Here is a 72,089-nt window from a genome sequence, read left to right as displayed (position 1 = left end):
TGAAGTGGCGACTGTAAGCCAACTATGTATCTCTTTCCCCTTATGTATTACATGGGTTCTGCGAAGATTACCTCACTTGCGACATTGCTTTCAATGCGGTTATGCCTCTAAGTCGTGCTTGGACACGTGGGAGATATAACCGCATCGAGGGCGTTACATGGGCCCAGAGACACCTCTCCGACAATCGGAGTGACAAATCCTAATCTCGAAATACGCCAACCCAACAAGTACCTTCGGAGACACCTGTAGAGCACCTTTATAATCACCCAGTTACGTTGTGACGTTTGGTAGCACACAAAGTGTTCCTCCGGTAAACGGGAGTTGCATAATCTCATAGTCATAGGAACATGTATAAGTCATGAAGAAAGCAATAGCAACATACTAAACGATCGAGTGCTAAGCTAACGGAATGGGTCAAGTCAATCACATCATTCTTCTAATGATGTGATCCCGTTAATCAAATGACAACACATGTCTATGGCTAGGAAACATAACCATCTTTGATCAACGAGCTAGTCAAGTAGAGGCATACTAGTGACACTCTGTTTGTCTATGTATTCACACAAGTATTATGTTTCCGGTTAATACAATTCTAGCATGAATAATAAACATTTATCATGATATAAGGAAATAAATAATAACTTTATTGTTGCCTCTAGGGCATATTTCCTTCAGGAGATCCGAACTACAAGGTAAAAACTTAAGTTATCCTCAGAAGCACAAATAGGGATGTCCCTTATTTACAAAACTCCCTTTTTTCCACTTACGGCTCGTTGGAGGGCTGACTCTTTAGGGGAGACTGTGCGGCCGGAGCCTCTTCGGACGCAGGACCCTCTGGTGAAGATCTCTTCCCCCGCTTGGGGGCTTTGGCCTCCGGGTTTTCGGAGGCGGTCCTCTTCTCCCCTTGGAAGGAGGGATTCTCGATCCCCCCCTCCTCAAAAGCCTCCTTGGTTGAGGCGGTAGTTCCTCTGTTCTCCCCTTCACCTTCCTTTAAAGGCGCGACCTCCAGCATCCTGACCAGCACGGAATCCGGCATGGTCTCTGGGAGGGGAGCCGGACACCATATCAGTTTTGCTTGCGCTATCCACTCCTGTTTAGAGGGTAATTGATCGGAAAGCGAATCAAAGAAAGGCAAAAGAAAAAACGGTATGTCCGGACACGGAGCTACTTACTTGTGTATCTGGGCGATTGCAGCTTAGGCCGGCGTCCTCGGTCAATTCCGGGCACGCCTCTCGTGATCCGAAGAACAGTTTATACATCTCCACGGGTGTCGCACCCATGAAGTGTTGGAGAATTCGTGGTCCCTCCGGATTAAACTCCCACAGCCAGAGAGGACGACGTTTGCAGGGCAGGAGATGCCTAATCAGCATGACCTGCATCACCACGACTAGATCAATCTCCTTCGCCTGGAGGTCTTGAATCCGGCCCTGCAATAGGGGCACGTCCTTTGACGGCCCCCAGTTGAGCCCTTGGCTAACCCATGACACCAGCCGCCGCGGAGGGCCCGAGCGGAAGATGGGCGGCGGCTTCTGCCTGCTGCCCCTGGGAGCGGTTATGTAGAACCACTCCTGCTGCCACAAGCCGAGCTCCTCCTGAAAAGAGCCCTCGGGCCATGGAGCGTCGGCCCTTCTGCTTACAACCGCCCCGCCGCACTCTGCTTGCCGCCCCTCGATCATCTTCGGCTCCACGTCGAAGGTCTTAAGCCACAAGCCGAAGTGAGGGGTAACGCGGAGGAAGGCTTCGCAAAAAACAATGAATGAAGAGATGTGGAGGATGGACTACGGAGCCAAGTCGTGGAATTCCAACCCGTAGTAAAACATGAGCCCTCTCACAAATGGATCCATCGGGAAGCCTAAACCCCGACGGAGGTGGGATACAAACACAACATACTCATTGGGCTCGGGGGTGGGGATGACTTGCCCTTTGACAGGCAACCTATGCGAAATCTCGTAAGACAGGTACTTGGCCTCTCGCAGCTTTAGCACGTCTTCTTTCGTGATGGAGGAAGGCATCCACCGGCCCTGTAGGTCGGAGCCGGACATTGTTGAAGGTCCGAAGCGCTCAAATCTGGGGCTCTGAGTGTTGGAACTCGGGGCAAGGAGTAGATTCGATTGAGGATTGAAGAAAAGAAACGAGCCTTGGTCCCGTTATAAAGAAGGGGAATACCAAGAGCCATCATCGTGACCGTTCGGGATTCGCCTCCAATAGAGGGGGCGTGGCAATGGGCACGGTTGGGTTACCCACGTCCGTATTGATGGGAATCCCGGAATAAGGGGAACACGATCTCTGCTTCGACAAGACGTGACAAGGAAACTGCTTCGCTAAACGCGCTGAGGTGGTATAATAAAAAATGATTCAAGTAAAGGCTTGGTAGTGGTGCGACGTCGTACCACAAAATACGTCAGCAGATTAAACTTGTGTACATGTTATTCTCTCTATGGTGGAATGTTGAATTTATTTTGCAGAGCCGGACACTATCCTGGTGTTCACAATCTTCTATGGATTATTCGGAGGAGGAACCCGCCTTGCAATGCCGAACAATATGCGCGCCGGACTCATCGTCATTGAAGCCTGGTTCAAGGGCTACTGAGGGAGTCCTAGACTAGGGGGTGTCCGGACAGCCGGACTATCATCGTCCGCCGGACTCCAAGACTATGAAGATACAAGATTGAAGACTTCGTCCCGTGTCCGGAAGGGACTTTCCTTGGCGTGGAAGGCATGCTTGGCGATATGGATATGTAGATCTCCTACCATTGTAACCGACTCTGTGTAACCCTAGCCCTCTCCGGTGTCTATATAAACCGGGGGGCTTTAGTCCGTAGGACGAACAACCATTACAACAATCATACCATAGGCTAGCTTCTAGGGTTTAGCCTCCTTGATCTCGTGGTAGATCCACTCTTGTAACACACATCATCAATATTAATCAAGCAGGGCGTAGGGTTTTACCTCCATCAAGAGGGCCCGAACCTGGGTAAAACATCGTGTCCCTCGTCTCCTGTTACCATCCGCCTAGACGCACAGTTCGGGACCCCCTACCCGAGATCCGCCGGTTTTGACACCGACAGTGGGTAATCGGCTCTCGTCCGAACCCCGGGACGCAATAACGGTGGCATTCATCTCCGCCCAGTATGTCTTAACACGGGCAAGAGCCATCCGTGCACCCTCTATGCAGGTCGACTGCTTCATCGCCTTGATATGCGGCACCGCCCCAAGGAATTGCTGCAATAAACCAAAATAACTCTTCGGCTTGGGCCTTTCCGGCCACACATGAGCCACCACATCCGTCATGGCTAGTTCGGACAATCTATTCAGCTCAGCCCACTCAGCTAACTGATCAGTCAACGGCAGTGGATGCTCCGGACTGTGGAATTGAGACCAAAACAGCTCTTCCATTTCATGATCCTTCTGACTTCGGAAGTTCTGAACTGCGTCCGCCGCACTCGCCGCCAAATCCAGATAAGGATCCTCCGCACTCCACAACTGGCCCAACTGAGCATACTTCGGATCCGTGAATATCCTACGCAATAGAAAGGGCTTTCCAGCCACAATGTCTCCGGCCTGACGCAGTTCCTCCTTTATAGCCTGCATTGCAGAACGAGCATCCTTGGCTTCAACGGTGGCCTTCTTCAGGCCCTCTTGCTTCGCTTGGCGTTCTCTTTCAAGAACCTCATAGCGGTCGGTAGCATCTTTTAATTTCGCGGCCATTACGGCCATTTCCTCCCTGCTTCGGCAGTGAGCAGCCTTCTCGGCTTTTAGCTCCTCCGCTGCCTTCAAGGCAGCCGCATCACTTTTTCTGGCTTGGTCCTTGGCTCGAGCAAGCTCTGCCCGAAGGTCTTCCACAGCGGAGGCACCATCTGCATCAAGAATACATGTTGTAAGGAGTGGGCGTCAGCTCCCTTACCAGGTGACCGTGGAAACACCACTTACCTTGCGACTCGTCAAGTCGTTTATTGACCAGCATGATGTCCGTATCCGCAACGTCGAGCTGCCGCTTCAGTTCGGCAACTCTATCAGTCCGGCTGGCCACCGAACGCTCTGCCACCTACATAGGAAAGGCGACATTTCGTAACTGAGATTATGATCCTCGGCACGTTGTCGCTTTTGACAACATACTGAGTCTCAGGGGCTACTATCTATACAGGGCGCACCCTATGTGCAAAACTGTCAAAAGGTATGTCATTTTTTTGCGTACCTCAAACCCCGTCAGTAAACTTCCGACGGCCTCATGTAACCCGCTTTCGGCGGATGAGATCCTTTCAATCACCGCACTCATTAATGCGCGGTGATCTTCTGAGAGAGACGCCCTCTCGAGCAAACCATGCAGCTCCAGCGGCCGCACTCCAGTGGGTGCCGAACTCCCAGGCCCCGCCGGACTCGGGGAGACCCTCCATGACGACACCTCAGGGTCGTCCGCCTAGCCTGATGGGACAACAAATGGAGGTGTTTCGCTCTCCATCATCTCCGGACGAAGGTCCCCCAAGGATGAGCTCTGCTGGGAAGGGCTGAGATCCGAACTACAAGGTAAAAACTTCGGTTATCCTTAGAAATAAAATAGGGAAGTCCTTTATTATAAAACTTCCCCTTTTTCTACTTACGGCTCGCTGGAGGGCTGATTCCTTTGGGGAGACTGTAGGGCCGGGACTCCTCCCGGCACAGGACCTTCCGGTGCAGATTTCTTTCCCCGCTTCGAGGCTTTGGCCTCCGGGTTTCCAGAAGCGGTCCTCTTCTCCCCCTGGAGGGAGGGATTCTTAATTCCCCCCTTACTGAGAGCCTCCTTAATAGAGGTGGTAGTTTCCCTATTCCCCCCTTCGCCTTCCTCCGAAGGCGCAACCTCCAACATTTTAATTAAAACGGGATCCGGCGTGGTCTCAGGGAGGGGGCCGGACACCGTATCAGTTTTGCTTGCGCTATCCACTCTTGTTCAAGGGATGGCTGGTTAAAAGGCAAATCCATGATAAATAAACGGATGATATGTCCGGTCACAGGGCTACTTACTTTAGTATCCGGGCGATTGCAGCTTAGGCCGGCGTCCTCGGTCAAGTCCGGACACACTTCTTGTGATCCGAAGAACAGTTTGTACATCTCCACGAGTTTTGTACCCATAAAGTGTTGGAGAGCTCGTGGTCCCTCCGGATTGAATTCCCACAGGCGGAGGAGCGACGTTTGCAGGGTAGAAGACGCCGAATCAGCATAACCTGCGTCACTACGACCAGATTGATCTCCCTCTCTTGGAGATCTCGAATCCGGCCCTGCAATAGGGGTACGTCCTTGGACGGCCCCCAGTCGAACATTTTGTTGACCCATGATGTCAGCCGTGGTGGAGGGCCCGGGCGAAAGGCGGGCGGCGGCCTCTGCCTGCTGCCCCTGGGAACGGTGATATAGAACCACTCATGTTGCCACAAACCGAGCTCCTCCAAAAAAGAGCCCTCGGGCCATGGAGCATCGGCCCTCTTGCTTATAACCGCCCCGCCGCACTCTTCCTGACGCCCCTCAATCATCTTCGGCTCCACATTGAAGGTTTTGAGCCATAAACCAAAGTGAGGGGTAGTGCGGAGGAAGGCCTCGCAGACGACAATAAATGATGAGATATGGAGGATAGACTCCAGAGCCAGGTCGTGGAATTCCAGCCCATAGTAAAACATGAGCCCCCTTACGAAGGGATCCATCGGGAAGCCTAAACCCTGACGGAGGTGAGACACGAACACGACGCTCTCGCCAGGCTCGGGGGTAGGAATGACTTGCCCTTGGGCAGGTAACCTATGCGAAATCTCGTAGGTTAAGTACCTGGCGTCCCTAAGCTTTAGCACGTCCTCTTCCTTGACGGAGGAGGACATCCACCGGCCCTGTAGGTCGGAGCCGGACATTGTTGAAGTTCCGAGGTGCCCGAATCCGGAGCCCTGGGTGTTGGAACTCGGGGCGAGGGGCGGATTCGATTGAGGATTGAAGAAAAGGAACGGGCCTTGGTCTCATTATAAAGGGGGAGAATACCAAGAGCCGTCTCCGTGACCGTTTAGAACTCGCCTTCGATGGAGGGGGCGTGGCAACGGGCGCGGTTGGGTTACCCATGCCCGTATTGATGAGAACCCCGGAATAAGGGGAACACGATCTCTGCTTCGACAAGACGTGCCAAAGAAACTGCTTCGCTAAACGTGCTGAGGTGGTATAATAAAAACGATTCAAGTAAAGGCTTGGTTGTGGTGTGAAGTCACGCCACGGAATACGTCAGCAGATTGAACTTGTGTAAATATTATTCTCTCTACGGTGGAATGTGGAATTTATTTTGCAGAGCCGGACACCATCCTGGTGTTCACAATCTTCTATAAATTATTCGGAGGAGGAACCCGCCTTGCAATGCTGAAGACAATATGCGCGCCGGACTCGACGTCATTGAAGCCTGGTTCAGGGGCTACTGAGGGAGTCCTGGACTAGGGGGTGTTCGGATAGCCGAACTATCATCATCGGCCGGACTCCAAGACTATGAAGATACAAGATTGAAGACTTCGTCCCGTGTCCGGATGGGACTTTCCTTGGCGTGGAAGGCAAGCTTGGCAATACGGATATGTAGATCTCCTACCATTGTAACCGACTCTGTGTAACCCTAGCCCTCTCCGGTGTCTATATAAACCGGATGGTTTTATTTCGTAGGACAACAACAATAACAACAATCATACCATAGGCTAGCTTCTAGGGTTTAGCTTCCTTGATCTCGTGGTAGATCTCCTCTTGTAATACCCACATCATCAATATCAATCAAGCAGGACGTAGGGTTTTACCTCCATCAAGAGGGCCCGAACCTGGGTAAAACATCGTGTCCCTTGTCTCCTGTTACCATCCACCTAGATGCACAGTTCGGGACCCCCTACCCGAGATCCACCGGTTTTGACATCGACACCTAGATAATCTCAAAATTATTCGCTTTTCTATCAATTGCTCGATAGTAATTTTTTCACCCACTGTAATACTTATGCTATCTTGAGAGAAGCCACTAGTGAAACCTATGGCCCCCGGGTCTATCGTTTATCATATAAGCTCTCAATCTACTTTTATTTGCATCTTTACTTTTCCAATATATATTATAAAATACCAAAAATATATTTATCTTATCATACTATCTCTATCAGATCTCACTTTCGCAAGTGGCCGTGAAGGGATTGACAACCCCTTTATTGCGTTGGTTGCGAGTTCTTTGTTTGTTTTTGTAGGTGCGTGGGACTTTTGAGGAGCCTCCTACTGGATTGATACCTTGGTTCTCAAAAACTGAGGGAAATACTTACGCTACTATTGCTGGATCACCCTTTCCTCTTCAAGGAAAACCAACGCAAGCTCAAGACGTAGCAATGATCAACATAGTGATGTTCACTATTGAAAACTACTCCATCTCACGTGAGGATCGGACATGGTTTAGTTGATTTGGATCACGTGATCATTTATATGACTAGAGGGATGTCTATCTAAGTGGGAGTTCTTAAGTAATATGATTAATTGAACTTTAATTCATCATGAACTTAGTCCTGATAGTTTTTTTTGCAAATTATGTTGTAGATCAATAGCTCGCGTTATAGTTTCCCTATGTTTTTTGTATGTTCCTAGAGAAAACTAAGTTGAAAGATAATAGTAGCAATGATGAGGACTAGGTCCGTGATCTGAGGTTTATCCTCATTGCTGCACAGAAGAATTATGTCCTTGATGCATCGCTAGGTGATAGACCTATTGCAGGAGCAGATGCAGATGTTATGAACATTTGGCTACCTCAATATGATGACTACTTGATAGTTAGTGCACCATGCTTTACGGCTTAGAATCGGGACTTCAAAGACATTTTGAACGTCATGGACCATATGAGATGTTCCAGGAGTTGAAGTTAATGTTTCAAGAAAATACCCGAGTTGAGAGATATGAAGTCTCCAACAAGTTCTATAGCTAAAATATGGAGGAGAATAGCTCAAGTAGTGAGCATGTGCTCAGATTGTCTGGGTACTACAATCTCTTGAATAAAGTGGGAGTTAATCTTCCAGATAAGATAGTGATTGACAGAGTTCTCTAGTCACCATCACCAAGTTACTGGGACTTCGTGATGAACTATAGTATGCAAGGGATGACGAAAACGATTCCTGAGCTCTTCGTGATGCTAAAATCGACGAAGGTAGAAATCAAGAAAGAGCATCAAGTGTTTATGATTGACAAGACCACTAGTTTCAAGAAAAGGGCAAATGGAAAGAAAGGGAACTTCAAGCAGAATGGCAAGCAAGTTGTCACTCCCGTGAAGAAGCCCAAAGCTGAACCAAAGCCTGAAACTGAGTGCTTCTACTGCAAAGGAAATGGTCACTGGAAGCGGAAATGCCCTGAATATTTGGTGGATAAGAAGGATGACAAAGTAAACAAAGGGTATATTTGATATACAGGTTATTGATGTGTACCTTACTAGTGTTTATAATAGCCCCTGGGTATTTGATACTTGTTCAGTTGCTTAAGATTAGTAACTCGAAACAGGAGTTATGGAATAACCAGAGACTATTTGAGGGTGAAGTGACGATGTGTGTTGGAAGTGGTTCCAAGATTGATATGATCATCATCGCACACTCCCTATACTTTAGATATTAGTGTTGAACCTAAATAAATGTTATTTGGTGTTTGCGTCGAGCATAAATATGATTTGATCATGTTTATTGTGATACGATTATTCATCTAAGACAGAGAATAAATTGTTATCCTGTTTACATGAATAAAACCTTCTTTCGTCATACACCCAATGTTGACTGTTTATTGAATCTTGATCATAGTGATACACATATTCATAATATTGATGCCAAAAGATGCGAAGTTGATAATGATAGTGCAACATATTTGTGGCACTGCCGTTTGGGTCATATCGGTATAAAGCGCATGTAGAAACTCCATAAAGATGGACTTTTGGATCACTTGATTATGAATCATTTGATACTTGCGAACCGTGCCTTATAGGCAAGATGACTAAAAACTCCATTCTCCGGAACAATGGAACGAGTTACTGACTTATTGGAAATAATACATACTAATGTATGTAGTCCAAAGAGTGTAGATGCTCATGGCGGGTATCATTATTTTCTGACCTTCACAGATGATTTCAGCAGATATGGGTATATCTACTTAAATGAAACACAAGTCTGAAACATTTGAAAAGTTCAAAGAATTTCAGAGTGAAGTGGAGAATCATCATAACAAGAAAATAAAGATTCTACGATCTGATTGCAGAGGCGAATATTTGAGTTACGAGTTTGACCTTCATTAAAACAATGTGGAATAGTTTCACAGATCACACCACCTAGAACACCACAGCGTAATGGTGTGTCTGAACGTCATAACCACACTTTATTAGATATGGTGCGATCAATGATGTCTCTTACCGATTTACCACTACCATTTTCGGGTTATGCATTAGAGACAACTACATTCACTTTAAACAGGGCACCATCAAAAAAATCCGTTGAGACGACGCCTTATGAACTGTGGTTTGGCAAGAAACCAAAGTTGTCATTTCTTAAAGTTTGGGGTTGCGATGCTTATGTGAAAAAGCTTCAACCTGATAAGCTCAAACCCAAATCGGAGAAGTGCATCTTCATAGGATACCCAAAGGAAACTCTTGGGTACACCTTCTATCACAGATCCGAATGCAATATATTCGTTGCTAAGAATGGATCCTTTCTAGAGAAGGAGTTTCTAACAAAAGAAGTGAGTGGGAGGAAAGTAGAGCTTGATGAGGTAATTGTACCTTCTCCCGAATTGGAAAGTAGTTCATCACAGAAATCGGTTCTAGTGATTCCTACACCAATTAGCGAGGAAGCTAATGATGATGATCATGAAACTTCAGATCAAGTTACTACCGAACCTCGTAGGTCAACCAGAGTACGATCTGCACCAGAGTAGTACAATAATCCTATTCTGGAAGTCATGTTACTAGACCATGATGAACCTACGAACTATGAGGAAGCGATGATGAGCCCAGATTCCGCGAAATGGCTTGAGGCCATGAAATCTGAGATAGGATCCATGTATGAGGACAAAGTGTGGACTTTGATGGACTTGTCCGATGATCAGCAAGCCATTAAGAATAAATGGATCTTCAAGAGGAAGACGGACACTGATAGTAGTGTTACTATCTACAAAGCTCGACTTGTCGCAAAAAGGTTTTCGACAAATTCAAGGTGTTGACTACAATGAGATTTTCTCAACTGTAGCGATGCTTAAATCCGTCCGAATCATGTTAGTAGTTGCCATATTTTATGAAATCTGGCAAATGGATGTCAAAACTACATTCCTTAAATAGATATTTCTTAAAGAAGAGTTGTATATGATGCAACCAGAAGGTTTTGTCAATCTTAAAGGTACTAACAAGGTGTGCAAGCTCCAGCGATCCATCTATGGACTGGTGCAAGCATCTCGGAGTTGGAATATACACTTTGATGAGTTGATCAAAGCATATAGTTTTACATAGACTTGCGGTGAAGCCTATATTTACAAGAAAGTGAGTGGGAGCTCTGTAGAATTTCTAATATTATATGTGGATGGCATATTGTTGATTGGAAATGATATAGAATTTCTGGATAACATAAAGGGATACTTGAATAAGATTTTTTCAATGAAAGACCTTGGTGAAGCTGCTTACATATTGGGCATCAAGATCTATAGATAGATCAAAACGCTTGATAAGATTTTTCAATGAGTAAATACCTTGACAAGTTTTTGAAAGATTTCAAAATGGATCAGTCAAAGAAGAAGTTCTTGTCTATATTACAAGGTGTAAAGTTGAGTAAGACTCAAAGCCCGACCACGGCAGAAGATAGAAAGAGAATGAAAGTCATTCGCTATGCCACAGCCATAGGTTCTATAAAGTATGATGTGCTGTGTACCAGACCTATTATGTACCTTGCCATGAGTTTGGCAAGGGGGTACAATAGTGATCTAAGAAGTAGATCACTAGAAAACGGTCAAAATTATCCTTAGTGAGGACTAAGGAAATGTTTCTCAGTGATGGGGGAGATAAAGAGTTCGTCGTAAAGAGTTATGTCGATGCAAGCTTTTACACCGATCTAGATGACTCTAAGTCTCAATCTGGATATATATTGAAAGTGGGAGCAATTAGCTAGAGTAGCTCTATGCAGAGCATTGTAGACATAGAATATTTGCAAAATACATACGACTCTGAATGTGACAGACCCGTTGACTAAACTTCTCTCATAAGCAAAACATGATCACACCTTAATCTCTTTGGGTGTTAATCACATAGCAATGTGAACTAGATTATTGACTCTAGTAAACCCTTTGGTTGTTGGTCACATGGCGATGTGAACTATGGGTGTTAATCACATACAGATGTGAACTATTGATGTTAAATCACATGGTGATGTGAACTAGATATTGACTCTAGTGCAAGTGGGAGACTAAAGGAAATATGCCCTAGAGGCAATAATAAAGTTATTATTTATTTCCTTATTTCATGATAAATGTTTATTATTCATGCTAGAATTGTATTAACCAGAAACTTAGTACATGTGTGAATACATAGACAAAACATATTGTCCCTAGTATGCCTCTACTTGACTAGCTCGTTAATCAAAGATGGTTATGTTTCCTAATCATAGACATGTGTTGTCATTTGATGAACGGGATCACATCATTAGGAGAATGATGTGATGGACATGACCCATCCGTTAGCTTAGCATTATGATCATTACAGTTTCATTGCTACTGCTCCCTTCATAACTTATACATGTTCCTTAGACTATGAGATTGTGCAACTCCCGAATACCGGAGGAACACTTTGTGTGCTACCAAACGTCACAACGTAAATGGGTGATTATAAAGGTGCTCTACAGGTGTCTCCGAATGTGTTTGTTGGGGATGCATAGATCGAGATTAGAATTTGTCACTCCGTGTTTTGGAGAGGTATCTCTGGGCCCTCTCGGTAATACTCATCACTATAAGCCTTGCAAGAATTGTGACTAATGAGTTAGTTACAGGATGAAGTATTGTGGAACGAGTGAAGAGACTTGTCGGTAATGAGATTGAACTAGGTATGATGATATCGATGATCGAATCTCGGGCAAGTAACATACCGATGACAAAGGCAACAACGCATGTTCTTATGCGGTTTGACCGATAAAGATCTTCGTAGAATATGTAGGAACCAATATGAGCATCTAGGTTCCGCTATTGGTTATTGACCGAAGATGTGTCTCGGTCATGTCTACATAGTTCTCAAACCCGTAGGTCCGCACGCTTAACGTTTGATGACGATCTGTATTATGAGTTATGTGATTTGATGACCGAAGTTTGTTCAGAGTCCAGGATGAGATCACGGAGATGATGAGGAGTCTCTAAATGGTCGAGAGGTAAATATTCATATATTGGAAGGTTGCATTCGGACATCGGAATGATTCCAAGTGATTCGGGCATTTTTCAGGAGTACCGGGAGGTTACGGAACCCCCCGGGGAAAGATATGGGCCTTATGGACCATAGGAGGGAGGCTAATCAGCCCACAAGGGGCTGGTGCACCCCCCACAAGGGAGGAGGCCGAATTGGACTTGGGAAGGAGGCGCCACCCCCCCTTTCCTTCTCCTACTCCCTCTCCTTCCCCTTTCCCCCCTCCGGTAGAAGGAAAAAAAGGTGAGGCCGAATCCTGCTAGGACTGGAGTCCTAGTAGGACTCCCCTCTCCCTGGCGCGCCCCTTGTTGGCGGGCCTCCTCCTTACCTCCTTTATATATGGGGGCAGGGGGCACCCCAAAGACATAACAGACAACACAAGTTGATCTTTAGCCATGTGCGGTGCCCCCCTCCACAGTTTTCCACCTCGGTCATATCGTCGTAGTGCTTAGGCGAAGCCCTGCGCCGGTAACTTCATCATCACCATCACCATGCTGTCGTGCTGACGGAACTCTCCCTCGGCCTCAGATGGATCTAGAGTTTGAGGGACGTCACCGAGCTGAACGTGTGCAGATCGCGGAGGTGTCGTGCATTCGGTACTTGGATCGGTTGGATCGCGAAGACGTTCGACTACGTCAACCACGTTAACTAAACGCTTCCGCTTTCGGTCTATGAGGGTACGTGGACACACTCTCCCCTCTCATTGCTATGCATCACCTAGATAGATCTTGCCTGATTGTAGGAAATTTTTGAAATTACTGCATTCCCCAAGAGTTGTTATATTTATATGAGTAATATCTTTTATGGTCATGCACCCTTGAAGAGTAGTCTATTTCTGTTGAATCTCGATTGTGGTGATACACATATTCATAATATTGATGCCAAAAGATGCAAAGTTGATAATGATAGTGCAACATATTTGTGGCACTGCCATTTAGGTCATATTGGTTTAAAACGCATGAAGAAACTCCATGCAGATGGACTTTTGGAATCACTTAACTATGAATCATTTGATACTTGCGAACCATGCCTCATGCGCAAGATGACTAAAACTCCATTCTCCGGAACAATGGAGCGAGCCAATGACTTACTGGAAATAATACATACCGATGTATGCGGTCCGATGAGTGTTGAGGCACGTGGCGGGTATCGTTATTTTCTAACCTTCACAGATGATTTGAGCAGATATGGGTATATATAATTAATGAAACACAAATCTAAAATAGTTGAAAAGTTCAAAGAATTTCAGAAAGAAGTGGAGAATCGTCGTAACAAGAAAATTAAGTTTCTACGATCTTATCGCAGAGGCGAATATTTGAGTTACGAGTTTGGCGTTCATTTAAAACAATGTGGAATAGTTTCACAACTCATGCCACCTGGAACACCACAACATAATGGTGTGTCTGAACATCGTAACCGTACTTTATTAGATAAGGTGCAATCTATGATGTCTCTTACCAATTTACCACTATTGTTTTGGGGTTATGCATTAGAGACAACTGCATTCACGTTAAATAGGGCACCGTCTAAATCCGTTGAGAGACATCGTATGAACTGTGGTTTGGCAATAAACCTAAGCTATCGTTTCTTAAAGTTTGGGGTTGCGACACTTATGTCAAAATGCTTCAGCATGATAAGCTCGAACCCAAATAGGAGAAGTGCGTCTTCATAGGATACCCTATGGATTGGGTACACATTCTACCACATATCCAAAGGCAAGATCTTTGTTGCCAAGAATGGAACCTTTCTAGAGAAGGAGTTTCTCTCGTAAGAAGTGAGTGGGAGGAAAGTAGAACTTAATGAGGTAATTGTACCTTCTCTCAATTTGGGAAGTAGCTCATCAGAGAAATCCATTCCCATGATGCCTACACCAACTAGAGAGGAAGCTAATGATGATAATCATGAAACTTCAGATCAAGTTACTACCGAACCTCGTAAGTCAACCAGAACACGATCAACACCAGAGTGGTGCGGTAATCCTATTTTGGAAGTCATGTTACTAGACCATGACGAACCTACGAACTATGAAGAAGCTATGATGAGCCCAGATTCCGATAAATGGCTTGAGGCCATGAAATCTGAGATAGGATCCATGTATGAGAACAAAGTGTGGACTTTGGTGGATTTGCCCGATGATCGGCGACCCATGGAGAATAAATGGATCTTCAAGAAGAAGACCAACGCTGACGGTAATGTTATTGTCTACAAAGATGGACTTATTGTGAAAGGTTTTCGACAAGTTCAAGGAGTTGACTACGGTGAGACTTTCTCACCCATAGTGATGCTTAAGTCTGTCTGAATCATGTTAGCAATTGCCGCATTTTATGATTATGAAATCTAGCAAATGGACGTCAATACTGGATTCCTTAATGGATTTCTTAAAGAAGAGTTGTATATGATGCAACTAGAAGGTTTTGTCAATCCTAAAGGTGCTAACAAAGTGTGCAAGCTCCATCGATCCATCTATGGACTGGTGCAAGCATCTCGGAGTTGGAATATACGCTTTGATGAGGTGATCAAAGCATATGGTTTTATACAGACTTTCGGAGAAGCCTGTATTTACAAGAAAGTGAGTGGGAGCTCTATAGCATTTCTAATATTATATGTGGATGACATATTGTTGATTGGAAATGATGTAGAATTTCTGGATAGCATAAAAGTATACTTTAACAAAAGTTTTTTAATGAAAGACCTTGGTGAAGCTACTTATATATTGGGCATTAAGATCTATAGAGATAGATCAAGACTCTTAATAGGACTTTCACAAAGCACATACCTTGACAAAGTTTTGAAGAAGTTCAAAATGGATCAGTCAAAGAAAGGGTTCTTGCCTGTGTTGCAATGTGTGAAATTGAGTCAGACTCATTGCCTGACCACTGCAGAAGATAGAGAGAAAATGAAAGTCATTCCCTATGCCTCAGCCGTACATTATATCATGTATGCTATGATGTGTACCAGACCTTATGTGTGCCTTGCCATAAATCTGGCAGGGAGGTACCAAAGTAATCCAGGAGTGGATCACTAGACAACGGTCAAGAACATCCTAAAGTACCTGAAAAGGACCAAGGATATGTTTCTCGTTTATGGAGGTGACAAAGAGCTCATCCTAAATGGTTACGTTGATGCTAGTTTTGACTCTGATCCGGATGACTCTAAGTCACAAACCGGATATGCATTTATATTGAATGGTGGAGCTGTCAGTTGGTGCAGTTCCAAGCAAAGCGTAGTGGCGGTGTCTACGTGTGAAGCAGAGTACATAGCTGCTTCAGAAGCAGCAAATGAAGGAGTCTGGATGAAGGAGTTCATATCTGATCTAGGTGTAATACCTAGTGCATCGGGTCCAATGAAAATCTTTTGTGACAATACTGGAGCAATTGCCTTAGCGAAGGAATCTAGATTTCACAAAAAGACCAAACACATCAAGAGACGCTTCAACTCCATCCGTGATCTGGTCAAGGAATAGAGATTTGCAAAATACATACGGATCTGAATATAGCAGACCCGTTGACTAAGCCTCTTCCACAAGCAAAACATGATCAACACCAAGACTCAATGGGTGTTAGAATCATTACAATGTAATCTAAGATTATTGACTCTAGTGCAAGTGGGAGACTGAAGGAAATATGCCCTAGAGGCAATAATAAAGTTGTTATTTTATATTTTCTTATTTCATGATAAATGTTTATTATTGATGCTAGAATTGTATTACCTGGAAACTTGATACATGTGTGGATACATAGACAAAATACGGTGTCCCTAGTAAGCCTCTACTAGACTAGCTCGTTGATCAAAGATGGTTAAGTTCCTAACCATAGACATGTGTTGTCATTTGATAAACGGGATCACATCATTAGGAGAATGATGTGATGGACAAGACCCATTCGTTAGCTTAGCATTATGATCGTTCAGTTTTATTGCTATTGCTTTCTTCATGTCAAATACAGGTTCCTCCAACTATGAGATTATGCAACTCCCGGATACCGGAGGAATCCCTTGTGTGCTATCAAATGTCACAACATAACTGAGTGATTATAAAGATGCTCTAAAGGTATCTTCGAAGTTGTTTGTTGGGTTGGCATAGATCGGGATTAGGATTTGTCACTCCGAGTATCGGAGAGGTATCTCTGGGCCCTCTCGGTAATACACATCATAAGAAGCCTTGCAAGCAAAGTGACTAATGAGTTAGTTGCAGGATGATGTATTACGAAACGAGTAAAGAGGCTTGCCGGTAATGAGATTGAACTAGGTATGAAGATACCGACGATCGAATCTCGGGCAAGTAACATACCAATGACAAAAGGAATAACATATGTTGTCATAACGGTTCGACTGATAAAGATCTTCTAGAATATGTGGAGCCAATATGAGCATCTAGGTCCCGCTATTGGTTATTGATCGGAGAGGTGTCTCGGTCATGTCTACATAGTTCTCGAGTCCGTAGGGTCCGCACGCTTAACGCTCGATGACGATATTGTATGAGTTATGTGATTTGGTGACCGAATGTTGTTCGGAGTCCCGAATGAGATCACAGACATGACAAGGAGTCTCAAAATGGTCGAGAGGTAAAGATTGATATATAGGATGATGGTATTCGGACACCGAAAGTGTTTCGGGAAGCACCGGGTACTTATCGGGTCACTGGAAGGGGTTCCGGGCACCCCCGACAAAACATATGGGCCTTATGGGCCAAGAGGTGAAACACACCAGCCACAAAGGGTCTGGTGCGCCCCCCCCCACATATGGGTTGGCTAAATTAGAGAAGGAAAGGGGAAGGAGGAAAGTAAAAAGGGAATAGGATTCTCCCTTCCCCCTCTTCCCTTCCTACTTCGAATAGAAATAGGAGAGGGGGGTTGGCCGAATCGGGAGAGGACCCCAAGTAAGATTCCTCCTATTTGGGGCGCCCCCCTTGGCTGCCTCTCCTCCCCTCCAACCTATATATATGTGGGAAGGGGGCGCCTACAACATAGAACACGTGTGCGGCGCACCCCTCCACAGTTTACCGGTCAAATTGTCGCGGTGCTTAGGCGAAGCCCTGCGCGGATCACTTCACCATCACCGTCACCACGCCATCGTCCTGATGGAACTCATCTACTTCCTCGACACCTTGCTGGATCAAGAAGGCGAGGAACATCATCGAGCTGAACATGTGCAGAACTCGGAGGTGTCGTACGTTCGGTACTTGATCGGTCGGAGCTAGAAGAAGTTCAACTACATCAACCGTGTTGTCTAACGCTTCCGCTTTCGGTCTACGAGGGTACCTGGACACACTCTCTCCCTCTCGTTGCTATGCATCTCCTAGATAGATCTTGCGTGAGCGTAGGAATTTTTTTGAAATTGCATGCTATGTTCCCCAACACCTCAACCCCATCACTCCGCTTGAGCTGGTGAATTCAGCAGGTCAATCTCCTATGAAGAAGACCAAGATGGTGTCTACACCTCCACCTGTTGTAATCCTGAATAGCTTCAGTGGCGTGGATGTTGTCTCATGATGGCATTGAGTGACATTATCTTCGGGTGCTTATAAATGCTATTTGTTTGCTATGTATGGATGATCAACTCCATCTTGTAGCATTATTTCCCTATTTTCCTTTAAAAAACTACTAGCTTGTAATAATTACTAAACTTGATGGTTTCATTTTTAGTGGATCTGGGAGGGCTTGCACACCCCTAATGATTTAAAAATCTAACAATACTGTTTTCATAGGAGATAAGAACAATAAAAAAATCTAAATATAGCTACATTGATCACCACTAAAATAAATCATCCTTTTTTTCGACAGTACACAAAAGCCTTGTGCTTCAATGCATTTATAGAAAGAACAGTTTGGACAAGTCGACATGATTGCCATCGCCCATAGCTTAGCCTCCGTCTCAATCATGTCAAGGAGGTGATAAAGCTGAGTTGAGTGTTGTTGAAGATGACCGCATTGCGACGATTCCAGATGCACCATGACACCAACATGATGGCCAAGAACATGCCTACCTGAGCTGACGTCTAGACGAAACGACATGTTTAATGACACCAATCAATGTACTGAGACTTGGTAAAAGGAATTAACTATAATCTTGATACATAGAATGTATGGAAGTCAAGGTAACCGACGGATCAATGATAGGTAGCACATTTGTTGTTATCGGAAAGTGCACAAGGTAATACTACTACTGGTTTGGTAGGGGGTTAATTCATTCTTGTTGTAAAACCACAATGCTGACATAAAGGGGCCTCTGAGCTTAGATCGTTTATTGTTTGATCGATGGAGGCAAGGGAATAGACAAAGAAAACATAGGTAGTGTGCTCACTATGTGTTTGTCGAGTGGCTAGAATGGTTCCTCAGGGGTTATTTGCTTTTTCCTGGCCTCTAGTTAATGCCTAACATACTACCCTTTCGTCTTTCAAGATTGAAATGACATGCAAAAATAATGTAGTGAGCGAAATAGTAATTAGAATCAAGGCAAGGAAATAGACGAAGCAATTATATGGAATAATTTTTTTTAGCCGGTGACATGAGGAGAGGGTGATTAGGGTTTGGTCCTGCAAGTGGTTTGTCATCTTTGGTTGGCCTTTGATATTCAACCTAGTTAGTTGGCCTTCGATATTCAACCTCATACTCCTCTTCTATATACAAAATATTCATCCACAAAATGTGACAAATCCACTAGCTATTCCGTAATCACTCTATTTTTCTTTCTAAACATAGCAGACTACTAGGAACATATGGGGGATAAAAACTCTTTAAGTTAATTTGCAGTGGCTTATAAAACTCGCCAGACATATTTTTTCAATTACTGGTCCTATATTCACGTCAATTATTCATTGTAATTAGAATCATATTTTAACTAGTTCCTATTATATTAGAACACTCATCCTGATCCCTTGCAAAAAAAAAAAGAACAATCACCCTGACTACACATGTAATTTTTGGACGTAAATGTTTATAACTACTACAGGGCAGCACTAGTTAGCTTAGCTAGGCTATATGCCATGTGACGCACACAATCAAAAAGTTTGATCAATCTCTTCTAGTTGGAAAGCAATTACTGCTTTGGGGGTACATAAATCTGTTTTTTTGTTTACAATTTGTGTGAACATGTTAGCTCACCAGCGTCAGGGATAAAATAAGCAACTATAGTCAGCCCTGGATATGTGGGACCGCATTCAGTTAGCGTATTGGAAAAAGGAAAATGCTCTGCACACGATTGGCTCTTGGACGATTTGCGGCCAACGGGGTTAGGAGCCACACAGATTAAATAACCTAGCTAATCCTATGGTCTACCTGACTTGTCGTCTATGGATCGTGCGTCCATACATCGTGTGCATAGCAGTGCTCTAGAAAAGATTGGCAGAACTTCAGTATTTTTAATTCGCCCTACATTATAGGATAATCTATGTACATTATTTATTGTTATTTCTTAACATGGTAACAAATTAATAGTAGATGGTTAATTGGATGATGTACAATTTTGAATAACCATCTAACTTTGGAACAAAATAAATTGCAAAATTAATTTTGGCAATACATAGCCAAAATAAGCATATCCGGATAAGATGCATGGGCCTCTTGAGAGAAACCAAAGTTCTTTGCTATGGATATGTGTTCCCTCGGTCCATTATAAGCACTTTTTAATGAAAGAAATTACTTGGTTTGATGATGCATTTATGAAGATAGCGCACCTCCTTATTTTGTGAGCGTGAAGTTAAAAGTTTCTCGATATAGCCTCCCCATCTTGGTCAATCCTCCACTATAAATCAAACCTCCCCACCTGGCCAAAAGCAGCAACCTAATTTCCATTTCTCATTTTATCCCTCCGTTGGCAATGGCTCGCAAGAAGATTGCCCTCCAGTACATCAAGAATAAGTCGAGTCGGCGCCGTACCTTGGATACGCGCATGAAGAACCTGGCAAGTAAGGCACGCGAGCTTTCTATTCTATGCAACGCCAAGGCCTGCGTGTTGGTGTACGATGAGGGAAATGCGGCGCCAAAGGTGTACCCATCGCACGCCGAGGCGGTGGATCTCCTGAATAGGTACAGAACCATGGCAGATGGGCGGTTCAAGAAGACGGTGAACCACGAAGACTTCCTCAGCCAGCGCCTCAACAAGCTCCAGGTCGAGGAAAACAAGGTACGAGACCCCGAGATCAGGATCCTGCTACACAAGGCCATGCTCAGCAGCGACCTCCCCGATCTCAAAGTCGATGAGCTCACCATCGTGAGCAGTAGGCTGGAGGAGATCCTCAAGAGCATGGGCGAAAGCATCGCTAAAATTAGCGGACAACCCCCTGTCTTGCAGCCCCAGGTACCATACATCCCCGACAACGTGGACATGGGCGGGTCTTCGGCAATGTATCAGGCGTCCCAGCCAGCTCCATACGTCACCAACAACATGGACATGGGGTCTTTCGCCATGAATCAGCAGCCGTCGCCCACTCCATACGTCACCGGCAGCATGCACGTGGGGTCTCCAATGATGTATCAGGTGCCGCCACAGCATGAGGGTTGGCTCGACAAGGTGAGATCTGGAAGGGACCTCGACGCTCTGGCCCACAATGGCTATAACACCGCTAGGCATGACGGCGCCGGCACCAGCGCCTGCGCCGGCTATAGCACCAATGGGCACGACGGCGCCGGTACCAACAGCGCCAACGCCGGCTCTTCCGGTGGGATGAAGTCCTTTGATGTGGGGTTTGGTTGGCAATCGGCCGGCGTCGATCCTGAAGAATCATCTTGGAGTCTTTTCCCTGCCATGTAAGGTAGGATGGAGAGAAGTCTTTTCCAGTAGCGTGCAGTGAGCTACATGCGTCTCGTCTTATTTGATTTAGCTTGGCATAGCTAAAAGGCAGGAAAGGCAACCTTAATAAGTTGACACATTCTGTCTCTCTCGATGGTGCTCTTTGAGCCTAGACATTTCTATTTTAGTAGTTGAAATTGTTACTATGAATTTCTTCCATGGTCGCCATTTTTATTTTAGTCGTTGAAACTGTTATATGAGATCTCTTCCATGGTCCGTTTGTTTAATATGTGTTGTTCAGTTGGTCGTAACTCGTAAATTGCGCCTGCTCTTTTTGTCAACATGTTTTTATGAGGTATACTATCTTTTGATAATAAACTTCTTATTTACTCTTAACACGTCGGCGATCCAAGTATGAAGAGTCCACTCCAATATTGACGTATCTAGATGCACACAATCTATACAAAGCCAAAATAATTGTGGAAACAAAAAACATAACATTGTTTGACACAAAAAGAAGAACAATTGAAAGCAATCTAAGACAGATCCAAAGTGAACATCGTCTATGTTTGGAAACAATCTCCATAGCCGTCAGCTCCATCTTAATACATGCCACCATATATAAAGAGCTCCCAGTGCTCTGGGTATTGTAGTACGAGCCAAGTATGGAGCCAATGCGTACATAAGTTAATAACCGACAGTGGAGAAAAATATCTTCTATTTGTCAAAAGCAAAGCGTTCATGCATAATCATAGCGCCCAGGCCAGAGCCCCCATGCCTACTAAGATAAAACATCTTGTTTTTTATGTATACCTAAAAGCCAATTACCAAACAAGAGCGAATACAAGTTATGCATGACATGTATTATAATCCATACAACATGAGCGTACTTGCTCAAAGAATATATGCTTAATTTTCTCATCATGGTAGTAGAAACAACATTGCTACTCCCCTATCAGTTTTTCTTTGCTAGAGTTTCCCTCGTTAAGATGAGCCCTCTAGATAAATACCATAGGAAAAGCATAAATCTTTGGAGGAACCTTAAGCTTAAAAATCAACATATTGTTAATTGGTGCATCAATATATATAAGAGCTAGTACAATGAGTTCATAGAGAAGAGCCCATCGAAACTCGTATGTCTCGTGCTACTACCTCCCAAAATACAAGACGTTTTTGCAATTCAAATTTGAACTTCAAAAATGTCTTATATTTTGGGATTGAGGTGGTATAAATTAACAACATTCATACACTCCAGTAGATCCTTCCATGCTACTAACAAAGGCCTAAACATGTCATGTCTGAAGTCCACATCTGGCAGAAAGCTACCCAACACCTCTGCTATTATGACATGTTGACGACACGGTAAAAGCCCTAGTTACTAGTAGATGCTTAGGCGGAGCATTGCCCAACTATAAGTTGTGCCAAAACCTAGCATGCGAGTCGTCCTTTGATAGTAAAGGTTCGAACCAGAAAAGGTTTTGCCAACCCAAAAGTGGAAGCCCCCAAATTTACTTTGGACTTGGGACAGAGCCTTATAGTGCATATATTTATTACCGAGTATATCATGCCATCACTCATACTCGGTAAGAGTCCTAAACAACCATTTACTAAAAAGCACGATAGTTTTGGCCACTATATATTGGATACTAACTAAGCCACATTATTCTTCATCACGATAGAACCAAATGCGCCCAAGGGGGTCGACCCGTCCAAAGAGAACCAAAATTATTGTAATAAAAATTTCAAAAAGTAGGTAGCAATCCACGAGGCATTCGGAGACCACTGGATTTGAATGCATGCCCAACAAGAAATGCTAAAGGGGCAATTGAAATGAGGTGCTTAATGGTCTCCTCATCAATAGCAGTACATAGAATGCAAGAATAATCAATATCAATAGTGAAGTGTTTCCGCTTCAGTATATTTCGTCTATTAAACCTATTAGAAATAAGTAGCCACACAAATACTTCCAACTCAATTTTGGCACTTGGAAGAAAGACGTCATGTAAATAACCATGTTAGAACTCATAGAGGTGATAAGAACCAATCCTCTCTAGAGGAAAATATCTTCCCTTTACAACTATCGAGACACTTTTCATTGTTTCCTCCAGGTGTTTCCTTGGTAATCTACCATAACTAGGAAATATCTGTTAATGGCACAAATTACCATTCAATTTACCTTTGACATTTTATATTTATCAGTGTCTCTTATAATGGAATGTATATGTAAATGGACATGTAAAGGAGACTGTAAGAGGTGTAGGAATGCTTCAATGTTCATGACCGAGCACGATGAGAATGTCATGGAAATGGAGAGATAAAATACAAGTTATAAGGATATAAGGTGAATGGGTACAAAAGGAAATAAAGTGACATACCAGTGATGAGTTATGGTTGGATCTATAGGTGACAAGTTTACAAGGTTAATATATTTTTAGTTTGCAAGTTGGATCTATATACGTTGTCACATTGGCTAAATAATTTGAACAACAGAACGTATGCGCTTTTACGTTGCATTCAATACTAAAGAAACAACTCTTCCATGTTTTACAGATTTCAAATGGGTATGCCTAGACTGTGGGGAGGTAAGTGCAATGGTTTATATGTTTCTGGGGGATTATGCCAAGAATGATAGTAGGTAAATGAATTTATAGGGCCATACAAACTGAATTCTAAATTAAAGGTGAGTAGAAAAATCAAGGATGGACATGAGGGCTAGATTTCTTCGACATAAGATTAAAAACAATATGAATATCCATTTGCAAGTAGGATTTGCAAAATTATAAAGATGCTGGTGAGTGGGTAAGGTGAGTTAGACCAGTAGATGTATGAATATCCATTTGTGATGAGGCCATAAGGTGGATACATGTTGTTAGCCAGCTCAAATGACATTCATGGCCAGCTCCGTGCAACTCGTCTAGTTTGATTTAGTTTGGCATAGCTAAGATGCAAGAAAGGCAGCCTTAATAAGTTGAGACATTCTATCTCGCTGGTGCTCTTTGAGCCAACTCATTTTTTATTGTAATAGTTGAAATGTTGTTATGGATCTCTTCCATGGTCCATTTCTGCCATTTTTATTTCTCGCTAAAACTGTTATTTTGGGATCGCTTCCATGGTATGTCTGTTTGATAGTTGTTATTCAGTTGGTCATAACTTGTAAGTTGCACTTGCTCTTTGGTCAATGTGTTTTTGTGAGGCATACTATTTTCTGGTAAGAAAGTTTTTATTGGCCCTTGACGTTCACTCTGATTTTGAAGGAACTACATGCACACAACATGTACTAAGACATAATATTCTGTGAAATGAAAACATGTAACGTTATTTGACGCAAAAAGAAGAACAATAGGAAGCAATCTAAGATAGATTTGAAGACAACACCTTCCATGTTTGGAAAAGGCCTTCTTAATCGCCCTCTCCATCTTAGTACATGCCATCGTAAAGAGCTCCATGTGCTCCAAACACTGTAGTACATGCCAAGTACGGAGCCAATGTGTAGACAAATAAATGACTGTGGCAGTGAAGAAAATATCTTCTATTTGTCAAAACCACATCATTCTTGTATAACCATAACGCCCAAACCAAGGTCGCCGAAGCTACTAAGATAGAAGATCTCGTATTTTTATGTATACCGCACAACCAATTACCAAACAAGTTTGGGATGCTCCGCGTAGAATACAAATTATGCGCGGCATGTATTATAGGCCATACACCATGTGTACTTATAGTCAAAGAATATGTGCTTACTTGTCTCATCATGAAACTACATTGTGTGCCCCCACCAGGTTTTCTGTGCAAGATTTTCCCTTGTTAAGATGAACCTTCTACGTAAATGCCATAAGGAAAATATATCTTAAGCTTCTAGATCACCTTATTGTTAATAGGTGCATCTGTACACACAAGTGCATGGTACAATGAATTCATGGAGAAATTCCCATCTTCATGTAAGGTCCATCAAAATTTGTATGTCCCATGTTATAAATTAACAACATATAGCTACTCCAGTAGATCCTATTCTAGGCTACTAAGTTCTAATCATGTCATGTCAGAAGCCACAAATGGCGTTCTAATCATGCATGTCAGAACCAAAAATGGGTGCAAGTACCCACCACCTCTGCTATTATGACATGTTTATGACGCAGTATATGAAAAATCCATAAGTAGTAGGAACTAAGGTGATGCATTTCCCAACCATGACCTATGACAAAACCTAACATGTGATTTGTTATTTCTAACCGAAGGTTCCAAACTAGAAAAGGTGTTGCCTCCTCGTCATCGAACCAACCCATAAGTGGTACCCCGTATTTACCATGGACTTGCCTTAGATCCCATTTATTTATTACATAGTATATCATGCCTTAACTCACCTCATTAGGAAGCTTGAAGAAACCATTCATTGAGAATGACGATATTTCGCCAATATTTACTGGATGTCTACGCCACCTTGATTTTTGGGGCAACATGACAGATGTTGGCCACTCCCGAGGTGGTTGGCATGTCTACAGAGACTCAACATTGTTGTAATAAACATTTCAAAAAAGTAGATTACCATGAAAGATCACTTTAGCTTGGTACCAAAGTAATTTGTGAGGCATTCGGAGACCACTGTATTTGAATGACAATAAATGCTTAGGTGCTCAATTGTCTCTTCATTAGTTGTAGACTGAGGGTGCAAGAATAATTGATACCAACATTAAATTGTATCTGCTTCAACATATTTGTTATATTAAAACTATCAAAAATAAGTAGCCACACAAATAATTTCAACTTAATTTTGGCACTGGGAAGAGAGGTATCATGTAAATAACCATATTAGAACCCATAGAGGTGTTAATAACCACTCATCTCTAGAGGACAAATGTGTCCCTTTCCAACTATAGAGACACCTTCATGTTCTTCCCTCAATGTGTTTCCTTCCCTAGTAATATAGCATAAGTAGGCACAATTCTATTATATGGCACAAATTACCATTGCATGTTGACCTTTGAGATTTTACAGATGCTCGTGGTAACCATCTTCAGGACCCCGATGATATAGCTGCTGAATTTGTTAACTATTTCAGAAATATATTTTTCCTCGGATCGCTCTAACAACAACAGGGAACTGCCAAGTACAACCTTGCCTCATGAATCACAAGATTTCACATACTCAATACCAAGCAAGCGGGAAATTTGGGAGACGCTTAAATCAATGGAAAAGAATGCGTCACCGGGGCCTGATGGCTTCAACGTAGCTTTCTACTTGGCGGCCTGGAACTGGATATGAGATGATATCACTGCTTTGATCAATAATTTCTACCTTACAAGTATACTTCCGGTCCATCTCAATGATACGCATATAGCCCTCATTCCAAAAAAATGGCTTGCCATGTTCCTTTTGATTACAGGCCAATCAGTTTGTGTAATGTGATTTACAAACTTATTGTTAAATCTCTTGCAAATTATTTAAAAATCCACTTGCCTGACTATGTGCATCCCTCGCAACAAGCTTTCATTGAGGGTAGGCACATTTCAAATAACATCATTGTTGCTCAAGAGATAGCTCATTCATTTTATCTATCTTCTTGGGATAGCCAAGATTTTATGGTCAAAATAGATTTGGCAAAAGCTTTTGACAGGTTAGAATGGCACTTCATCATCTCTGCTTTCCATCATAAAGGGTTGCATGGTCATTTTATAAATCTTATCCACTCTTGCATCTCTCCGATTTTTTCTGTTATCGTAAATGGACAATCTTTTGCGCACTTTAAAAGTAGTCGAGGTATAAGACAGGGGTGTCCCCTTTCCCCTTTGCCTTTTGTGCTTGCGGTTAATGAACTATCGTTGGCTTTTCAGGATGCACTGCAATCCAATCACCTAGTAGGTATCTCACTTGGACCTGAATGCCCTCCTATTCACTCCTTAATGTTTGCGGATGATTTACTGGTTTGTGGAAAAGCTAATGTGCAGGAGGCATTGAATATTTCCAATATTTTACATCAATTTTGTCAGCTTTCGGGTTAGGTCCCCAATTGGAACAAATCTGCCATTCTTTTTAGTAAAAATGTGTGTTTGCAGGTCAAACAAGATATCAAACAAATTTTCCAGATGCCAGATTTAGATGCCAGCACCATTCGTCTTGGCCATCCACTCATCCTACCCGCAAAGGACAGATCTGTAGCTTATAGCTTTGTGTATGAAATTTTTTAATCCAAACTTTCAGCCTACAAGGTGAATAGAATCTCCCATGCTGTAAGACTCACCCTTATTAAGTCTGTTTTTTCATCCATACCTGTGTATTATATATCTAATATTCTTTTCTCTAGGAAGTTCCTGGCAAAGCTCACAACGATTATAAGGAATTTCTGGTGGACAGGTGTAAGGGATGAACCTACTACAAAAAGCTTGTGTCTCAGGGCATGGGCGGACATTTGCATTGAGAAGAAAATTGGTGGCTTATGCATCAGGAACTTGCAGGCAATCAACCGAGGACTTATTCTTTCTGCGGCATGGAGGTTGGCAAAAGAACCACACAGCCAGATGGCTTTGATCCTCAAGGCTAAGTACCACCATGATACCTCCATTTGGAGAGCCAAAACAAACAAGCCAAAATCTGCTTTCTGGGCTGCAATTCTAAAGGTAAAACCTCTCTTAATTTCAACCTCTACTTGTCAGATTATACTCCCTCCGTCCGGAAATTCTTGTCAAAGAAATGGATGTACCTAGATGTATTTTAGTTTTAGATACATCCATTTTTATCCACTTTTTTGACAAGTATTTCGGGACGGAGGGAGTAGATGGTAATAGTTCGGTGTGGAGTTCTCCTTGGTTTTCGAGATGGGATGAAATTTATGATCATTTAATTATACAGGAGCACCCTTTTGTATATCCTCCTATTGTTAAAGATCTTTGGTTACCAAATCAAAAAGTTTGGAATACTGATCTGATTAAGTTTCTGTCCATTCCTAAGATAGCTAATAATATTCTTCAGACTCCTATAGTTGCAGCTGCTGGGCAAGATGCTTTGATTTGGAAACTAACACCTGCAGGAAATTTCTCCTCCAAAAGTGCATATAAGCACTGCTTCAACAACCTTCAGCTGCCGGCTAGACAACGACCGAAAGAGGTTCATCCACAAACCATTGCTCTTCTAAACCAAGTTTGGAAAGACAAACTTATGGCGCCACGGGTACGGATATTTGCTTGGAGGCTTCTTAGGAAAGCACTTCCTACAGGTAAGAGAGCAAGTAATCTCTGAACACATAAATGAAAATTGCTCTAGATGTGGAAATATAGAAGATGATATGCACATGCTTTTCCTTTGCCCTTTCTCTAAAGCAACCTGGTTTTGCTCGCCATGGTTTATTAAAACAGAAATCCTTGTTGTAACTAATCATTCAATTCCTGACATGATCCAAACTATGCTTAACTCAGGTCATCCACATATTAATCTTTCTAACTTATATACTTTTCTGTGGTGCATTTGGAAATCTCGAAATGATGCTCTCTTTGCTAGAAAAAATTGCAGACCCTCTCAGGTGTATGCAACAGCAAATGCAATCATACAAGGAACCAAATTAGAAGAGATCCCTAAAGACCATGGTGTGCAATGCTTACACACTAACTGGTGCACCACAATCCAGACTCTTTTACAGGCAACAAGATCTTCTGTGACGTTGCATGGAAAATACAACCAGCCAACACTTCTAATCAGGCAGGAATTGGAGTCTTCCTCCAGGTTCAAAATGATGATTGCATAAAGCAAATTCACATTGCTGCAGTGTCCCCTCATGCTTCTTCGCCTCTTCAAGCTGAGACTTTTGGTCTTATGCTTGCAACCAGGCTGGCTGACATACTCAATGTTCAGGATCCTCACTTCTTCACAGATTGCTCAGTATTAGCTTCGGCAGCAAAATCGACGGACATTCTCTCTGCTCCAGGTCCTTGGGACAACATGCCACTATTTGCTCAGATACAAAATAGTCCTTCTTTCCAGCATAGCAAAGTTGCTCACATCAACGTCAAGGCTCATCATCTTGCATGCCTAGCTTTGAAAGTCCAAAATAGGCATGTAATGTTTTGTTGCTTATGTTTTGATGCAGGTCGTTGTTCAGTCAGGGAAACCCTTTATGTATGCAGCGTGTCTCCTTTCACGCTTGTCTCCGTAAAATGCTTCTAAGTTAATAAGATCTGTTTGTTCAAATAAAATAGGCACTCCCTTCTATTCATTTTATGGTAACTGTTAAGATTAATTAATATAGTAAATAAGGGATTAATCCCTGCTTGTATTAACCGTTGACGGTTATTTCTCCAACCGTTGCGTCGGTTCTGTCTGAACCGACACCCCTTTGTAAAGGCTTGTTCCAGTGCTATATATAGCACTTCATCTAATGCAAAGAGATAGTTCGATCATTTGTTCTGTCGATCTCGAACACGTTATCACGCACTTTGCTCTGCCAAGAGCGAGAAGGCCAACCAACTCGCTGGCCGTGGCGCCCGCCCTCGCCAAGACCACCCTGGCTCCAGCGCCGGCCGTGCCCGCGCCGCGCGGGCCTCGCGCCCAGCCGCCCGGCTGCCTCCCAGCCGTCCGCGCCGCACCGCTGGAGACGCCATCCGGGGCGCTCAGCACGCCTCTGGACGCGGCCTTGACGCCGGAGCCGCATGTGCGCCTGCATACTGGGCTCCGCCCCCACCCGCTCCTCCACCGGCGGAATGGCTTGCGCCGCTGTCGCCGACGCCCGCTCTCGCCGTCCCATCCGTGCTCGGCCGTGCGCTGTGCCGCACCCCAGGCTACGGCCTCCGCGCCGGCTGCCCCGGCCGCACCCCACGCCCGGCTGCCCGGCCTTCGCTCCGCGCCCCGCGCGCCGTCGCGGCATGGCCACGCCGGCCGTGCCACGGCCTCCGCGCCGTCGGCCGCGCCCCTCGCCCGGCCTTCGCCATCGATCGCCTCTCGGGCCGCCGATCTGGGGCGTGGGCTCCGGCGCGCCTCGGCCTCATCACCGCCCCGCCGCACGTAGCGGCACTTCGGCCGCCTCTTCGGGCGCGTCGTGGCCGCCATCGACCGCCGCCCTGGCCGACTGCGCCGGTGATTGCCTGAGACGCAAGGGATGCAGCGGCGCTGGGTAGGAGATGGGGATCGGGGTGGTTCGGGCTTCAGGGTCTCCTACCCTTACCCGTAAGGCCGTAACCGCTCCTCCTCCCTTATGCGGTGCGGCAGCGGGTGGGCCGGCCAAAGGCCGTGGAGGCCCAGGCCCAGGCGCCTGGGGCGACCTCCGGCTGCCCCTTTTCCCCTCTGCTCGGCTATGGGCCGGATGGCCATGGGCTGTTCGTTTTTTTTTTCTGTTTCAATTAAGAATAGTTCTAGCAGTGATTTCATTCCTGTTTTAGACCTATTAAATCCAGTACATATATTTCAGTACTGTTTTCTGTTGAGTACTGAGATGTATTCCAGATCTTAAGTTGATGGAATACATTTCCATGTTTATTACGTGTTGAAATTAAATTACATCCAATTGCAATAGAGATTTTTTTTAATCTCTTGCAAAGATAAATTCAGTACCTCTGAAGTACTATTTCTTCGTTGAGTACGAGGTATTCCAGAGTATTTCTATGATGTATTTATTTCCATCTTTCTTACATGTTGAGATTAATTACGTCCAATATTTGCAATTGAGATTTTTTATCTCTTGCAAAGATAAATTCAGTACCTCTAGAGTACTGATTTGCGATTGAGAATTTTTTCCTCTCGCAAAAACAATCTCATTGCGATTGAGATTAATTTTCTCTCATAAAATATTAATTCACACTACTGAATTATTTTGTAACTTGATACAAGATCATCTCATTTAATTTGAGGTCTATACAATTCAAGTTTTTCATTTGAGCATCAAGTTTGCAACATCATTACTATTCATTATAATAGTGGTGTATTTCTGTTGAGTACAATGTATTCCGGAATGTATGTATCTCCATGTTCGCTACATGTCGAGAATAATACATCTATTTGTAATTGAGATTTTTAATCTCTTGCAAATACATATGCAAAATTCAAGGTGTAATCCTTAGCAATTTGAGATTCACACTAATGATTTCAAGCCACCTTCTTGAAATCTATTAATTTTGCAACATTAAGATGTATCTATATTACGCAATCTGCAATATAAATAAATTACCGGTTTTTCACCGGAGATGATATGTTCTATGTGTTTACCACATTGCCATTCTTCATGAACATGTCACAGCGGTCGAGATTGATTTCTCCCGCACAACAAACTTGTAATTTTTTGACAATAACATCTTCCGCATTATATTAGGAAAACACAAGGTAATGAGTTGGATCTACTGCCCACGTGTAGACTATCTCTATAACTGTGAGATCTGTATGATCTTCAATGTGTTTATGTTCCCACAATTGAGGTTGAGCATTTTCAAGTTATACACTTGAGTTAAAATTTTGCATTCTTATTACAAAACCATGATGGTTTTTAGTTTACTTCTTGTAAATTAATTATCTCTGGCTTGTCCCTATAAGTAATCGATGGCTAACAATTTGAGGCACTTGCCCTAAATGGCCACAACTTACTTAAGCGGGTCATGGACATCAAGATCAGTCTTGCATCCCCTGGGATAGCGCGTGCAATTCAAGCCCCGCCACCGGGATGCAGAGGACCTCAAGGGTAATGGTTTGAAACTCACTTCAAACCTTCAACCTGACACCATCATGAAAGTCAGTTGTTTGCATGATGTTCTTCTAGAACCGAGCAATAAAATGACTATCCAGCTGTCACGGGACCCTATGAGCACGGAGAACATGAAGGTTGGATATGCATCAACTGACATGTTTGGAGACTACATTTAGTCCCTCAATCTCCTTAGTGGTCTGTTAATTTATGTCCATTTCTGATGTTCTAATACGAACATGATTATTGTTGTCATCACATATTGTGTATCACAATATATATTGTATCAGCACTTTGGTACAACACATTTGTATGTATTCTATATATCTGAGTGATTTTCATATTGAGAATCTTCAAATCTATATATAGATTCCTACGGGGGTCAATCTGATGAAAGATCATATGTGCCTTGTGGACATATGCACCACGAACTCCATACTCAGGGAAGTGAACTATTTCCACTCTCGTTGAGAGAAAGGGGATATTTTAAAATCGCTAGACGTGATGAAGTATTTGTTGGCTCAACCCGAGTCATATTTACTATCCCTGTGGGTACTCGAGTAACGTCGGGATGCTTTATTGCTTCTCAGGTTCAATTCGTACCCTACTAAACTATGGAGGTATCCGTCAAAATAGTTTCCATAGCGAAACTTATGATGACAACAAAGAGAAATAAGTTCTCTTTACTATATGCAACGGATATGGCAAGCACATTCTCTGTGTATCATCTGGATTGTACTACACATACGACACAACCCGTAGCACATGTTGCGTACGAGATAGTTTTTCAGAGTGTCTTGTACATGACAAACTTGGCATACTCGCCTTGGTCATCGAGACATTGGGTTGAAACCGAAACTATCAGCAATTTCATTGGTTTATGATTATTATGATGCTAAATTCTAACAATATTTGGATTTTGTGTGCACTACATATGACACAGGGAAGCTAATTCTAAGGATTGTGCACCTTAAAGTTTACGCTGAACCACTCAGACTCCTTGAATGCATCAAGTCGAGGTAAGTGGTTTTTCCCAACCATTGACTAGACTATTCAGGTATCCATGGTTTTTCCAAAGACACATCTACATGATGGTCTCAAGTGTGCTTTATTCACACGAAACCATTGACTCATTATCCTGACATCGATTTCAAGCAAATCGAATGGATAGCATTTGCAGAATTCTCCTTGAGTGCCTTTTTCTATGGCCCTCGGATTGAAGTTTAGCAATTTGTCCTAATGTCTAGACTCAAAATGGTTTGGTAGAATCCCATCCAAAGAATTGAGCTCATTGCATGATCTTTACTTTGAAATTGCAACTTACCAACTTTACGTTGGAGTCATAGAGTTTTACACGCTCATGACCAAACTGCATAATTTTATTCCCCTCTATCTTTGATACGTGGAAATCTACCAAGTATTTCCTATCTGCGGTAATTCGGTTACACACCGATATCATCACCCCGACATACATCATTGGCCCCTCAACATATAGTTGGGATCTATGTGAGGAATAACTGTATTACCGTCAATACCTCAAGCCCCTCACATGGGGAGTTATTCAAGGCCAGTATGTTGATTCAATGAGGAATATTTCCAGGCATTAGGGGGAGAATTCAAGTACCATAAAGAAAGCCAGGAAATTAGTGGAATGTTCAACACATTTCTGCCTCATATCCATGTAATCAAAGAGCTGAACCATGTGTTCAGAAGATTTGCAACATATTGCAAATAACCTGCCAGATTCATTTACTGACTATAAAGGTGTCACACAATCCTGCAATCCTGCAAAGTATGCCTGAAAGAGTGGAGGTACCAACAAAATCCGCTCCACTCCCCGTTCAAAGCAGCAGGGGGAGATGTATGGCAGAAGTACATCAGGATTCAGCTTCTCGCAAGCAAGGATATCAAGGCCTGTGAATCAGTAAATGCAAGTCAACTTCACGTTGGCAGACACCTAATGGGTAGTATACACCCAGTGGACGAGAAACCTCCACCAACCCATGTCATAGTGCACACAATGACCGGGATATTGGAATACCCGACTTAGCCGCATTGGGAAATCACGAGCAGTCACCTTGGGTAACGATATTTCCATCAACTCTATATTGATATATAGATTTTGGAGAAACATATAACCGGAAGTCTACAATTGTCGACATACATTTCTCAACTAGATTGCAAAACCTTTCACATGATTTAGGTCCAAAGACCATGGCCATGGCAAAGTGTGAACAACACTCGGACTGAACTCAAGCAAAGGGTATAATCTAGGTAGAAATGATCTTGCTCAATAATGGGAAGGTATTCATAAGCAATACCTACACCAGTTTTCTTCTGGAAACAGAATTGAGAACAACGAGGTGGTCAAACAAAGAGCAAGTATTGTAGCACAAGGGTCCACGCAGATACCCAACTATTCTCCAGAGGTGGAATCTCATTCCGATAACTTATATCATTGTCAGTTCAAAATCATCTATCTCTGCAGTTGATAGATGTAGTAATCACATATCCATGTGGATCACTAGATTCAGACATATATGATTGATTTCCGATGAAATCTCAATTCTGAATCGAAATACAAAATGATATATAAATTGTGTAAAATCGGTAAGCCACCTTACGGCTTATTGTTGTCGGTACATATGGTACAACCGACGTAGTGAGATCCTTATACACAAGGATTACTCCTACAATGATGATTATCCATGTGTTGTGTGTCTGCAATGACAACACATATAATCATCTAAGTGACGGACTTTAAAATGAAGGATTTGGGTAAACCAAAATAGCGCTTGTTACTACAACTTGAGCACCTTCATTCATACATTATGGTATACTATGTTGTCTATATCCAAAATATATTGGAGAAATTCATTGTGGAGAAATCTTATCTATCCATAACTCTCATGGTAGTTCATTCTCTAGACGTAGAGAAAGATCTATTAGACCAAGAGATGATGGTATGAGATATTGGGACTCAACATTCCATAATGCCATTGGATCCACCAAACACAATTGGTTGGTACTCAAGAATATCTTTTGATATCTCCAAGGCATCAAACACTTGTCCTGGTTTTTCAGTTTCACAGAAATGTGAACACCGATAGCATTGGATACATCAATCAGATCCCCACTATGTCAAATCATAGACAAGCTTAGTGTTCCTACTAGGTGTGGTAGCCCTCTCATGAAGAGTCTTTGAAACAGACCTCATGGCTACATCCACCAACCATTATCTCAACGATAATGTTTCTTGTGTTGCCAGGATGCAAACAAGTTACATAATAAGCAATATCACTATATTGCATATCTTGCAAGTCAAATCATGCAACTGATTTGTTCACCAAGTCTCTACCAACTTTTATATTCCAGGAATGTGTAAATGGAATTGGTATATGACGACTTCGGAATATGCAAGAATCAGGGGGAGTATCTTCCTAAATTGTTCCTGTTCAATGCATCATATTATACTCCTTTTCCCTTCATGAGTTTGCTATACAGGTTCTCATAAAGGTTTTTAATGAGGTAATACCAACATGAGATCATATGTCATACTTTCTGTTTTCCCCACCGGGGTTTTTGGGAAAGTATATACGACATATTTATTGTCCTCTGAACTCTATGGGTTTTCTCGTATTGAGTTAAAAGAGACAATAACCATTATATGTTGCATTATTTTCTCCTTATTTTCCCATTGGGTTTGAAGGAGTTTTGGCAACATATCAAACTCTATACTCCTCATATTTTTCCCACAGGATTTTTGGAGGAGTCTCTTTCAAGATGATGATGCTAGCTAGACAAGCATGAATTAGGGAGAGTGTTAAGATTAATTAATATAGTAATTAAGGGATTAATCCCTGCTTGTATTAACCGTTGACGGTTACTTCTCCAACCGTTGCGTCGGTTCTGTCTGAACCGACACCCCCTTTGTAAACGCTTGTTCCAGTGCTATATATAGCACTTCATCTAATGCAAAGAGATAGTTCGATCATTTGTTCTGTCGATCTCGAACAGTAACCATAGCCATGGCTTGGTCCGACGGAGGGAGAGGAAAAGAGATATAGAGGTAGTAGTGAGAGGCCATGGCAGGGTCCGTGCTGGCCAGCGGGCGGTAGCCAGGTGACACGCTCTACGCCGGCCCGTGTGTGGCCGAGGCTAGCTTGAGGCCGCGCTTGGCATGGGGTATTTTTATACACCTGTATTTATTTTACAAGTGTATAATACTGACCACACTTAATTTTGAGCTGGAAAGAAAAACAACCGACTGAGGTCTGTATATTTTACAGGGGTATTATGCCGTGAAGCACCAACCCAATCAGGGCCTGAGGGGCGGCTCGACTTTATAGAAACGGGATAGAGCACGTCGGCCAGTGCACTGGAGGTATTTCTCAACGATCAAAGATCAAAGACGCCGGGTGTAGCAGCACTTGTTCGACTCGGTGGAGGAATGGTGGGCAAGCACCTGCGCCGATGGCACGCCGAACCGCCAAGCCAAGGCCTCCCTCACCATGCTCGTCTCATGCACAATTTGAAACGAGCGTAATGCAAGAGTGTTCAAACATAAGAGTGCTCCACCGCCAATCTTTCTCTCCTCCATCTCTACCAAGGGCCAACCTTTGGGTCATCACCGGTGCAAAGAAGTTACGGTCTTTTATTTCACGCGAGTAATCCACATGCCGTGTTTTTAGGTGTCCTGTAACAAACTCTTTTCTATCTTAATTAATGGATGAGGCAAAGCTTTTGCCTCTGTTTCAAAAAAAAGTGCACCGGAGGTGGAGGAACATGCAGGGGAAGGCAATGCATATGGCACTACCAGCCAGCAGCCATTGATCTCACCAAGTCTGACTGTCAGGTGGTTCTTGATGAGTATAATCGCAGTCAGTAGCCATGCTAAGCTAGAAAGTGTAAAATGTTTATTGCTTAATTGTTTGGCAATGTACCTATTGTATAGAAAAGACGAGAAACATGTTTTAAAGCAACCAACCATTTTTACAGTATTTTTAAAAACAACTAACCAACAATTATATTCACTAGATCTCCTATCAGTCATCTGCAAAAAAAAAGACTTTCAACGCCGTCATATAATCAATGGATCAGCAAAATGCAGAATCATTTGCAAAAAGAAAGGAAAAAGAAAAAAGAATCACGTAACAGTAATTAACTGCTTGCATGTGAAATAAAGACCTGAAGCAATCCAAGCATTTGGCTACACCAATCACCATCAAGACAGAATCACGCAGCGCAATTAGTTTTTTTTTTTTTTTTTGAGATGCACATTACAATTGTTTTCAACACAGGGCCAGTTCTTTTGGGCTGCTTCTGAAGACCTCTGGACCTGGAGAATCTAAACCGCAAAAGAACTTGATTTGGCATGGAAAATTTATTGAGAATATTGGACAATTCTAGATTAATCCAATAATCCTAAAAAAACTGATTCTCTCAGTTCTGTCCATCCCCTCAAAAGAAAACGTTTCACTTAATTTAGGGGAATATCACTATTTGCACAGCAATTTGCAGGCAAATTCCCACTGGTCGCCCTCGACACCCGCCTCAGAAGAAAATGCTTCAGGCCAGTGTTGTCTCTCGTCTGCGCCTCGATCACCAACAGCTTCCTTTCCATCTATGCCTTGTAGAGTTTTTTTTTGTTTAAAAAAAAAACAGATTTTTATGCATCTGCATGATAGAATTAACACAAGGGCCATGCTAAAAAAGAAAGGGATTTTTCATGAATGACTTTTCTCTCTTTGCGAAGAAACTTTGATGCATCTGCTATGGGGTTGCAACTTTCCTGTTAGGTACTAGTACACCCTCACCCCAAACAGAAAGAGAGGAACTTCAGTCTATGCAGATACTATGCTTCCAATGGAAATGCCGCCCAAACCTATAAGTATGTAAATCATCACCCTTGGATGAATGCAGAGAAATGGGAAATTTTTCAGGAATGCTGATCCTTCCACTCCGTCTTGGAGGCACTCAAAGAAGATCTAAATATGCTCACGCACAGAATTAGGGACACGCAGGTTGCTTGCTTCCAAGATTGGTATGCTTTGAGCTTCAGATTCTTTACATACATGTTCCCAAGAGCTGGTATTGCTCAGCAGATTTTTGCATGTACACATAGGTAGTTTTTTCTTCTTTTTTTGTGCTATATTTTTTATATTAATGAAAATTACCATAGAACGATTGTTCTACGGTTCGGGACTTCATAAAAAAGAAGAGCAGAGTGTGCTGTTACTGGTGGTGTGTGTATTCAACACCTGTAGTAAATAGTGAAGGACGGACGAGATTCAAGATCTAAATACTTGGCTCAGACAGTGTCTACAAGTGCAATAATATTGACACAGGCTGTATATAAAAAACATGAACGTCAACATGAACTTCTGATGTTTACCTATGAGGCAATGGCACCATAGGGGTGATCCAGAAGTCTAGTGTTATCTTACTCTGTAGCTTATAAGAAGTAGCTCTTTCAGTCGCTCAAATACCAGAAACTGTTTTATTAGGAGACGAAACGAAATGCACTAGCGTAATAAGTAAAGATCTTATAATCTCACGTCACAGAGCCAGATGGTATTGATTGTGTGATTGTTTGAGGAATTAGCTAACCACAAGATGAGCTGATCCATCATTGGATGACCCAATCCCTGGTATGGGCTTATGCTTTTACTAAGGATAAGATGGTGATGCTGGGCAACCCATTCCATTCCTCAAAGTGAGTCACGTCCAGAGCTGGAACTGGATGGTCGCTCGGCTCACTGACCAATTCTTCAAACCAAACAACCCATATACTTATCCATCACCATAATGCTTATGCGAAATAAAATATAGTAAAATAAATCAAATGGGTGTTGTAGAAAACAAAACCAACTTTGCCAAGACATCTCATTAACTGTCTTGGGATTATTCCCCCCATTGTATGAAAGCGAAACGAAAACGAAGCCAAAATAACAGGGAGGGTGGGGGTGACATTACGTGGAGTAGGATGATTGCATATTTCCAGTACTGGGAAATATTGGCTAGCTCCTTTTTATTTTTTATGGAGGAGAACATCTTGACCAGTAAGCAGCAACGTCAAGAGACAAGAGAGTAGTGCAAGGTGTGTCCAGCATGCATTGCCCCCCTCTCCACCCAAAGCTGGCAAGAGATTTTTCAACCCAAAAGCTTCTGCAGACATGGCTAACAATTACTGTGTTAGCTTCCTGTTGTTCTTCACTGCACTGATTTCTCTACTACCCAAATCTTACCCAGAGTCCACAAATCAGTATAGTGATGAACACCAAATCCTTCTGGGACTCAAGAGATACTGGGGGAGCTCAACTGTGCTTGGCAGATGGAACTCCATTTCCTCTGACCACTGCAGATGGGGAGGACTTACATGCACAAAAGGTGAGGTCACTGCCATCTCCCTTCCACAGCAAACCCTTATGAAACCAATCCCACCGTCCCTTTGCCTCCTCAAGAATCTTGCCTACTTGGACCTCTCCTACAACAACTTCTCCACTTCATTCCCTACAATACTCTACAATTGCTCCAATCTGAAGTACCTGGACCTTTCCAACAACGCCTTTGGTGGGAAACTCGCAGCTGACATAAACAGTTTATCAGCAAAGCTAGAGCATCTCAACTTATCAAGCAATCGCATCATGGGCGAAATCCCACCATCCATTGGATGGTTTCCAAAGCTCAAGTCACTGATCCTTGACACCAATCAGTTTGATGGAAGCTATCCAGTACAGGACATAAGCAATCTAGCCAACCTCGAGATGCTGACTCTGGCGGACAATCCATTTCTGCCAGCTCCATTCCCAGTTGAGTTTGGCAAGTTGACACGCCTCACATACTTGTGGCTGTCGGGTATGAACATGACAGGTGAGATACCTGAGAGCATATCAAGCCTCACAGAGCTCAGCCTCTTGGCCGTGACAAATAATATGCTGCAAGGCACAATTCCAACATGGGTATGGCAGCATAAGAAGCTTCAGTACTTGTACATGTTTAACAACGGTTTGACAGGCGAGATTTCATCCAGTGTCACAGCCGTAAACTTGGTGGAGCTTGATGTGTCCTCAAACAATCTAACAGGGTCAATACCAGATGACTTTGGTAAGCTCATCAACCTTACCCTGTTGTTTCTCTACACGAATCAACTTCATGGGTCAATACCGCCAAGCATTGGGTTGCTGCCGAATCTCAGAGACATCCGGCTATTTGAGAACATGTTAACTGGTTCTCTTCCACCAGAGCTCGGAAGGCACTCACCGCTAGTCAATCTTGAAGTCTGTGAAAATAACCTTTCTGGCGAGCTGCCAGCTGATCTTTGCTTCAACAGGAAATTAAATGACATTGTTGTGTTCAATAATAACTTTTCTGGAAAGCTTCCAGAATCGCTAGACGGCTGCTATCTGTTGAACAATTTAATGTTGTACAACAATCATTTTACTGGAGAATTCACCAAGAGCATCTGGTCAGTGGTGACAAATCAGCTAACGACAGTTATGATCCAAAACAACAATTTCTCTGGGACCTTTCCTACCCAGCTGCCATGGAACTTTTCACGTCTTGAGATGAGCAACAACAGATTCTCTGGTCCCATTCCAACTTTAGCAGGCCAAATGAAAGTATTCAGGGCAGTAAATAACTTGCTTTCTGGCCAAATTCCCTGGGATTTGACGGGCATTTCACAGGTAGAAGAGCTTGACCTTTCTGGAAATCAAATTAATGGATCGATACCCATGGCAATTGGAGTGCTAAAGCTCAAAGCACTTAATCTAAGTGGAAATCAGATATCTGGTACTATACCTGCAGCATTTGGGTTTATGTCAGAGCTAACCATCCTTGACCTCTCCTCGAATGCGCTATCTGGCGAGATCCCAAAAGATATCAATAAGTTGAATTTGAACTTTTTAAACCTCTCCATGAATCACCTCACAGGGGAAATTCCAACATCATTGCAAAACAAAGCATATGAGCAAAGCTTCCTCTTAAATCCAGGCCTCTGTGTCTCATCGAATAATTCTATTCCAAATTTCCCATTCTGCAGGGCAAGAGCAAAAACCAACAATGATATCTCCAGGAGGCTTATAGCCCTCTTTTTCGTTCTTGCCAGTATAATGCTTGTGGGTTCGGCTGTTGCTGGTTTCTTGCTATTACAGAGGCAAAAGAATAGTCAAGATTCTCTATCATGGAAACTGACCCGGTTCCATGCACTGCATTTCACAGAGAACGATGTTCTTTCCGGGCTATGTGAGCAGAACTGGATTGGAAGTGGCAGGTCTGGCAAGGTGTATCGAATTTGTGTTGTGGATGGAGAAGGTGGTAGTAGAATGGTGGCTGTTAAAAGGATATGGAACGCGCAGAACCTTGATAACAAGCTCGAGAAGGACTTCCTTGCAGAGGTCCAGATATTGGGCGAGATCCGGCACACAAACATTGTCAAGTTGCTCTGCTGCATCTCAAGCTCAGAGGCAAAGCTTCTTGTTTACGAGTACATGGAAAACAGTAGCTTAGACAAGTGGCTGCATCAGAGAGATAGAGTTGGTTCACTAGTGCCTTTGGATTGGCCCACCAGATTGCAAATTGCCATTGACTCAGCAAGAGGTCTCTGCTATATGCACCATGATAGTTCACCTGCCATAGTGCACTGTGATGTCAAGTCTGCTAATATCCTTCTAGACCCCAAGTTCAGAGCAAAGCTAGCCGACTTTGGGCTTGCTCGGGTTCTTCTCAAAACCGGAGATCCAGCATCAATTTCTGCCGTAGGCGGTACCTTTGGCTACATGGCACCAGGTAAGAAATAGATATGTGAACTCAAACTAGTATATATTTAGGATGTACCATGTGCTAATCAGAGACTAGCTTTTTTGCAGAGTACGGATACCGGCTTAAGGTGAATGAGAAGGTCGACGTCTACAGCTTCGGAGTGGTCCTGTTGGAGCTCACAACGGGGAGGGTGGCAAATGATGGAGGCTTGGAGTATTGCTTGGCAGAATGGGCATGGAGACAGTATCAAGAGTATGGCCTGTCAGTTGATCTTCTTGATGAAGACATTCAAGATCCAGCCAACACTGAAGATGCATTTGCAGTGTTTACGCTAGGTGTGATCTGTACAGGTGGGCAGCCTTCAGTACGGCCATCAATGAAGGATGTGTTGCACGCTCTTCTCCGTTTCGAACATAAATCAAGGAAAAGAAGCCTGCAGCATGCTGTCTCCGAAGAGACAACACTTCTAGAATCCTAGAATAACTGACGACTTAGAGGAATAAGGATATTCCAGTTGATGGAGTATAATCTAGCATGAGAATTTCCGCGTGCAAATGGTGTGGGTGGTTTTCTGTTTCATTCTCTTTCACATGCTAGTTTACGTTATCCTTTTTATGTCGACATGAAGCTTGTGGAGTGTACAAGTATTGCAGCCACAAACTCCTGAAAATAAAATTCCAGGCTAAATGCATGCGGTTATTTTCTAATATGCAGACCAAATATTTGCTGAAGAAGTAGATAAATGACTATGAAATTACTGACTTTTTGGCCAGGGTGTATGTGCAACATTTAGCTTTCTTAGAAGGCTAATTGAAGTGCGAGGGAAATTTGCATATTCTCATGAGGAGAAGTGACAATTTTATTGTACATAGGTTACTCCAATCTAGTTGCTGAGCCTGAAGGGGAGATGGGGTGGCGCTATGCTTTGATGTGCTAAAGGAACACTTTACAGTTACAGGGGTAATGTTTAGGCCATGAGGCTTGCTTACACAGAACTACTGGTAAAACACACACAAAATCCGAAATTCTAGCTGCCTCTTGAAAAAATATCTAAATTCATAAGGTAAATATAAATTGCAACTCTTTCCTCAAGAGATAAAAATAATTGGATCAAGAGCATGTATGGAAGAGTCTAGCATAGAGTACATGTGTGTGAATGTAGTACAGCTGATAATTATATTCTCCATTAGAATAGGCGCACTAAGTTTAATCATGAAAACTTTCAGATACTACACATGGCAGGACTTGATGTAACGAATGGTAAATCAAACAGCCAGCAACAGTCGGATTTGCCACATCCTGACCATTGGATCAATTTCATCCAATGATATATATACAAAGCTATTCATACACTATATAGTGGTATAAATGTTCACATGTATGAAAGAACTTCCCGTCAAAAAAATACATGCAAGAACTGATTGATACATCAAGGATACATACAAATTACAAATGGGATCAGCAGGCGTATTGAAGAACGGAACAAGATTCAAACTGCGCTGAGCAAATGAGTGACAACAAAATTAGTGATATGAAGTTATGAACTAGCCAATGACTACCAAACCTAATCTAGAGAACAAAAGGGAGCCTATTATGCAAGAGGACAGAACCAAATAGCCATGTTGTCACAGGAGTTTACAGGTCAATAGTTTCAGAACAGATTTTCTGAAAATTCATTACTGAAAATATATGAGTTCACTTTTCGCATTGCACAGATGACAATTGAACTCCATTACTAACTTATCTTTGAATATATAATGTTTAAGATGAAGAAACTCATACAACAAATATTAAACATACATGCATGGAGGCATGTTCTCTCGCTGCATTCTAGGCCCTTCCTTGAGAAGATTATGAGGCAGTAAATGGTGAAGAAAAAAGGAAAAAGTTCTTTCACAAAATCTGAACATACCAAATTCCATGATGTAACACTCCACCTGTTGGCTAGCTTGGAGCCTTGGAAAAAATCTTGGAAATATTAACACTTCCTAAAACATCCCTTACCGGCAGGGTCTCAGGATCCAGTGCCATCAATCCAGTTTTGAATCCAAGAATTTTGGGCACACTGTCCACACTTTCGATGCTTATGCTGCCACTTGCATTGCCATATTCTTACCTTCTATTAGAAGGTCTGAGGGGCCTGTCACTGCCATCAAACTCACTACTTCTATCCCAGCTTCTTCTTTCATTTCTTTGCGAACCTCTTGAGCCATGATCTTGCTGATTACCCCTCCCTCTGCGATCAAACTCACTACTATTATCCCAATTTCTTCCTGCATTTCTTTGTGAACCTCTTGAGCCATGATCTTGCTGATTACCCCTTCCTCTGCGATTCCTATCAAAGGGCGACCCACCATCATGCACATCAACACTCCTGAACTGTTCGTTGCCTCTTGTCCTACCAAAACGGTCCCCACTAGCGCTTCTACTATTTAAGTTAGAGCTTCTGGCAGGGAAGTTTCCTCTGAAATTTGTGGAGGACCTGTTCCTCCTATCATCTGATTGTAACTCATCATCCATGTCAGAGTCCATATCAGGAACTGTTTCACGGCCTCCCTGTTTACGCCTTTGTTTAGATCTAAAACCGTTGTCAACATCCTCATCAAAATCAGAAATAACCCCATCATTACTGTCTGAGCCAAAAGATGCGCTTCTGCGGTTGTTCGAACCGCTCCAACCTCTGGTTTTCTGCCAAGAATCAGCAATATGACTAGATCTTAGGGAGGGTTGATCATCAAATTCATCATCATCAGCTGAACCTGTTGCTTCATCCTTTGCCCCGTAATTGGAATTTCTACTGTGAGCAAATTCGTTCAAGTCTTCTGAATCAGAAGAAGCATTCTCAAGGTCAGAATAACTCACCCTCGGCACACCACCTGTCTGACCACCCTTTGACAAATCAAGCTCGTAACTGTCAATATCGTCCTCTTCGTCATCAAAATCATCAAAACCAACTCTAGATGAGTTCAAGTTGTCTCTTCCACTGAACTTTCTCTCTCTTCCCTCGCTCCTTGGTTCATCCATTCCAAAGAATTTCTCGGCCTCGGAACCCTTTGTATTATCTCTATATGAGTTGTCCACAGATGAGCTCTCCCTGACTTTGGATGAATCAGCAAACTCAAATGCTGCAACATCAGCACCATCCGATTCATTATCATCGAAGTCAAAGTTCCACGCATTAGAAACGTCAGGCTTGCGAGCTGGTCTTTCCAACCGTTTCCGTGGTGCAGATTGATATTCTTCCATTTGGCTGTTGGTGTATTCATCTGGAGGACGGTTATGTTCACAATGGAAACATGACATGTTCCGTCTGTAGTTCAAAAAATTGCACCTAGATATTGATAGAAAAATGTGTAAGGATGACAAATTATCACAATTATGTTCATGAATGGTTCAAATGTGCACTGTTTCCTTTATTGTTCCTTGTTTGTATAACTATTAACTAATTGCCTCTTGAGAAACAAATGACAGCACAGAGAAACGTATTCGACATAAATAATGAAGAAAGATAATCAGATACCAAGCTATTCTTATTCACAGGCGTGTTCTTAGACAGATAACAAACATGGATATGGATGTGATAAATATGAGGCATACTAGGAAACTGCTGAGTATAAGTTCAAAAAATAGACCAAATAAATCTGTGGTAAGTGAGCTAACCGAGGACACTCCCACTCTCCAGGTAGAAGTTGCCTTTTGGGACGCTTAGCATCACACTGCAAGCAAATTGTATTTTTCGCAAAGTTCATGAAGTCACACCTGCAACCACATACTTCAGAAAATAAGAATCGCTCCTGAAGTCAACATTCTATAAATTGCAGGTGAGACAGGTTAAAGTACTTTGGGCAGAGCCAGTCTCCTTTCTTCATCTCTACGTCATCACGTCCAACTCGTCTCTTTGGTGGTGGAGGCGGTTGCTTCACCTTAGGTGGCAACTTCCTGATTACAGGGGGTGGAAGATTGGGGTCAATAGGAACAGCACTCAGCTTGGCAATCTCGTGTATTAATTTCCGAACGACGGTCTTCACGGATTTCAGTTTGAGAAGCGGTTTGTTCTCCACAGTCCCCTTTATATGATCAAAACCATAGACCAATAAAATACGCATAACATCAAGAGTCCGAGCTTCATCTTCTTTACGTGTAAGGATATAGCCTCTTGAGCATGAATTTCGCAAATTACACGAACTGCACACCTGCAAATCAGGAGCAAAATAAAGAAATGAGAAGATTACACCTTGCCTGGTCTTTCTAGTGTATTTTCATCTTTCATGTTTATATAGCAGTCAGTAGGAGTCCATAAAAAAGAGGAACTGAATGCCGAGCCAAACTGTTGAGAGATGTTTTGGTGATTAGTATAAAGTTAGTACAAAGTTGAGTCATCTATTTTGGAGCGGAGGGAGTATTTGCATAACAGAGGTGACTGTTACATACCCACAACTAATCACCAAACTAAAGTTAGTACAAAGTTGAGTCATCTATTTTGGAGCGGAGGGAGTACATATTAACAAGAAAATTAAGTGGCATGTTTCTAATATGTAAACATAAGTGGAAAAAATCTAAATACATATACAATCGCGGCTATTTACTCCTATTGCTATAAAACGCAGACCTATCACGCCAGTGAATGTTGTGTTAATCTTTAATAAAATCAAGAAAGGCAAAAAACTATCATAACAATAGCAGCAACCATTTACATAAACATAGTCACAAATAAGGAGTTGGAAATAGATAGTAAGCCAGAACGCACATTGTGCTCAGGTAAGTAAATAATTTGCAAATCAATAAATTGATGTACCAAAGTGTCGTGACTACTGTGCATATGCCATTGTTCAAAGTGAGAAACTACACATATCCAATGTTCAAAAAGGCGCTAGGGGAGTGTTTTGCCGCCACCTAGGGAGAGCAACAGCTTGAAGCACATGCGTAAATGTAAAAAAAAGGAGGGAAACAGAAAGTTGGGCACTATGGGCTAACCCAGCACATTAAACAACTAGAAAGGCACCTATATGCTTATTAAAGCAGATCTGGGAAAGAACACCAGAAACTGTGGTTTCTATTCTATCTCTCTCCTTCCCTGTAGTAACAGTGATGGGCTTGGCAGAGCTCGATTCATTGCAGAAGAGGGTGATTTTCCTTCAGAGAAGCGTGAATACTCATCGGAGAGGGTGATTTTTTAAACCGGAGAAGGTTGATCCCTCACCAGAGAGACCACGACTTGTCATCCAATAGGTCAATTCCTTACCTGCGGCCTAAACCTTCCCTTAATACCAAGATGCAGCATTCCGATGCCTCAAAGAACCTATGCACGCCTAGGTGAGCACAAATATACCTTTTATAACCTTACAAATATCTACAGATCACTCTAATAGTGACTACACACAATCAAGAAAGGAAGTGATCCTCGCCCATTTTGTTTTTCTGTTTTTCATCCCCCATCTAGAACATAACGTAGTGAAACGAAAACATGTGGGCTGCGGAGAATAAACTTGAGTTTAGCTGCAACTTACATCACCCTCGTCAAGGTGGACCAGTTTCCTTATCAGCTTCGCAGAAAACACAACTTTTGGATCCATGCTGGGGCACCCATGGCCAACCAATACCTGAAGATCCTTCCTAGGCAACGGCCTGCATCATTAAGGAACTGTTAACATAATTTCTATTACATAAATATCTGTTGGAGTACAATATATACCTTTTGACACGAATACCAGTTTGTCTGCAGTGTTTTTTTTTTTACTTGAATCGTAATGACAAAATCTCTATGCATAGTATTCCCTGTTTTCGAATACATTATAATTGCCCTCTGTTATCATGTGCTTTAGGCTAGCAGTATATATCATAGTTTCTGATAGTGCTAGCAATTTTTTTGCATCCAGAAAGAAGTGTTGCAATGATCAGAAGTATACTAATGTGCACAGCGTCCATGAATTTCTGACTTCATGTATAATAGTTTTATCTGCATTTCACTGCTTTAACAAGAAATGTATTTAATGGAACAAAAATGTAATTTGAGTAGACAAAAGGTGAATCCTATGCGCGACAAAATAATTCCAGCAAGAATAATTCATAATTCTGAACTTACAGCAATGGAACTTTACAGATGTAAACCTTTGTGGTAGTATTCAGTTATTATTCCTTAATACCAAAACTAGATTATATAAACAGAAATATTGTATCAAATTATACCAAACACTAACAGTAGCAAGCATCCCTGATGTCTATCATCCTCTGAACCTGCCTAGGCATTTCGGCAGCAGGCCCTTCACAAGTCTAAGAGACATTCAACTCTCACATTCATGCCAAAGTGTTTTCGTCAAACAATCCATTGATAAGCCAATTAAGTGAGCGGGGAGCGTACTTGAGGATGTCGAACCGGTCGCGGCCGAAGTTCATGCAGGCGTTCTTGACAGTGGTCCAGTCTCTGGAGAAATCGAAGCCCGACTCCTCGGCGACCTCCGAGAGATCCATGGGCACCGCCGCGGCGAGACGGAACTCCTGGTCGGCGCCGCCCGACCCTCCCCCGAGGTCGAAGTACCTCTGCTGCGCGAGCCGCTCCATGAGCTCGATCCACTCGGGCCAGGGGTGGACCAGCTCCACCTCCCTCCGCAGCACATCCGCGACGCTCATGCTCTCCAGCCCCTCCGCCGCCACCTCCTGTCCGACCGTCGCCGCCGCCGCCGCCTCGACATGCCTCTCTGGCTGGCCGCCCGGCTCCGGCCTGGGCGGGGGCGGGGGAGGGGGCAAGGGCGCATCGGGCGGGGGCGGGGCCGGGCGGCGCCAGGACTGGATGCGGCGCAGGGCGGCGTCGCGGGCGGAGAGGTCGGAGGAGCGGTTGCGGTCGAGCGCGTCGAGCTGGTCGAAGACGAAGGAGAGGCGGGCGGAGAGGGAGGGGGGCTTCGAGGAGGAGGGGGCGGAGGGGCTCTCCGGTGAGGGGGGCGGGGGAGAGGAGGAGAAGGGGAGGCGGCGGTGGAGGAGGGATGGGTTGGGGATGGCGGAGCGGCGGCGGAGGAGCGTCAGGAAGCGGGAGGCCGCCATTTCCCGGGGTTTGGCGGCGGCTCTGTTTCTGTGTGTGGGAGGGGATGCCTAAACCCTCGCCGCCGTCTCGGAGCTCCTCGTGGGTTGTTTCGGAGGTTGGAGCCCTGATACAGATGTACAGCAAATTACAACAAAATAGTTTTTTTTCTTTTATAACAATTATTACAACTAAACTAGCGAAAAAGCCCGTGCGTTGCAACGGTACAAGGAATAACAAAATTACGACGTTCAGATCAAGCCATTCAGAACATGATAACTTTAATGAATACAAATAATGTACAGCCGACCTTGTTAATACAAATCAAATAGAACTTGTTGGTTGCACTTATGAATTAGACATGCTAGTATAATAGTACACATTTAGTTGTTGGATTACATGAGACGAGCTTACAGACTACAATTTGTTCTAAAACCTTAGTTTAAATTTAGCAATTGAAATTTCCATTATTCATCATATACATACAAATTGTGCCTGTGTTTTTGTTTGAAATTTTCATTTTAGACACAAGAGTATATACATTAACCATTAAATTAGAAATTGTTCTTTTGAAGTTAATATGGCTTGTGGCTGCTTCAACAGAATACAGAAACCGGCCTGCAGTTGAGTAGTGACTTTAGAGCCATTGATTTATAGGTTGAATCATTAGTTAGTAAGAAACTCTCTCTTTTTTAATTTGAGAAAATGTATGTAAACTTCTTCAGTTAGCAAGTTTTTTTAGCGCATCTTCAGTTAGCAAGTGCTATCAGCTAGCATCACAGCCATCTCTGCTTGCATCCGTCGAATATTCTACAATGTAGTGCAAAATAAATAACTTTTGATGAACACAGGGTAAATAATGAGTGAACAGACCTGCCAATGTAAATGCCTCAAATTCTTCCTTCACATTTTGCTTACATGTTTCATCTCGACCTACATTGCTTTGTACCTTGCTAAAATCCTATCCATCAAAATTTATCCAATGACAATACCAGTTGCTAAATGGCTAGAAAATCATATTGGTTAAGCCCTTAGCGGTGCCGGTGCAGCCGCTCTGTGTACCGAGAATGTGGTGGTGCTTGAGTCTGTCGACGGTGTCAATGTTCAAAGTCGAACATTGGGTCGCACACTGCCTTTGATTTAGAACACAACAAAGATAAGTAGGCCAGCCATGAAGTCTGCTAAGGTGGCTATGAGCGCGGCGATCGGGGTTGCCTATCATGCAACAATGAGCTATGGACCACCACGATCTCGCTGCCTCCAGCGGAGAGGGAGTGCCGGTAGCCGCTTGTAGTGGATGGATGATCTCGTGGCAGGGGTTCACTCTGAAAGCATTGGCTGGATTAGTAGCGTGCCACACCGGTCGCCTGAAGGAAGGAACGTACATGCAAATTTTGCTACTACCAGGCATGCACGCAACACAAGCCACTGCAGCGTTGCTCCCTGAACAGCAAGCCCAGCACGCAACGCCTTGCGCCTCCAACGAGCAACGGGACGCATCCTTTCCAACGTGATATCACTAGTAGAAAACAGGGCTTTGGTCCAGGCCAGATAAGTGCATTGGTGCCGGTGGTGTTACGAACCGGGACTAATGGGTGCATCAGTCCCAGTTCGTGAGGCCAGGACGCCAGTCGGGCCTCGGCAGGCACCAGTCCCGGTTCGTCTAACCCCTTTAGTCCCGGTTCCAGACACGAACCGGGACTAAAGGTCCTCGCTCCTGGCGCAGCCCCTTTAGTCCAAGTGTTGGTGGCTGGAACCGGGACTAAAGGTCAGTCTTCTGTCCCGGTTCTAGCCACAAACCGGGACTAGAGAGATGCCTATATATATGCTCGCCCCTGCCCGCTCACTCCTCTGTTTTTTGGCCGGCCGACCTGTGGGAGGTGTGTGTTGCTCTGCTCTCACCTCCTATGCACATGAGGTATTTGATGAAATGCCTGAGCCACACTTAAGCTTTCTCCTCTCCAAGCTCGACCTCCAAGCTCCATTTTCCCCAAGATTTGTCTAGATTTGGCAGTCCGTCCCGTCCCCGTCCTCACCGTCGTCGATCGCCCGCGCCGATCTCGTCGCCGGCACCACCGTGTGGTGAGCCTCTTGTTCTTATCTTCTTTGTAAAAGAAAATATTCTTACTTGTATGATTTAGATAGCTACTTGTATAATTTTCTTACTTTTATTATTGTTTGTTATTATATAATGCCATGGTTTTGGTATCCGCCCCCATAGGCTCTCATCCAGTCTATGATTCAGATGTGGTATATTATCTTTTATAACTATTTGTTTCATTTAGTGTTTATGACAATTATGCCGACCAACGTGACATAGATATTTTTATCTAGGATGTATGTGAACCGGAAATTCAAGCCGACCCTCATGTCGAGAGGTTAAATTTAGTTGAAAAAGAAAACAATTATTTGAAAGAAAAATTGAAAAGAGTTGAAGAAGAGAAGATGAAATTGGAGTTGCATGTTGCTGATGTCGTCGATCCACACAAGATCCAGATGTATGCAATGCGCTTGAAGATTAGAAAGACTGGAAAATATGCCATTGATAATGAGGCTTGGTATCATTATGTTGTTGGATCAATTGTTACCTCAGTTGCGATTTTGATCGCATTTGTTGTTGCATTTAAATGTTTTACATAGTTGTATGTTAGTTTCAATTTATGTTTTAATTAGATGCTCTAGAGAATTGTATGTTGTTTTATGAGAACCGTGTATGAACTTTATGTATTTATTTTTTTAGTAATAACATTTGATCACTACTGTACTTTGGTTTTAATGTGATGATGAACTTGTATTAATTTGGTCATTTCTCTATTAATTCATGATGTTATGTAATGGTTTGCGATACACTTAATTATGTAACGAACGCAGATGAACCGACAATGGACGTACGGTGACCGACACACCTCCGAGTACATTAGGGACTGCATATTTTTCTCGATGTGGCTGAGGCAACCAAGCATAATGCTTTTATGTATTGTCCATGTACTGTCTGTGGGAATACGAAGGATCACTCTTCCTTGAAACCCCTTCACATCCACCTGCTTGAGAAGGGTTTCACGCCACACTGTAATGTTTGGACCAAGCACGGAGAAAGAGGAGTTATGATGGAAGACAATGAAGAAGAAGAGGATGATGACAACTATCCCCCTGAATACGGTGATACTGCAACGGGGGAAGCTGAAGATAAAGAGGAACCAAACGATGTGCCCGATGATGATCTTCGCCGGGTCATTGTTGATGCACATAGAGAATGCCAAAGTGAAAGGGAGAAGTTGAAGTTTGATCGCATGTTAGAGGATAACAAAAAAGGGTTGTACCCAAATTGCGAAGATGCCAACACGAAGATCGGTACCATACTGGAATTGCTGCAATGGAAGGCAGAGAATGGTGTATGTGACAAGGGATTTGGGAAGCTACTGAAAATAAGAATAAGCTTCCGAAGGATAATGAATTGCCTGACAGTACTTACGAAGCAAAGAAGGTTCTCTGCCCTCTAGGATTGGAGGGGCAGAAGATACATGCATGCCCTAATGACTGTGTCGGATTTTGGGTTCCAGCAGACCCTTGAGGTTCGAACTCTGGGGTGCACGCGAAGATCTCTCTCCTACCAACTCACGTCTCAAAGCCTCGCTCAGAATCTAGGCTAGCAAGATGAACAACACAAGGGACGCAAGGTTTATACTAGTTTGGGCCACCATTGTGGTGTAATACCCTACTCTAGTTTGTGGTGTGTGGATTGCCTCAGGGGCTGATGATGAACAATATAAAGGAAGAACTGCCTCGCGAGGGGAGGAGCTCTTGTGGTGGTGAGCTTGGAGAGGAATTGCTCCGTCTCTGTTGGCTCTGGGTCCGGTTTCCCTTCCCCACTATGGTGGCAAGTCCTATTTATAGAGGCCTTGGGCCTCTTCCCAAATAATGAGCAGGAAGGGCGCCAACAATTGGCCATTTTGAAGGGGAACATCTAGTACACTTATCCTGACCAAAGTTGGTCTTCGACTGCCAAAGACTCTGACGGTGACGCCGTCCTGGGCTCCACGGTGACCTCCATCCTACCGCTCCGCTGGTCTTGGTCTCGTTGCACCAAAACGGTGACCTTTGCCTGATGCCTTGACTTGTGCTTGCCCCTTTGCACCGAAGGGGAAACAAGGACAATGCGCAGGCCGACGCCCGCCTGGCGCCTGCCTGGTCTCGATCGTCATGGCTTGCATCACGGGCACCTCGCGAGGTACCCCGCCTTGATCTCTCCGCCTTCTCGCGAGCCCGCCTGATGAGGCTGCTCCTGAGGAAGCTTCCTGTCGTCCGCCCCGCGAGGCTTGGCCCCTCGCGAGGGTCTTGAGCTTGAGCTGATGAAGCTGGGCTGCACTGGGCCTCCGCTTGAGCCACGCCGCAGGCCGCATGCAGGCAAGTCTGGGGACCCCCGTTCCAAGAACACCGACAGTAGCCCCCGGGCCCAAGGCGCGCCCAGACTTGGCTTAGCAGAGAAGCGAAGGGGCAAGTGCGAAGCGCCGTGGGCCCCAATAGCCTGCGGCCTTGGGCGCCGCGTGGCGGTTGATTGGACGTGGGCGTCTCCGCTTCCCCACGACGCCTCGGCAACTGCACGACTTGACAAGTCCCTGCATGCAAAAATGGGTCATGATTACCTGAGATCGTGGTGGCCGATGGTTGGCCTCCTCCGGACTATAAGTACGGGCGGGCGAGAGCCCCCGTTATCCATCCCTTCCTGCTACTCCCTTTCTTCTTATTCCTCGCCCTTGCTCCACCTTACGCCAATGGTGCCGATCCGCCGGTTTTCTGCAGAAGAGAAGCGAAAGGCCCCCCGAGAGGGTCCCGACCCTCTTCCGCCGAAGAAACGGCCAGTCCCCTGCCGCCGAGATGAGGGTGCTCGGCACGAGGCGTCGAGGCCATGGTACGAGCGGCAACCACCGGGGTTTTTGCTGCCCTTGTACACCCGGATCAAGGGCTCTGGAGAAGAAGGCGCCGAGCTCCACCGTCGGTGCCGCCGTCAACGCCGGCGAGTTACGGCGGTGCGTGTCGTCCCCCCTGGAGTCCATGTCGTGGGCTCCTCTCGTGAGCTTGTGCTTCATGCCGCCATGCCTCCTCGATCTTGGATCCGCCTTCCTCCCTCCTTCGCCTTCGAGATACCGCCGAGGGGGCCTCAGGAGCTCTGGCTGCAGCACGCCGACTGTAGCACCCCCGCGACCGAGGCAGAGGTCGAGGTTGTCGCCCTGGGCAAGGTCTTCATGACCCGAGGCTGGGGCGAGATTGCCCGGGCCTGTCGGACAGGGGGTGCCCTCGTAATTCATCTCAAATACGATGGCGCCTCCTTGATGTTCTTCAAGGTCTTCGACGCGGAAGGACGCCGGCTGGAGTGCTGCCCCAAGGAAGGCGGCCGGGGCATCGGAGTGGCGAGGACCAGGCCTGCCAACCGTTTCCCTAGCAGCTCCTCAAGTAGCAGCGGAGGAGCCAAAGGGTCCAGCGACTCCGCTGAGCTTCTCGCGACTCCGGAGACGAGCAACGATAGCTACGAGCCCCCGAGCTCGCGTCGCGCTCGGAGCAGGGCGGGCGCATCAGGCCATCGGCGCTGCTGATCTGGATGGGGCTAGCGCCGGTGTCAGGCGGCCCATTGTTGATGATGGCGCCTCCTGCGGTGGCGCGCGTAGTTATCGCTCCTTAGCATCTTTTGTTCCCTGCGCGGAATCGAAATGACACCCCTGTGGGGGGTATGTAAGGCGCCTGCCATGTCTTTTGTGAATTGTACATCCTTATTATGAATTGATGCGAGATGCTAGTCATGTCCTGGCTCGGCTCTCCCTTTCTTTCCCCATGAGGGCTTGGTGCTCTACGCCGACAGGTCCCGGTCCCCAAGCAAGCTTCAGCCGTCGCTGGTATGCCAGGTCGCGATGCCATGGTCAAGGCTAGGAGGTGAGTGGCCCAAGGTCCAGTAAGATCCCCCGAGGCGCGATGCTCGGGAGGTCCCCTTTAGCGCTCAAGCAGCCTCTATTGGGCGAGAAAGGCATGCAACGTTGCTGTGACAGAGCTGCAGTAGGCGAGGGTTTAGCATTGAGTCGATTTAGCTTTTGCATGACTTATCTCGTAGGTTTGTAGTTCTTTGGCGAGGTGCCGGGCCTGCGTGGCGGTAGCTGGGGTGTTGCTGGGTTAGGTCCTCGTGAGCTTCTTCCCTCTTCCTCGCACTTTCCTTCATGCTCTACGTCCTCAGGTCCCGCCCCCCCGAGCGAGCTCAGCCGCCGCTGTGACAGGTCGTGATGCCGTGGGTCAAGGCCAGGGGGTGAGGGCTGGAGAGCCAGTAAGAGCCCATGAGTCACGATGCTCAAGCGCCCCCCTTTTAACGCGCGAGCGGATCATGCGGGAGAGAGGGAGAGAAAGCTCGCAACGCTCCCAACATTACTCTTGAAGCAGGTCCTGCATACCAATCACAAGGGAAAACAGGGTCTGCCATTACGATTGCTAGTCAACCATTGGTTGCTCCGAGGGAGTGATTGGGGCACTGAGGGCCCGATGAGGTGGCGCTATGCGGGGCCGCCACGGCCAGAGCTTAGCCACTCAGATTTGTCGGTGTTGCAGGGACGGACCCATGCGCAAGCGCCGTGCTAGAACGAGCGGCTCCAAAGGTAGGTGTCAATCGAGCAGGCGATTATCTCAAGCAAGCCAATCATGAAGGAGCAAATCCATTTAGATAGATGCGGAAAAAGCAAACGCCACTGGGTCAGGCCCGAGCGGCTTGGGGATGATGCAGCCCGAGGGGCGCCCCCAACAAGGTAAGCGAAGAACATAAGTAAAACGGATACATGCCGCAGGGACGAACCCACGCGACCTGGGAATGATGCAGCCCTGCGGGCGCTCCCAGCTGAAGCGAAAACTAAAAACGAAGTCACCTGATACTTTTGCAGGGCGAGGGTCGGAGTAGCTGACGATGCGGGATGAAGGAGTCGATCCTCACGAGCCCTCGGGACCAGGAGCCTCGGGATGCTCCGGGTGCGTAGGGGGGTCCTCGAGCACCATCTGCATCTCTGCCAGGACCGCGCGATGCTTGACCTCCTGAGCCTCCAGAATGCTCCTCAGCAGGCGCTGATGAGCAGTGGCCGCGTTTGGCAGGCCGAGAGGCATGCGAACGTAGCTGTGAGGTGGACCCTCGCAACGTCCCACGCGCGAGGGCCAGAGGCGCTCCTGAGACGCGGCTCGGTTGAGCCCTGGCACGTTGATGCAGATGCGCAGCCCACCATCCTCGCCTGGATGGGGGCTACAGCAGGTAAGCGGCGGCTGCCGCGCATGACTCTTGACTCCTGCAGCTCCTGAGTGTTCCTTGCGATGAACTCCTGAGGGTTCGGTCCTCCTTGCTTCATACCTTCCTGAGGGAAACGTGCTTTGAAGCACGCCTCCAAGTGGTGCCCGAGCGCCTCCCTCGTGACCTTGGCAAATTCGGTGGCCCTCCAGGAGAGAGCTCCCGAGCCTTGCCCGAGGAGGGTGCCAGGCGCGCCTCCCTATGCGGCAGAGGGTGGTGCCCCTTGAACGGGCGCAAATCCTAGCGTGATGCCTCCGGAGGTGCCTGCCTCCTGAGGCCTTGAACCAGGTGATATTTTCTTCTTCTTGGGGGCTGCTCCTAGGAGGTTTCCACTCTTGGTGTCCGGGTCTTCGATCGACGCGGCCTGGAAGGCGCGTTCGAGGGAGTACACCGCATCTTTCTCTTCACAAGGGACCGTGATGACCCCACCGCTTCCTGGCATCTTGAGGACGTTGTAGCCGTGGTGAGTCACTGCCATGAACTTGGCCAGAGCTGGGTACCCGAGGATGACATTGTACGGCAGGTGAATGTGGGTGACGTCGAAGTCAATGAGCTCAGTGCGGTAGTTGTTGTGCTGCCCTAAGGTGACAGGAAGGCGAACCAGCCCTATCGGAACAGTGGAACCATCTGTGACTCCTGAGAAAGGCTTGGTCGGCTGAAGCTGATCATACGGCACTTGGGGACTATTGAACGTCTTGACGGACAGGACGTTGAGTCCTGCTCCGCCATTGATGAGGGTCTTGGTGACCTGCACATTGCTGATAACTGGGAAACAGAGCATTGGGAGGACCCCAGCTGTTGCTGCACACTTGAGCTGATCCGCTGAGCTGAACATGATGGCACATGTGGACCACCTGAGAGGGCGCGTGGCCTCAAGCTTGGGGAGGACTGCATTCACCTCGCGAGCAAACTGCTTGAAGATGCGCTGAGAGGCTGGGGCTTGAGCTCCGCCCAGGATGCAAGCGATTGCGCGGCTCCTGGAAGCCCCCAGCCCCCTCGTCCTGATGCTGGTCTTCATTTCTCCTCGGTGGTGGTGGCAGAGGAGGGAGGCCTGCATTGCCTTGCGGGCGATCCTCACGAGGCTGATCCCTCCAACCTCCCCCGCGAGGCTGGTCCTGCCAGCGGTCCTGCGAGGTCAGTCACGCCACCCTTGGCAAGGGCCACGGTCTTCCCATCGTCCTCCACCTCTTCCTCCTCGGCCATAGCCCCGATCGTTGCGCTCTGGGCGTCGGCCGATACGTCCATCTCGCACAGCCCTGAGCTCTTGGCATTCATTAATGTTGTGGGTGTGAAGGTCGTGGTACACGCAATACCGGATGCCCTTGGAAGACTCCGGCTGATCCCTGCCTCGCTTGGTGTCTGGCACCGCTGCGAGCACAACCGCTCCTTTGCGCTTCGCGTCCTTAGCCTTGGGCTTCTTCTCTTCCGGATCAGCAGCTGGAAGCTCGAGGAGGGAGAGGCGCCCTTCCTCAGCCCTGGCGCACTTGGTCGCCAGGTTGAACAGCTCCAGCAAAGTGCACAGGTCTTCATGGATTGCTAGCTCCTCTTTCATCTTGATGTCGCGCACGCCATCGGAGAAGGCTGAGATGATGGCTTCCTCACTCACCCTGGGGATCTTGAGGCGGGCGCTGTTGAAACGCTGGATGTACTTTTGCAGGGTCTCTCCTGGCTGTTGCTTGATGCGGCGCAAGTCACTGATGGTCGGGGGCCAGTCGCGAGTGCCCTGGAAGTTGGCAATGAAGCGATTGCGCATCTCGTCCCAGGAGGAGATCATGCTGGGAGGCAGGTTTAGGAGCCAGGTGCGGGCGCCATATTTAAGCGCCATGGGAAACCAGTTCGCCATGACCTTCTCGTCTTCGTTAGCCACCTCAATGCCCAGCTCGTAGAGCTGGAGGAACTCCGCAGGGTCGGTAGTACCGTCGTAGCGAGGAGGCAGGTCCGACTTGAACTTGCCCGGCCAGGCCATGCTGCGCAGCTCCGCGGTGAAGGCGCGACAGCCTGCAGTGGCTACAGGGGGCCTTTGGTAACGAAGGGTTTGATCTTGGAGGTCTCCGCGCGCCGCCGCCAGCAGCGGCGCGGGGTCTTGGCGTGCTGGAGCAGGAGTGCGGTCATGGCGTGCTGGCGCTGGGAGCGCGCGAGCACCTTCTTGTGGGCGAGGGACCTCTTGACAGCTCTTTTCTTGCTGCGTGGGCGCTGGACGCGGTGGGTCTCGTCCAGGGGCCGCGTGCCTTGGGGCCAGGGTGCCCTCTTGAGGAGTAGGAGGCAGAGGTGCCTCCGGAGCTGCATTGCCCGCGCAGGGCAGAGGGCGATGCAGCGACAGGGATAGCGCAGGGGAGCCCCCTGCGGTGCTGACGAGCTCGGTGATACGGGCGAGCCACTCGTCGTAGAGGTCGTCGACGGGGCGGCAGTGCAGGAGCTCACGTGCCAGGAGCAACGCGGCGTGCGTGTCCGCAGGAGCGCGACGAGCGTGCGACGACGAGCCTGCTGGAGTCAGCGACAGGGTGACGGTGCGGCCTTCCTGCTGTTGGGGAACGTTGCAGAAAATTAAAAATTTTCCTACGGTTTCACCAAGATCCATCTACGAGTTCATCTAAGCAACGAGTCAAGGGAGTGAGTTTGCATCTACATACCACTTGTCGATCGAGTGCGGAAGCGTTCAAGGGGATGGTGATGATGGAGTCGTACTCGCCGTGATTCGGATCACCGATGACCAAGTGCTGAACGGACAACACCTCCGCGTTCAACACACGTACGGGATGGACGACGTCTCCTCCGTCTTGATCCAGCAAGGAGGAAGGAGAGGTTGAGGAAGATTGCTCCAACGGCAGCACGACGGCGTGGTGTTGTTGGTGCAGCAGTACTCCGACAGGGCTTCGCCAAGCGCGTACGGAGGAGGAGAGGTGTTGGGGAGGGGAGGGGCTGCGCCTTCAGTTGTGTACAACAGCCCTCCCCTCACCCCTCTATTTATAGGGGAAGGGGCAAGGGGGGTCGGCCCCTCTAGATGGGATCTAGAGGGGGGGGGCGGCCAGGGAGGGGAGGCTTGCCCCCCAAGCAAGGGGGGCGCCCCCCTTAGGGTTTCCCCCCAACCCTAGGCGCATGGGCCCAAGGTGGGGGGCGCGCCCAGCCCTCCAGGGGATGGCTCCCTGCCCCTTGCGGCCCATGTGGCCCTCCGGGAGGGGTAGCCCCTCCCGGTGGACCCCCGGAACCCCTCCGGTGGCCCCGGTACAATACCGATATGACCCCGAATTCTTCCGGTGTCCGTACGACAACTTCCCATATATAAAACTTCACCTCCGGACCATTCCGGAACTCCTCGTTACATCCGGGATCTCATCCGGGACTCCGAACAACCTTCGGTAATCACATACAAGTCTTCCTAATAACCCTAGCGTCACCGAACCTTAAGTGCGTAGACCCTACGGGTTCGGGAGACATGCAGACATGACCGAGACGACTCTCCGTTCAATAACCAACAGCGGGATCTGGATACCCATGTTGGCTCCCACATGCTCCTCTATGATTTCATCGGATGAACCACGATGTCGAGGATTCGATCAAAACCCTGTATGCAATTCCCTTTGTCAATCGGTACGTTACTTGCCCGAGACTTGATCATCGGTATCCCAATACCTTGTTCAGTCTCGTTACCGGCAAGTCACTTTACTCGTACCGTAATGCATGATCCCGTGATTAACCACTTAGTCACTTTGAGCTCATTATGATGATGCATTACCGAGTGGGACCAGAGATACCTCTCCGTCATACGGAGTGACAAATCCCAGTCTCGATCCGTGTCAACCCAACAGACACTTTCGGAGATACCTGTAGTGTACCTTTATAATCACCCAGTTACGTTGTGACGTTTGGTACACCCAAAGCACTCTTACGGTATCCGGGAGTTACACGATCTCATGGTCTAAGGAAGAGATACTTGACATTGAAAAAGCTCTAGCAAACGAACTACACGATCTTGTGCTATGCTTAGGATTGGGTCTTGTCCATCACATCATTCTCCTAATGATGTGATCCCATTATCAACGACATCCAATGTCCATAGCCAGGAAACCATGACTATCAGTTGATCACAACGAGCTAGTCAACTAGAGGCTCACTAGGGACATGTTGTGGTCTATGTATTCACACGTGTATTACGATTTCCGGATAATACAGTTATAGCATGAATAAAAGACAATTTATCATGAACAAGGAAATATAATAATACTTTTATTATTGCCTCTAGGGCATATTTCCAATAGTCCCCCACTTGCACTAGAGTCAATAATCTAGTTACATTGTGATGAATCGAACACCCATAGAGTTCTGGTGTTGATCATGTTTTGCTCGCGAGAGAGGTTTAGTCAACGGATCTGCGACATTCAGATCCGTATGTACTTTGCAAATTTCTATGTCTCCATCTTGAACGTTTTCACGGATGGAGTTGAAGCGACGCTTGATGTGCCTGGTCTTCTTGTGAAACCTGGGCTCCTTGGCAAGGGCAATAGCTCCAGTGTTGTCATAGAAGAGTTTGATCGGCCCCGACGCATTGGGTATGACTCCTAGGTCGGTGATGAACTCCTTCACCCAAATAGCTTCATGCGCTGCCTCCAAGGCTGCCATGTACTCCGCTTCACATGTAGATCCTGCCACTACGCTCTGCTTGCAGCTGCACCAGCTTATTGCTCCACCATTCAACATATACACGTATCCGGTTTGTGACTTAGAGTCATCCAGATCTGTGTCGAAGCTAGCGTCGACGTAACCCTTTACGACGAGCTCTTCGTCACCTCCATAAACGAGAAACATGTCCTTTGTCCTTTTCAGGTACTTCAGGATATTCTTGACCGCTGTCCAGTGTTCCTTGCCGGGATTACTTTGGTACCTTCCTACCAAACTTACGGCAAGGTTTACATCAGGTCTGGTACACAGCATGGCATACATAATAGATCCTATGGCTGAAGCATAGGGGATGACACTCATCTCTTCTTTATCTTTTGCCGTGGTCGGGCATTGAGCCGAGCTCAATCTCACACCTTGCAATACAGGCAAGAACCCCTTCTTGGACTGATCCATTTTGAACTTCTTCAAAATCTTATCAAGGTATGTGCTTTGTGAAAGACCTATGAGGCGTCTCGATCTATCCCTATAGATCTTGATGCCTAATATATAAGCAGCTTCTCCAAGGTCCTTCATTGAAAAACACTTATTCAAGTAGGCCTTAATGCTGTCCAAAAGTTCTATATCATTTCCCATCAAGAGTATGTCATCTACATATAATATGAGAAATGCTACAGAGCTCCCACTCACTTTCTTGTAAACGCAGGCTTCTCCATAAGTCTGCATAAACCCAAACGCTTTGATCATCTCATCAAAGCGAATGTTCCAACTCCGAGATGCTTGCACCAGCCCATAAATGGATCGCTGGAGCTTTCATACTTTGTTAGCGTTCTTAGGATCGACAAAACCTTCCGGCTGCATCATATACAGCTCTTCCTTAAGATGTCCATTAAGGAATGCCGTTTTGACGTCCATCTGCCATATCTCATAATCATAGTATGCGGCAATTGCTAACATGATTCGGACGGACTTCAGCTTCGCTACGGGAGAGAATGTCTCGTCGTAGTCAATCCCTTGAACTTGTCGATAACCCTTAGCGACAAGTCGAGCTTTATAGATGGTAACATTACCATCCGCGTCCGTCTTCTTCTTAAAGATCCATTTGTTTTCTATCGCTCGCCGATCATCGGGCAAGTCTGTCAAAGTCCATACTTTGTTTTCATACATGGATTCTATCTCGGATTTCATGGCTTCAAGCCATTTGTTGGAATCTGGGCCCGCCATCGCTTCTTCATAGTTCGAAGGTTCACCGTTGTCTAACAACATGATTTCCAGTACAGGGTTGCCGTACCACTCTGGTGCAGAACGTGTCCTTGTGGACCTACGAAGTTCAGTAGCAACTTGATCCGAAGTACCTTGATCATCATCATTATTTTCCTCTTCAGTTGGTGTAGGCATCACAGGAACATTTTCCTGAGCTGCACTACTATCCCGTTTAAGAGGTAGTACTTCATCAAGTTCTACTTTCCTCCCACTTACTTCTTTCGAGAGAAACTCTTTTTCCAGAAAGCATCCGTTCTTGGCAACAAAGATCTTGCCGTCGGATCTTAAGTAGAAGGTATACCCAACGGTTTCCTTAGGGTATCCTATGAAGACACATTTTTCCGACTTGGGTTCGAGCTTTTCAGGTTGAAGTTTCTTGACATAAGCATCGCATCCCCAAACTTTTAGAAACGACAGATTAGGTTTCTTCCCAAACCATAATTCATACGGTGTCGTCTCAACGGATTTAGACGGTGCCCTATTTAAAGTGAATGTAGCTGTCTCTAGAGCGTATCCCCAAAATGATATCGGTAAATCGGTAAGAGACATCATAGATCGCACCATATCCAATAGAGTGCGATTACGACGTTCGGACACACCATTACGTTGAGGTGTTCCAGGCGGCGTGAGTTGTGAAACGATTCCACATTTCCTTAAGTGTGTACCAAATTCGTGACTTAAGTATTCTCCTCCATGATCTGATCGTAGGAACTTTATCTTTCGGTCACGTTGATTCTCTACCTCATTCTGAAATTCCTTGAACTTTTCAAAGGTTTCAGACTTGTGTTTCATTAAGTAGACATACCCATATCTACTCAAGTCATCAGTGAGAGTGAGAACATAACGATATCCTCCACGAGCCTCAACGCTCATTGGACCACACACATCGTTATGTATGATTTCCAACAAGTTGGTTGCTCGCTCCATTGTTCCGGAGAACGGAGTCTTGGTCATCTTGCCCATGAGGCATGGTTCGCATGTGTCAAATGATTCATAATTGAGAGACTCCAAAAGTCCATCAGTATGGAGCTTCTTCATGCGCTTGACACCAATGTGACCAAGGCGGCAATGCCACAAGTATGTGGGACTATCGTTATCAACTTTACAACTTTTGGTATTCAGGTTATGAATATGTGTAACATTACGCTCAAGATTCATTAAGAATAAACCATTGACCATAGGAGCATGACCATAAAACATATCTCTCATATAAATAGAATAACCATTATTCTTGGATTTAAATGAGTAGCCATCTCATATCAAACGAGATCCAGATACAATGTTCATGCTCAAACTTGGCACCAAATAACAATTATTAAGGTTCAAAACTAATCCCGTAGGTAAATGTGGAGGTAGCGTGCCGACGGCGATCACATCGACTCTGGAACCATTCCCGACGCGCATCGTCACCTCGTCCTTCGCCAGTCTCCGCTTATTCCGCAGCTCCTGCTGTGAGTTACAAATATGAGCAACGGCACCGGTATCAAATACCCAGGAGTTACTACGAGTACTGGTAAGGTACACATCAATTACATGTATATCAAATATACCTTTGGTGTTGCCGGCCTTCTTATCCGCTAAGTATTTGGGGTAGTTCCGCTTCCAGTGACCCTTCCCCTTGCAATAAAAGCACTCAGTCTCAGGCTTGGGTCCATTCTTTGACTTCTTCCCGGTAACTGGCTTACCAGGCGCGGCAACATCCTTGCCGTCCTTCTTGAAGTTCTTCTTGCCCTTGCCCTTCTTGAACTTAGTGGTCTTATTGACCATCAACACTTGATGTTCTTTCTTGATTTCAGCCTCTGCTGACTTCAGCATTGAGAACACTTCAGGAATGGTTTTCACCATCCCCTGCATGTTGTAGTTCATCACAAAGCTCTTGTAGCTTGGTGGGAGCGACTGGAGGATTCTGTCAATGACCACCTCATCAGGGAGGTTAATGTTCAGCTGAGTCAGGCGGTTGTGCAACCCAGACATCTTGAGTATGTGCTCACTGACAGAACTGTTTTCCTCCATCTTACAACTATAGAAATTGTCGGAGACATCATATCTCTCGACCCGGGCATGAGCTTGGAAAACAAGTTTCAGCTCTTCGAACATCTCATATGCTCCGTGATGCTCAAAACGCTTTTGGAGCCCCGGTTCTAAGCTGTAAAGCATGCCACACTAAACGAGGGAGTAATCATCAGCACGAGTCTGCCAAGCATTCATAATGTCTTGGTTCTCTGGGACGGGAGCGTCACCTAGCGGTCCTTCTAGGACATATTGTTTCCTGGCAGCTATGAGGAAGATCCTCAGATTCCGGACCCAGTCCGTATAGTTGCTGCCATCATCTTTCAGCTTGGTTTTCTCTAGGAACGCATTGAAGTTCATGTTGACATGAGCATTGGCCATTTGATCTACAAGACATATTTTGCAAAGGTTTTAGACTAAGTTCATGATAATTAAGTTCATCTAATCAAATTATTAAAATGAACTCCCACTCAGATTAGACATCCCTCTAGTCATCTAAGTGTTACACGATCCGAGTCGACTAGGTCGTGTCCGATCATCACGTGAGACGGACTAGTCATCGTCGGTGAACATTCTCATGTTGATCGTATCTTCCATACGACTCGTGTTCGACCTTTCGGTCTCCGTGTTCCGAGGCCATGTCTGTACATGCTAGGCTCGTCAAGTTAACCCTAAGTGTTTCGCGTGTGTAAATCTGTCTTACACCCGTTGTATGTGAACGTAAGAATCCATCACACCCGATCATCACGTGGTGCTTAGAAGCGACGAACTTTAGCAACGGTGCACAGTTAGGGGAGAACACTTCTTGAAATTGTGTAAGGGATCATCTTATTTACTATCGTCGTTCTAAGTAAACAAGATGCACAAACATAATAAACATCACATGCAATTATATAGTTGTGACATGATATGGCCAATATCATATAGCTCCATTGATCTCCATCTTCGGGGCTCCATGATCATCTTGTCACCGGCATGACACCATGATCTCCATCATCATGATCTCCATCATCGTGTCTTCATGAAGTTGTCACGCCAACGACTACTTCTACTTCTATGGCTAACGCGTTTAGCAATAAAGTAAAGTAAGTTACATGGCGTTCTTCAATGACACGCAGGTCATACAAAAATTAAAGACAACTCCTATGGCTCCTGCCGGTTGTCATACTCATCGACATGCAAGTCGTGATTCCTATTACAAGAACATGATCTCATACATCACAATATATCATCAATCATTCATCACAACTTCTGGCCATATCACATCACATGAACAATCGCTGCAAAAACAAGTTAGACGTCCTCTAATTGTTGTTGCATCTTTTACGTGGCTGCAATTGGGTTCTAGCAAGAACGTTTTCTTACCTACGAATAACCACAACGTGATTTTGTCAACTTCTATTTACCCTTCATAAGGACCCTTTTCATCGAATCCGCTCCAACTAAAGTGGGAGAGACAGACACCCGCCAGCCACCTTATGCAACTAGTGCATGTCAGTCGGTGGAACCGGTCTCACGTAAGCGTGCGTGTAAGGTTGGTTCGGGCCGCTTCATCCCACAATACCGCTGAAGCAAGAAAAGACTAGTAGTGGCAAGCAAGTTGACAAGATCCACGCCCACAACAAAATTGTGTTCTACTCGTGCATTAGAGAACTACGCATAGACCTAGCTCATGATGCCACTGTTGGGGAACGTTGCAGAAAATTAAAATTTTTCCTACGGTTTCACCAAGATACATCTATGAGTTCATCTAAGCAACGAGTCAAGGGAGTGAGTTTGCATCTACATACCACTTGTAGATCGAGTGCGGAAGCGTTCAAGGGGATGGTGATGATGGAGTCGTACTCGCCGTGATTCGGATCACCGATGACCAAGTGCTGAATGGACAACACCTCCGCGTTCAACACACGTACGGGACGGACGACGTCTCCTCCGTCTTGATCTAGCAAGGAGGAAGGAGAGGTTGAGGAAGATTACTCCAACGGCAGCACGACAGTGTGGTGTTGTTGGTGCAGCAGTACTCCGACAGGGCTTTGCCAAGCGCGTACGGAGGAGGAGAGGTGTTGGGGAGGGGAGGGGCTGTGCCTTCAGTTGTGTACAGAAGCCCTCCCCTCACCCCTCTATTTATAGGGGAAGGGGCAAGGGGGGCCGGCCCCTCTAGATGGGATCTAGAGGGGGGGCGGCGGCCAGGGAGGGGAGGCTTGCCCCCCAAGCAAGGGGGGCGCCCCCTTAGGGTTTCCCCCCCAACCCTAGGCGCATGGGCCCAAGGTGGGGGGCGCGCCCAGCCCTCCAGGGGCTGGCTCCCTACCCCTTGCGGCCCATGTGGCCCTCCGGGAGGGGTGCCCCCTCCCGGTGGACCCCCGGAACCCCTCCGGTGGCCCCGGTACAATACCGATATGACCCCGAATTCTTCCGGTGTCCGTATGACAACTTCCCATATATAAAACTTCACCTCCGGACCAATCCGGAACTCCTCGTGACGTCCAGGATCTCATCCGGGACTCCGAACAACCTTCAGTAATCACATACAAGTCTTCCTAATAACCCTAGCGTCACCGAACCTTAAGTGTGTAGACCCTACGGGTTCGGGAGACATGCAGACATGACCGAGACGACTCTCCGTTCAATAACCAATAGCGGGATCTAGATACCCATGTTGGCTCCCACATGCTCCTCGATGATGTCATCGGATGAACCACGATGTCGAGGATTCGATCAAAACCCTGTATGCAATTCCCTTTGTCAATCGGTACGTTACTTGCCCGAGACTCAATTGTCGGTATCCCAATACCTTGTTCAGTCTCGTTACTGGCAAGTCACTTTACTCGTACCGTAATGCATGATCCCGTGACTAACCACTTAGTCACTTTGAGCTCATTATGATGATGCATTATCGAGTGGGCCCAGAGATACCTCTCCGTCATACGGAGTGACAAATCCCAGTCTCGATCCGTGTCAACCCAATAGACACTTTCGGAGATACCTGTAGTGCACCTTTATAATCACCTAGTTACATTGTGACGTTTGGTACACCCAAAGCACTCTTACGGTATCCGGGAGTTACACGATCTCATGGTCTAAGGAAGAGATACTTGACATTGAAAAAGCTCTAGCAAACGAACTACACGATCTTGTGCTATGCTTAGGATTGGGTCTTGTCCATCACATCATTCTCCTAATGATGTGATCCCGTTATCAACGACATCCAATGTCCATAGCCAGGAAACCATGACTATCAGTTGATCACAACGAGCTAGTCAACTAGAGGCTCACTAGGGACATGTTGCGGTCTATGTATTCACACGTGTATTACGATTTTCGGATAATATAGTTATAGCATGAATAAAAGACAATTTATCATGAACAAGGAAATATAATAATACTTTTATTATTTCCTCTAGGGCATATTTCCAACACCTGCCGCACCGAGGGATGCAGCAACGACGCCTGCTGCTCGTTCCCCGCCGGGCCGGTGGCGGCGCAGGCGGCAAGCGATGGGGAACAACGGGGAGGCCCGCCGACGGGGGCCGTCTGGGCGACATGGGCCGCGAGAGCAGCCCGACGTTCGGTGCGGGCTCGGCGAGCGTCAGACATGGGCGCGAAGGACAATGAAACACGAGATGGCGGAAGACACGATTCTGGCGCACCCCTACCTGGCGCGCCAAATGTCGGATTTCGGGTTCCGGCAGACCATTGAGGTTCGAACTCTGGGGTGCGCGCGAAGACCTCTCTCCTACCAACTCACGTCTCGAAGCCTCGCTCAGAATCTAGGCTAGCAAGATGAACAACACAAGGGACACAAGGTTTATACTAGTTCGGGCCACCGTTGTGGTGTAATACCCTACTCTAGTTTGTGGTGTGTGGATTGCCTCAGGGGCTGATGATGAACAATACAAAGGAAGAACTGCCTCGCGAGGGGAGGAGCTCTTGTGGTGGTGAGCTTGGAGAGGAATTGCCCCGTCTTTGTTGGCTCTGGGTCCGGTTTCCCTTCCCCACTGTGGTGGCTAGTCCTATTTATAGAGGCCCTGGGCCTCTTCCCAAATAATGAGCGGGAAGGGCACCAACAATTGACCATTTTGAAGGGGAACATCTAGTACACTTATCCTGACCAAAGTTGGTCTTCGACTACCAAAGACTCTGACGGTGACGCCGTCCTGGGCTCCACGGTGACCTCCATCCTGCCGCTCCGCTGGTCTTGGTCTCGTTGCACCGAAACAATAACCTTTGCCTGATGCCTTGGCCTGTGCTTGCCCCTTTGCACCGAAGGGGAAACAAGGACACTACGCAGGCCGGCGCCTGCCTGGTCTCGATCGTCATGGCTTGCTTCACGGGCACCTCGCGAGGTACCCCGCCTTGATCTCTCCGCCTCCTCGCGAGCCCGCCTGATGAGGCTGCTCCTGAGGAAGCTTCCCGTCGTCCGCCCCACGAGGCTTGGCCCCTCGCGAGGGTCTTAAGCTTGAGCTGATGAAGCTGGACAGCACTGGGCCTCCGCTTGAGCCACGCCACAGGCCGCAGGCAGGCAAGTCTGGGGACCCCCATTCCCAGAATGCTGACAGGCTGCATCCTCTACCGCGGTGAGTACGAGAATTTGAATGCATGCCCGGTATGCAGTGCATTGTAGTATAAGATCAGACGAGATGACCCTGGTGATGTTGAGGGCGAGCGCCCCAGGGAGAGGGTTCCTACCAAGGTGATGTGCTATGCTCCTATAATACCACAGTTGAAACGTTTGTTCAGAAACAAAGAGCATGCCAAGTTGTTGTGATGGCACAAAAAAGACTGTAAGAAAGATGGGAAGTTGAGAGTACCCCTGACGGGTCGCAGTGGAGAAAAATCAAGAGAAAGTGGCGAGACTTTGCATATGACACAAGAAACATATGGTTTGGTTTAAGTGCAAATGGCATTAATCCATTTGGGGAGTAGAGCAGCAATCATAGCACCTGACCCATGACTCTATGTATCTATAACCTTCCTCCTTGGTTGTGCATGAAGAGGAAGTTCATTATGATGCCAGTGCTCATCCAAGGCCCTAAGCAACCCGGAAACGACATTGATGTGTACCTAAGGCCATTACTTGAAGAACTTCTACAATTGTGGAATAAAAAAGGTGTATGTGTGTGGGATGAGCACAAACAACGGGAATTTAACCTACGAGCATTGCTCTTTGTAACCATCAATGCTTGGCCTGCTCTTATTAACCTTTCGGGACAGATAAACAAGGGATACAACGCGTGCATGCACTATTTAGATGAGACTGAAAGTGTATATTTGGACAAATGTGCAAGAAGAATGTGTACCTGGGACATCATCGATTTCTTCCAACCAAGCATGCCTTAAGAAAGAAAGGCAAGCATTTCAAAGGTGAGGCAAATCACCAGAAGAAGCCTGTCCTCCGTACTGATGCTGATATACTTGATCTGGTCAAGGATTTACATGTAATCTTTGGAAAGGGTCCTGGCAGACAATCTGGTCCGAATGACACTGAGGGACACGCACCCATGGAAAACATTAAATAAAAGTGAATCTCTAAATGTAAAAGAATTGAAGGGTAAACACAAAAATAAAAGGGGGAAACACAATATGAAAACCCCTAAACCATCCAAAACCCCTAAACCCCTCCTTTAAAAAAAACCCAGCGCCTGGCAGCTGCTGATGCATGGCTGCCTTTTAGTCCCGATCGGTGTTACCAACCGGGACTAAAGGTCCTCCTACCTGGGCACCTCGCAGCGGCCACGTGGAGCTCCTTTAGTCCCGGTTCGTAAGCCAACCGAGACTAAAAGTAATGGGCATTAGTCCCGATCGTTTTGTCCTGGTTGCAGAACCGGGACTAAAGGCCCTCTGGAACCGGGACTGATGCCCTGTTTTCTACTAGTGTATAAACCAAAAGGCATATGCCTATAAGCATAAGTTACAAAAGGACAAGTAAAAGTAGTTTTCTATTGATCTTCTTGTGACACGGGTATTTGAGAAAAAACATAATATCCATGCATCTTAGAAACAAAAGTGTGTACGCTTAGACAATCTTTCTAACATTTTCTCAATGAAAGGCAAAGGATAATAATCTTTCCTAGTAGCGTTATTCAATTTCCTAAAGTCAATTACCATCTTTTAACCGGTTATGATTCTTTGTGGGATAAGTTCACTTTTATCTTTATGCACAACAGTTATACGACCTTTCTTAGGGACACAATGAACATGACTTACCCATCTACTATCAACTATAGGATAAATTATACCTGCCTCCGGAAGCTTTAACATTTCTGTTCTTACCACATCCTTCATTTTAGGATTCAAGCGACATTGATGATTGACAACTAGTTATGGCTCCATATTAATATTATGTTGACACGGAGTAAGATTAATGCCTTAATTTCATCAAGAGTATATCCAATTGCATCATGATGCTTCCTCAAAGTTTTCAATAATCTCTTTTCTTTGTGCACTGAAAGGTTAGCATTGATAATTACAGGATATAGCTTCCTTTCATCAAGATAAGCATATTTCAATGTATCTAGGAGTTTCTTTAATTCAAACACATGATCACTCTTAGGTGGAAGAGGGTCTCCGAAAGTTTCAACAGGTAAATTATGATTAAGGATGGGTGCTTTCCTCCAGAATATTTCATTTCTTTCATTCATATGCATATCATTTTCATGGCCTAGCAAATATTGTTATAAAGGATCAGTAGGAGGCACAACAATAGAAGCAAGACCAATAATATCATATTTATTAGGCAATTATTTATAATGAGGTTGACTATCAAACTTGGAGAAACTAAATTCATGAAATACATCACCGGACTTTACCTTAACCTTTTCTTTGATACAATTAATTTTAGCATTAATAGTATTCAAGAAAGGTCTACCAAATATAATGGGACAAAATTTATCTTGTTGTGATCCAAGTACTAAGAAATCAATAGGATATTTGATCTTAACACATAAGACTTCAACATCATTAACAATCCCAAGCGGTGAAATAGTATCTCTGTTTGCAAGCTTAATAGTAACATCAATCTCTTCTATTTCAGGAGGTGCAATATCTGATGACCCACAAGTATAGGGGATCTATTGTAGTCCTTCCAATAAGTAAGCGTGTCAAACCCAACGAGGAGCAGAAGGAAATGACAAGCGGTTTTCAGTAAGGTATTGCCTGCAAGCACTGAAATTATCGGTAAAAAATAGTTTTGTGATAAGGTAATTCGTAACGGGTAACAAGTAACAAGAGTAAACAAGGTGCAGCAAGGTGGTCCAATCATTTTTGTAGCAAAGGACAAGCCTGCACAAACTCTTATATAAAGCAAAGCTCTCTCGAGGACACATGGGAATTACTGTCAAGCTAGTTTTCATCATGCTCATATGATTCACATTTGTTACTTTGATAATTTTATATATGGGTGGACCGGTGCTTGGGTGATGTCCTTACTTGGACAAGCCTCCCACTTATGATTAACCCCTCTCGTAAGCATCCGCAACTATGAAAGAAGAATTAAGTCAAACCTAACCATAGCATGAAGCATATGGATCCAAATCAGCCCCTTACGAAGCATCGCATAAACTAGGGTTTAAGATTCTGTCACTCTAGCAACCCATCATCTACTTATTACATCCCAATGCCTTCCCCTAGGCCCAAATCATGGTGAAGTGTCATGTAGTCGATGTTCATATAACACCACTAGAGGAGAGACAACATACATCTCATCAAAATATCAAATGAATACCAAATTCACATGATTACTTATAACAAGACTTCTCCCATGTCCTCAAGAACAAACGTAACTAATCACAAAAGCATATTCATATTCATAATAAGAGGGGTATTGAATAGCATTAAGGATCCGAACATATGATCTTCCACCGAATAAACCAACTAGCATCAATTACAAGGAGTAATCAACACTACTAGCAACCCACAGGTACCAATCTGAGGTTTTGAGACAAAGATCGGATACAAGAGATGAAGTAGGGTTTGAGAGGAGATGGTGCTGGTGAAGATGTTGATGGAGATTGACCCCCTCCCGATGAGAGGATCGATGGTGATGACGATGGCGATGATTTCCCCCTCCCAGAGGGATGTTTCCCCGGCAGAATAGCTCCGCCGGAGCCCTAGATTGGTCCTACCCAGGTTCCGCCTCGAGACGGCAACGCTTTGTCCCGAAAGCTTCTCTCTAATTTTTTCAGGGTAAAAGACACCATATAGCACTACAAAAAATTACACTTCCGTGATGATACGTGTTTTTCACAGTAGGTCACGTTTTTTGTCATGCATGTACATCCATGACAAATTTATGACAGAATCAAGATAGTCATACCTGTGCTGTCGTAGAAGTGTTCCTTGACATTAC

At 45.3% G+C, this 72,089-nt stretch overlaps 3 protein-coding genes across 3 annotated transcripts; 2 read left to right on the top strand and 1 right to left on the bottom strand.

Moving 5' to 3' along the window:
• Nucleotides 1-20,218: 20,218 nt before the first annotated feature.
• LOC123134812 (agamous-like MADS-box protein AGL80) lies at nt 20,219-21,151 on the top strand. Its single transcript, XM_044553982.1, has one exon. The coding sequence runs from the start codon at nt 20,219-20,221 to the stop codon at nt 21,149-21,151; it is 933 nt and encodes a 310-aa protein (XP_044409917.1).
• A 17,573-nt stretch (nt 21,152-38,724) lies between these two features.
• On the top strand, nt 38,725-42,122 carry LOC123139136 (receptor-like protein kinase 5). Its single transcript, XM_044558935.1, has 2 exons — nt 38,725-41,570; nt 41,651-42,122. Exons 1-2 carry the CDS (start codon nt 38,957-38,959, stop codon nt 42,019-42,021), a joined length of 2,985 nt encoding a protein of 994 aa, XP_044414870.1. The 5' UTR covers nt 38,725-38,956; the 3' UTR covers nt 42,022-42,122.
• A 1,135-nt stretch (nt 42,123-43,257) lies between these two features.
• On the bottom strand, nt 43,258-48,609 carry LOC123139135 (uncharacterized). Its single transcript, XM_044558934.1, has 5 exons — nt 47,902-48,609; nt 47,051-47,168; nt 45,384-45,736; nt 45,204-45,302; nt 43,258-44,874 (listed from the first exon to the last, which is right to left on the bottom strand). Exons 1-5 carry the CDS (start codon nt 48,576-48,578, stop codon nt 43,656-43,658), a joined length of 2,466 nt encoding a protein of 821 aa, XP_044414869.1. The 5' UTR covers nt 48,579-48,609; the 3' UTR covers nt 43,258-43,655.
• Nucleotides 48,610-72,089: the final 23,480 nt, after the last annotated feature.

Source organism: Triticum aestivum, chromosome 6B, assembly GCF_018294505.1.
Source record: "Triticum aestivum cultivar Chinese Spring chromosome 6B, IWGSC CS RefSeq v2.1, whole genome shotgun sequence".
NCBI lineage: Eukaryota > Viridiplantae > Streptophyta > Magnoliopsida > Poales > Poaceae > Triticum > Triticum aestivum.
Note: the sequence above shows the minus strand (reverse complement) of the source record. Positions and strands in the feature narration are given on the sequence as shown.

What these genes read in the sequence shown, in the direction of transcription:
- LOC123139135 (XM_044558934.1), bottom strand. Translation starts at nt 48,578, where the DNA reads ATGGCGGCCTCCCGCTTCCTGACGCTCCTCCGCCGCCGCTCCGCCATC. An exon ending in TCCACCTTGACGAGGGTGAT is followed by an intron (nt 45,737 to 47,050) that starts GTAAGTTGCAGC and finishes CCTGATTTGCAG; the next exon opens with GTGTGCAGTTCGTGTAATTT. An exon ending in GGAGACTGGCTCTGCCCAAA is followed by an intron (nt 45,303 to 45,383) that starts GTACTTTAACCT and finishes ATGTGGTTGCAG; the next exon opens with GTGTGACTTCATGAACTTTG.
- LOC123134812 (XM_044553982.1), top strand. Translation starts at nt 20,219, where the DNA reads ATGGCTCGCAAGAAGATTGCCCTCCAGTACATCAAGAATAAGTCGAGT.
- LOC123139136 (XM_044558935.1), top strand. Translation starts at nt 38,957, where the DNA reads ATGGCTAACAATTACTGTGTTAGCTTCCTGTTGTTCTTCACTGCACTG. An exon ending in CTTTGGCTACATGGCACCAG is followed by an intron (nt 41,571 to 41,650) that starts GTAAGAAATAGA and finishes GCTTTTTTGCAG; the next exon opens with AGTACGGATACCGGCTTAAG.